This window comes from Podarcis liolepis (genome assembly GCF_965112155.1).
Source record: "Podarcis liolepis genome assembly, chromosome: 5".
NCBI lineage: Eukaryota > Metazoa > Chordata > Lepidosauria > Squamata > Lacertidae > Podarcis > Podarcis liolepis.
Window position 1 is genome coordinate 34,622,283 of NC_139556.1, and position 71,708 is coordinate 34,693,990.

General features: G+C 48.3%; 1 protein-coding gene across 1 annotated transcript; it reads right to left on the reverse strand.

Moving 5' to 3' along the window:
• Positions 1-21,028: 21,028 nt before the first annotated feature.
• Positions 21,029-50,615, reverse strand: LOC310706857 (testican-2). Its single transcript, XM_083503230.1, has 9 exons — positions 50,571-50,615; positions 45,749-45,863; positions 44,434-44,548; positions 36,748-36,862; positions 34,599-34,718; positions 31,073-31,291; positions 29,730-29,792; positions 28,536-28,673; positions 21,029-27,551 (listed from the first exon to the last, which is right to left on the reverse strand). The coding sequence occupies exons 2-9, from the start codon at positions 45,778-45,780 to the stop codon at positions 27,406-27,408; spliced, it is 948 nt and encodes a 315-aa protein (XP_083359356.1). The 5' UTR covers positions 45,781-45,863; positions 50,571-50,615; the 3' UTR covers positions 21,029-27,405.
• Between the last annotated feature and the right edge of the window lie 21,093 nt (positions 50,616-71,708).

Sequence of the window (71,708 nt, forward strand, 5' to 3'; positions counted from 1 at the left end):
TTTTCTTTTTCCTGGGGTGGAATCCCAATTGCCTGGCCCACTTTGATTTCTGCAGAGGCCATAGGGGTTGTTTCAACGTTGGTGTGAGTTTCTGGAGTTCTCCTTCCTCTGGCTTCATCCCCCGCTTGCTGGCGTGAGATTTGATACATGGAATCGTAAGAGCTCAAAAGGGTTCTTTGGGATCAAAGGACAAGCACCCTGTTTTGCTTTCAGACCAGGGCTAGCTCTGGGCTTGTTAAGTATAAAACCCATGTACTAGCACAGTCACTCAATAAATATTGGAAGAGTGAGAGTAACGAGGATGTTGCAAGTAGCATGTGGTGCAATTCTAGGCATGTCTACTCGGGAGTCCCATCGCCTTCCGTGGGGCTGCCTGCCAAACAGGTGTATTGCAACCTGTCTGTCTCACCTGTTAAACACAGGAGGGTGTGGCGCTGCAATCCCTGCAGTCCAAGAATGCCCTCTTCTTGTGTGGTCTGATAGGCTTCTTCTGGTGACTGAAGAGTTATGCTTCTCCATTGCCTTGCCCATCGTGATGTCCCATTATTATTATTATTATTATTATTATTATTATTATTATTATTCCCCACCCATTTGGCTGGGTTTCCCCAGCCACTCTGGACAGCACCCAACAGAATATTAAAAACATGATAAAACTTCAAACATTAAAAACTTCCCTAAACAGGGCTGCCTTCCGACGTCTTTAAAAAGTCAGGTAGTTGTTTATTTTCTTGACATCTGGTGGGAGAGTGTTCTGCAGAGTGGGTGCCACTGCCGAGAAGGCCCTCTGACTGGTTCCCTGTAACCTCACTTCTCACAGGGAGGGAACTGCCAGGAGGCCCTCAGAGCTGGAGCTGAACGATGGGGGTGTCAAAAGAGCAAAGAGGCTTTTGCTTAGCTAATTAATGGAAGTGGAGGGATCTTCTTAAAGAACAAAAACTGTTAATTTTTTAAAAACAAAGTTGAGATAGAGAGAAAAGAGCCCAGATTCCAGCCTTTCATTCATTTGGGGGGTGAGGGAAAATTGAAATAACTTGACTTCAAGAATGGAAAGAAATTTCCATGTAGTTTTGAAGGAATGTCTAAATTCCTCATGTACCTTGATTATCAGCCTGCTTATACCCACAGGATCACAGAACCATAGAGTTGGATGGTACCCCAAGGGTCATCTAGCCCTAACCTCCTGCAATGCAGGAATCTCAGCTAAAGCATCCATGACAGACGGCCATCCAACATCTGCTTGAAAACCTCAAAGGAAGGAGAGGCTGTCACCTTCCGAGGGGGACCGTTCCACTGTTAAGCAGCTTTTACTATCAGAAAGTTTTTCTGTATGTTTACTCAGAATCTCCTTTCTTGTAACTTGAATCCATTGATTTGTGGCCTACTCTCTACAGGAGGAGAAAAACAAGCTTGCACCATCTTCCACGTGGCAGCCCTTGAGATATTTCAAGTCTCCTGTTTTCCAGACTTAACAGCTGTTTTGAGAATCAGCCCTGAATCGAGCATATTATTTTGTAAAGTGGGATTACCTGGCGACTAGGTCACAACATTTTAACATAGCCTCTCATTATCCCTGTCCATTGAACATGCTCTCTGGGGCTGATGGGAGTTCAACAACATCTGGAGGGCCACAAATTCTCTCTTCTCCCTCTTAAAATACAATTGTGTGAGCTTCTACACACACACACACATTCAAATTGCCACGATTATTTCTTAAAACTTAGGCAGTAGGTTGCCAACATTCCTCAGCCCCTGTGCCTGAAACAGCTGCTTGCTACCTAATAGAGACATGCCAACCAGACGTCGTTTTTGTCTCTGCCGTGTAAAGTGTCCCCTCCTCATTTCTGCAGATCAGGCCGGCGCTAAAGGCGCAAGAGCATACTGGCCTGGGGTTCTTTTTCGGTCAGTTGGCAACCCTATGCAACAGGAAGGCTTGGTCGCTGCTAGGGGAAGGCGGCCTCATCTCGCCACCCTGTAAGGAAAGTTGTTTCCAAGGAAACAAGCTTAGGACCTGCATCCTTCAATTGCCTTCCTTTCAGTGACTGCACGAAATCACCTCCAAGGAGCAAACAGGCAAATTTGCTATAGAGGTTGTGAATCAGCTCTAAGCTCACCACACAACTGTTGTTTTCATCTGCCAAATCCAGTTTCCTTCCGTCTCGGGAGACCTGACACAGACTTTACCTTTATGAAATCCTGGCTCCGTGTGTCCTAGTTTTCCTAGCACCTCGCTGGATTTATGGAGCTGATGAGATTCTTGGCTCTGCCAGCTTTGCTTTGAGCTGCCCTTGCTCATTCCTACGACCCATATTTCAGGTGCTGGACGGCTTCTGCAAGGGAGGAGGCAGAATTAGATTCAGAGCGGTTGAAAGGATGGTAGTATATTGTGCCTGTCTAGGTGCTCTTTTAAGTTTGGGCTCGGGAGTGAATTTACTGCTTGTTATTGTGGATATTATTCCGTCTGATGTATTTGTGTAGCCTCCCACCAAATAGGATTTGTGGGTGCCCTGCAATGTTCCAAGTTAAGACTGTGCTGCTTTGTATTTCTGTTACTCTGGGGCTGCAGGAAATGGAAGGGAAGAATAAAGCATCACAGCCTAACCTGTATATTTGGGGCAGAGGAGGAATGATGTGGGGTGGGATCTCGCAGCATCAGTCATGACCCCTGCAATTCACTGGGCCAGGGTCTGCTTGTTTCAGGGGTGGGGAACTGGTGACCCCCCCCCAGTCCTGTTTGGACTCCACTTCCCATCGTCCCTGACCATTGGGCATGCTGGCTGGGACTGGTGGGAGGCAGACTCCTGCAATGCCCAGAGTGCCACAGGTTGCCCACCCCTGATTTGCAGGCAGTAGGAAACAGCACAGCTGCTCAGTTGGGAGACCACGAGACTCTTAAAACAAAACAAACCATTTCACTTTAATTCCGGAGTGGTGGACCTTTGGCCCTGCAGGTGCCGCTGAAATATAACTCCCACCTGCCCCAGCCAGCTGGCCAGAGATGAGGGGAGCTGGTGCCCAATGACAGACGCACCTGCAGCTCAGCCATTGCCCTGACTCCCTGCAGAAACTGAGCAGAGCGATCTGTCGCTTCCCCAGCTTGTTGTTTTGCCTTGCCGGTTCAGTGTTAGGCACTGGAGGCCACATCAGCCGGATGGAGGTTTCTGAAAGCGACAGCCCGTCGCCACTCGAGGGACAGGGAAGATGCTACTAGCTAATGCCAGCCTCTCTGCTGGTTTCCTGGTGAGCATGCTTATTCCCTCAGATGGCAGCTGCGGCTCTGGAAGGTCCTTCCTGGCTGCTGTGCTGATGCTGGAGGATCTTGGGTGGCCTTGGCCTCAGCCGTCTCTTCTTGGCCAGGAGGGCCTTTATTTTCAGCAAAGGTCTTCCAGGATGACTGCAGTCTGGGATTTCGTGATTTCATTCTTGATTTCCTTTTGCTTTTCAACCTGCTTTCCCCCAAATAATACTACATTCTGCTGTTGTCAGAAGTGACGGCGGTAAATCGTACCGTGCATGTTGGAGTTAACTCTTTATTAGCAAAAAAAACATGTTCTGCAAGGACCTGGTGGAGCGTCAGGCCTAATGAGCACAGCAACTCAACTCTGGTAGGTCTGGCCCCCATGAAGCAGCTGCTGAGATGGAAGGTCCCTGCCTTCCCAGGGTCCTTCCCAAGCAATCAGAGACTATGCTGATGTGCTTGTCTCTGCTCCTCCCTCTTCATGCCTCTTCTGGTTCTGGGTGAGGGGAGCTGGTCACAGTAGGAGGGGGAGACCCTCTGGCTTCTTCATCCTCAGCCAGAGTCATCTCTGCCTCTTGGCCTCCCTCCTCTCCTGCCTCAGGAGGCCTTCCCTCTGTCTCAGCCTCTTCCTGCTCACTAAACCCTGTTACCTTTTCAGCTTCCGACACCACCTCCTCCCAGTCTTCTCCCTCTGACCACTCGTAGCCATCCCACCAACAGTCCCCGGGCTTCTTCCCTTAAGTGTTCCTTAGCTGGTTCCTCCCACCATTCGTCCAACCAGTCCATGGTGTCTGTACATGTCATTTTGCATAATACATTGTGCAAGGAGTTACCTCAAGGCTCTGAAGGGGACTTTCCTTCAGGCTGATGGTTTCATCCCCTTCTGACAAAACTTACCCCCGTTGCTCCACCCACTTTTGCTTCTGGCCCCGCCCACCTCTAGCATGTGACCTCCGGAAGATTGCACACAGAAAGGAATGTGGCCCTTGGGCTTCCTCGCTTTTGCCCCATAGGGGGGCCTAAAAACCCACCAAAACAAACACATAAATAGCAGCCTTACCCATCACCCCTTTGCCTCACCTTGGCCTACAGAGATGTCCCCGTTACAGAAGCAAACAGATGAATTTTCCCAGCAGCTGCCAAGGTGTCAGTACCACCTATCACCCAGGGGAGCTGCCAAGGTGTCAGCACTTGTCACCTAGGTGAGCCCTCCAGGAAACGCAGGCAAATGCCCGAGGCGTTGGCATGCCGGTGGCTGCTCGGATAATAAGCTCCAGTAATGAACCGAGCTGGGATTAGCCTCACCCTTTCCCCGAGGAGGGCTTGCGGGCTAAACATAGCCCAGGCAATTAAAAAAATGTAAGTCCGCAAAATGGTTCTTTCGTGACAACGGCACATTATAAGGTCCTCCTTTGAGCAGTGGAAGCCACAGGGTGGTGTTATGGGGTTGGGGTTGGCAGCCGTTAGGCACAAGATAGGACACCTTTCATGCTGTGCTAGTATCGTGCTAAACGTAGCCTGGGGTAAGCCACTGGGGAGTTTTACACTTGACTCCGAGATAGGGGCAAAGCTGGGAATAGTTGGCTCTTCCTGTCATCGGGCTTCCCAGCTGCCCTCCCTATGAGTCTCGTTGGGCACAGGCCACCGCTGGATTGTGGAATTTCCCAAGGTTCTGCTTGCAGCAGGAGAAAGCAGCAGAGGACCCAAATATCCACATGTGGATCTGCTGGTGGACACAGCCTCTGTTTGAAAATGTGTGACCCAGAATGCAGAGTCCTTTTTGACATACGCTGGACCAACCTCCACCAGAGTCCTAATCGGATGTGCTAATCAGATGCAGCGAAGACGGCAAATGTCGCCTCCCCGCTTTCTCTCTCTCTTCAGCATTCATCCTCGTGAAGGAGGTTAGATGAGGTTGGCTATTTTGTGAGCATTCGGATTCGTTTGCGGTTGCAAGTATATGACGTTGGGTCAAGCAAGTGTTATCTCACACTTTTCTCCTCGCTTTCCATATTGCAATAAGTCCTGTTTGTGGGAGTGGATTGGTGGTGGCGGCGGGTTTGTTGCTCAAGAGTTGCCCGATCAACTTCAACTGTGCAACCTGAATTTGCCAGTATGCAATTGAATCCCACCTGAAAATAGCAGGCGTCTGGAAGCACCCAGAGAGTCTGGAAGCACCTTAAAGACAAGCCTTTTTATGATCCATCCATGGACTTGACCAGAGTCTTCTTCGTCACATCTGCTGAAGTGGGCTCTGGCTCCTGACAGCTTATACCACTGTGAATGGTTCATATTTAGTGTGCGACAAGTAGGGAAAAGAGAGTCAATTCATTTTGCATTTGAAGCCGGGGCAAAATGGACTTCCGGGTTGGCGCCATCGCCGAATGGCGGACTCCCTCCGAGCTCCGGAGGGAGTCTGCTCTGCAGGGCTGGGTCCTACCGCGCCGGCGACGTGGGGACCCTTAAAAACCACGGGCACGGAGCCCGTGGACATGGGTGACTCGGCTGGTACCATTAGCGCCCTCCCGACTCGTGAAGGAGCCTTTTTAAAGGCTTCGGATCGGGTGCCGGGGAGCGGCGTGGTGCTTTGAGTCCTCTGCTTTCCCTGCCGAGTGCAGCCGCATGCCATTCGACGGAGAGCGCTGACTTCTTCCATTGGAAATTCGGACTATTAACAACAACCCGTGAGTAATTGGGAAACCGGGTTCAAAAGGAGAAAAAAAAAGGATTTTTTTTTCGGATTTGGCACGAGCGGGGGTGATCTAAAAAGGAAGTCAATCCCCCCCCCCTATTGTAAACATTCTAAAACAAGGACTGGGTAACCAAGATCGAAAGAGAAGTACACTCTTGATAAAAATCATTAATTCCATGATGGGAAATTATAAGAACTGTGCTGGAGGAGAAGAGTGGAGGGTGAGAAGGAAAATGCAACCCCCCCTGGGAACCGGGGCGATTCGCAGAGCCTGGTGAAGAGAGACGGAGACTTTGACAGCTGTCAAAGTAGCTGTCAAAGCTGGAGAATATAAAGAGGACTTTGTTATGAGGACTTTGCTGGCTAATTTTGTTACAATTTGCTACAATATGGATATAAACTGTCGGAAAATAAGGAACAACAATTTGACTTTTGGATTAGAGGATACAAAGTTATTACAATCCCCCTAGAGGGGTTTCGGGACATTACAAGAACGGTCGTAAGTGGAAAAATACTCCTGGATTCGCACAGGACTTGTTATCTTCTGGGAAAGCTGCAAAACTGAAATAGTATTTTGTCTACAGAAGTGTTTACATTAAAGGAGACAATAGAATTTTCTATTGAAGAAAGGAAGGGACTGGACGTAAGTTTTTGTTCCTGAACAACAAACCTCTGTAGAGATACCAGATTTCTATTAGAACGTTTTAGCAGCTGAACAGGACAAGAAACCTGAGAAAGTGAGGAATAAGAAGAACAAAGGACTGATTACGACACGGAAAGAACAATGGGAGGAGTGGTAAAGATCAAGGAAATTAAAGGCCTCTGTTAGATTGGACGTTTGAAGTTAAATATTATTAAAATTAATAAATTAGAAGAAAACCGGCAAGATGGAATTGGGGAGAAATTTGGCCATGACTTGAGACCTCCAGGCTGATAACATATAGACTGATGGACATGGGGAATTCAAACCAGGGAAGGGGGGGGAGATTTGGAATCCAAAGGCTGTGTAACCATCTTTTGAACCTTTTTATATCTTTTACTTTCTATTTTTTTATATAACTTACGTATGTCATTTTATTTTGATTGGACATTGTCAGGGGTTCAGGAGCAGAGGCAAGGGCAAGGGAGGAAACAGAGAGCGAGGGGGAGGAGGCAGAAGAAAAGATGAGTGATGACGACGACCCGAGATCTCCGAGTCTTTCCAGTGAATCAGAAGATTCACAGAAAGGAGCACCAGTGGCCAGGGCAAGGGGGGAGCCTAGGGGGACACCCCAGGAAGATAGAGCCAGAGGGGACTCAGAGGGGAGCAGTTGGAAATCGGGACCAGCGTCACCGCCAGAGAGCAGGGAAGAGGAAGGGCGCCAGGGATCAAGCGCTGGCAGCTCACAACAGGGGGGAGGGCACGAGTCAGGAGTGGCCACACCTCCATCGGGGAGCGAAGAAACGGTCAGACGGAAAGTGGAAGGTTGGGCGCGCACGCCAAGTTCAAATGCACAGGAAAGTGACGCAGTAGGCAGCCCGGAAAGGGAGCCAGGTCCTAAAGCCCGGCGCAAGGAGACAGGAGGGTCCGGGGGGTCGGCGTCAGAAGAATCCCGGAAGGAAGAGACCCCGGGGGGCAGAGGGACCCAGAGGAGAACAGTCAGGCGGAAAAGGTGGAGCAGGGCTAGGATATTAAGTTGGTGTACAAGGGGCGGAGACTCAGACGGAGCTTCGCCGATCTAACCATAAGACGTAGAGTTGCACGCAGCAGCTTGAGAATGGAAACTGTAACTCAATAAAGACTTTTATTTAATGATCGCTGGCTAGCGTGATCCTCTGTGAGCTAGGATCTGGAAGCAACTCTGACAGACGTGTTTAAAAAAGGGAATTCGTGGAAGGAACTGCGGTGGATCTTGGGGAAAATCTTTTTTCTTTTTTTTTGTTAATGATGTGGGATGGTGGTAAGATTTGTACAATTCAATTTGGATAGTGGGTTAAACAAATTAAGTTTCAAACTGGGAGTGAGAGCTTGTAGAACCAAATTAATGAAAGGGGAATACAGTTGGGAGGGGGAGGGGGGAGTCCCAGAAAGTAGGCAATGAAAGTAAGGTTTTAAGTATCTTTTTTTCTTTTTCTTTTTTCTTTGTATTTCTATATTTCTGGAAACTTTAATAAATATGATTTAAAAAAATAAAATAAAGCCGGGGCAAAATGTAGCCATCCTTTGAAATTCACACTTCTCCAAATTTTGCGGTGCAGGCCTTTAGCGAAGCAAGTTTTACAATAAATGTGTATACTGGGTAAAGTATGCATGAAATTTTATTTTTCTTTTATTTATTGAATTTGTAGACCATTCTATACCTGTAGCTTGGGGCGGGCCACAACATAAAACTACAAAATAAAAAAACACATCTGTTAGTGAAAATGACATACAAAAATACGTTAAATCTGGGGAAATTGCGATGCGAAAATGTGTGCATCGGGCAAAATTACATGCAGAAATGTTTATATTAGAAGAAATTCACACCAAAATGATGACTTTTTTTTTCTTCACACTGACGTGGAAATGTGAAGAGCTGAACTTAAGATGGGAAAGGTAAGAAATTTGAGAGAAACCAAAATGGACAGATTTGGCCATCGCTAGTCACAAGAGACTATTATCTCTTTCTGTGTGGGTTTTGCTAACCTGCTGTCTGATGCTGATGGGAGTTGTAGTCCAAAACACTAGGAGGGCACCAGGTTGGCAAAGGCTGCTGTAACGCGTGTGCTGCTGAGGTCAGCGGGGCGGGCGGGTTGGAGGGACATAAATTGTGAGCAGGATGTACTGTGCAGTCTGGCACATACAGGCCCTCATAGAAAAGCCTCTAAGCCTTTGCACCACTTTGATAAATCTACCACACTTCTCCCTCTCCTACAAATATGTCATGACCAGGCGGAAAATGATTAGCCAACTGGGACTCTGGCCAGGGGATGACAACTGCTGTGTGCTGTGCTAAAGCCCTTGAGCTGTGAACTCCACAAAGCGCTCCTGATAGCAGAGGAAAGCGACTGGTCAGCAGTTCTCATCTGCTGCCTTGGGACGCTGCTGAGCCATGCATGGCCTCCCGCCTTAGAGAAGAGGTTAGGCATATTTGGGTAGCACGTTCTCCGAAGAAGGGATGCCCACAGGAACCATGCAGCCGAGATCAGAGAAGAATGAGGCCCTCTTCCGAGGGGGGTGACAAGTCAGCTGAGCACCGTTTTCATTTTATGAAGATGAACTTGTTTGTTGATGTGTGTATGTCATCATTCTTCACCTTACCTAATTTTAGAATGGGCAAAACTAGGGCATTCACTGCGGCAGCCTCAACATGGTGGAACAGAAGTGCGCTATAATTTTTTTTAAAAATGCCGTTCACATGAACATAATGGAAAAGGTACCTCCGTCTGGGAACACTCGTGCTTCTTTAAGAGCAGTTGTGTTCCTTTTATCCTTCATAGTGTTTCCAAGTGACAGAAGGTGGAGTGGTCAAAGAGGAAATTCCTTTAGCAGGTAGAATCGTGGACTTTTGGGGGAGGGGTTATCTAGGTAAGTTGTTTATTATTATTATTATTATTATTATTATTATTATTATTATTATTATTATTATTGTCAGGGGTTTAGGAGCAGAGGCAAGGGCAAGGGAGGAAACAGAGAGCGAAGGGGAGGAGGCAGAAGAAAAGATGAGTGATGACGACGACCCGAGATCTCCGAGTCTTTCCAGTGAATCAGAGGATTCACAGAAAGGAGCACCAGTGGCCAGGGCAAGGGGGGAGTCTAGGGGGGCACCCCAGGAAGATAGAGCCAGAGGGGACTCAGAGGAGAGCAGTTGGAAATCGGGACCAGCGTCACCGCCAGAGAGCAGGGAAGAGGAAGGGAGCCAGGGGGCAAGCGCCGGCAGCTCACAACAGGAGGGAGGACACGAGTCAGGAGTGGCCACACCTCCATCGGGGAGCGAAGAGACGGTTAGACGGAAGGTGGAAGGTTGGGCGCGCGCGCCAAGTTCAAATGCACCGGGAGGCGGCGCAGGAGGCAGCCCGGAAAGGGAGCCAGGTCCTAAAGCCCGGCGCAAGGAGACAGGAGGGTCCGGGGGGTCAGCGTCAGAAGAATCCCGGAGGGAGGAGACCCCGGGGGGCAGAGGGACCCAGAGGAGAATAGTCAGGCGGAAAAGGTGGAGCAGGGCTAGGATATTAAGTTGGTGCACACGGGGCGGAGACTCAGACGGAGCTTCGCCGATCTAGCTACTAGACGTAGAGTTGCACGCAGCAGCTTGAGAATGGAAACTGTAACTCAATAAAGACTTTTACTTAATGATCGCTGGCTAGCGTGATCCTCTGTGAGCTAGGATCTTCAAGCAGCTCTGACAGTAAGCTCCGTCTGCAAATTGTGGGCATCTACAGCCTCGAGGAGGGGAGAGAAGCAGGTGCCTACCAGCGAGCTCACGAACGGCAGCCGACATGACGGCTGAGCAGCAGATAGCGGAACTCAGAGAAGCAGTGTCACAACTGAATGCAGCGGCTCTCGCATCCAGGAAGAGAGAGGAGGAGGCAGCTGCCGCCTGCAGGGATCTCCAGGTCAGGTTAGACGTGCTTACAAAGCAAGGGCAACTGACACCCAGGCAGGAGGGAATTGGGTTGGCGAGACGAACAGGCGGTCTGGTCTCTCACTTCGATGGGAACCTGCAACAGTATCCCAACTTTAGAGCAGACGTACTGTGCGCACTGCAACTGCTGAATAAAGACTTTAGAGATGAGCAAGAGAAAGTGGGATTCATCATGTCCCATTTGCATGGGGATGCTAAAGCATGGCTGCGCAATTTGTGGAGAGATAAGGATCCGGCGCTCCAAAATGCGGATGCCTTTATTAAAGCGATGGATGGGTGTTTTTTATCAAGCATTGACGTGGACCTTGCCCGGAAGGAGGTGCATGGACTAAGGCAAGGGAGGGCCAGCGTGAGGCAGTACCATGCCCGCTTTTTCGCTTTGGTCAGTGCCCTGGAATGGGACAGAGATTCGGCCCCTGTAAGAGACCTCTTTTGGGAGGGGTTGCACAGCTCGATTAAAGATGAAATCGCGAGGGGGGAGAGACCCCGGACCACCCAGGAGGTCGTTCAGAGGGCACTGGCAGTGGGGGTGCGGCTGGAAGAACGTCCGTGGAGCAGGGACGAAGGGCGTGGAGGGCGCGAACCAGCCAGGGGCTCCTCCTTCCTTCCCAGAGAAGCAGCGCGTGCGCAATCCACGCCTCCGCCAGGAGGAGGAGCGGAACCTATGGAGGTTGGAGGTGCAAGGGCTCAGTCAGCAACCAGAGCCCTAGCACCGGCAGCAGTGAAAGCGAAGCCTCCTAGAGGGAACAGGAAGTGTTACGTCTGTGAGGAGCCAGGGCATATGGCGAAAGAGTGTCCCCAGAGGCTCCACAAGCTCACTGCAGCCTCAGCAATGGTGACTGCAGCAACGCAGCAAGGAGGACCACAGCAGGGAAACGACGCAGTCTGGCTGGAGGAAGAGGCCCTGGGGCCCAGACGTGTTAGTGACGCAGTCCCCAGAGATTTTACAGCCCGTGAACCCCCTCCCGCCCAAACCAGTAGTGAGGCTCACCGCATCTCTCCAGCTGCCCAATGGAATCACCATGGACGTGCCAATCACCATTGACTCAGGCAGCAATGCGGACTTTATAGGGCAGGACTTTGTCGACAAACACGCTATACAGTTGCTGCCGGCCACACTGCCCCTGCAGGTTGTCACGGTGGATGGCAGGGAGCTGCTAGGGGGGCAAGTGGTGAAGCAGACGCCACCAATGGTGATGCGACTTGGGAATCACAAAGAAATCATCAGCTTCAACGTCACTCAACTATCGGATACGCCCATTGTATTGGGAATGAGTTGGCTGGACAAGCACAGCCCAACGCTGGCTTGGTACCAGAGGCAGCTGACCTTCGGCTCTTCCTTTTGTGCTGAACACTGCATCGTGCCCCGGCAGGAAGGAGAGGAAGAGGAGTCACAGCTGCTGCTAGGCACGCTGCAAGCGATTCCCCACAAGTACGCAGAATTTTTGGAAGTTTTCTGCGAGAAGGAGGCAGACAGGCTACCCCCTCACAGACCATATGACTGCAAAATTGACCTGCTGCCGGGGGCGGCGCTGCCTAAAGGGAAACTGTATTCCATGTCAGAGGACGAACTGCAAGAACTCAAAGAGTTCATAGATCATAATTTGGAGCGCGGTTTCATCCGAGAGTCCAAGGCAGCGGGGGGCAGTCCTGTATTCTTTGTTAAAAAGCGGGACACGCCCCAAAAAAGACTGGTAGTGGACTATCGCATTTTAAACAATGGGACCAAGCCATCGGACTTCCCCATGCCCCGAATCGACGACCTCCTAGCGAAGGTGCGGAAGGGAAAAGTGTTCACCAAGTTAGACCTGCGAGGGGCGTACAACCTCATTCGCATGCGGGAAGGAGATGAGTGGAAGACAGCCATGTTCACGCCACTGGGTACCTACGAATATAGAGTTATGCCTTTTGGATTGCAAAATGGCTCCCACGTTTTTCAAGCTTTCATGCATCACGTGTTGGCGGGACTTCTCTACAAGACGTGCGTCTGTTTCTTAGATGACATCCTGATCTTTTCGGAATCGCAGCAGGAGCATGACGGACACGTCAAGGAAGTGCTGAGCAGGCTAAAGCAACATAGGCTCTACGCCAAGCTGGAGAAGTGCCAATTTGACGTGACGGAGGTGGATTTTCTGGGCTACAAGCTGTCTGACAAGGGGCTCGCCATGGACAGCGCCAAGGTTCGAGCGGTGTTGGATTGGAAGAGCCCACGCAACCGGAAGGAGGTCCAACGGTTTGTCGGCTTTGCGAACTTCTATCGCAAGTTTATCAAGGGCTTCGCTATGCAGACAGCGGCCATCACGGACACGCTTAGCTCCAAGAAAAAGAAGTTCATTTGGACAGAGCAGGCGGAGCAGTCCTTTCAGGCACTCAAGCGTCTCTTCGCGTCGGAAGAGCAGCTGCTTCATGTCAACCCCAGCAGGCCGATGAGGGTGGAGACAGACGCCTCGGACAGAGCCGTGGGGGCGGTCCTGCTGCAGAAGGACCCGCAGGGGGTGTGGCGACCGGGAGCGTTTTACTCCAGGAAGCTCAGCAAGTCCGAGCAGAACTACACCATCTGGGACAGGGAGTTGCTGGCCATTCATGCAGCGTTCAAAGCGTGGAGGCACTTCCTGATCGGCGCCAAGCACACGGTGCAGGTTTGCACGGACCACAAGAATCTGGAGCACTGGCGCACGGCACAGTTCCTAAACCAGAGGCAGATACGTTGGGCTGAGTTCTTTGCGAACTTCGACTTCCGCATAGAGTATGTCCCGGGGGACACTAACATCATGGCGGACGCTCTCTCCCGTAAGCCACAGTATCTGGAGGACGCAACGCCAGCGGCCGCCATGCACATCTTCGCACCAACAGTGTGGGCGTGCGCCGCGGCAACCGTGGACCTGGAGGCGGTGCGACGAGCGTTGCAGGATGACTCCTTCGCGCAAGCAAAGATGGCAGAGGTGCAAAGGGGCAAGGCAGCGGCCGACGGTTTCCAGCTAAGAGATGGATTGCTCATCCGTAAAGGGGCCATCTACGTGCCGGGAGACGACCTTCGCGCCAAGGTGCTGCAGCAGCTGCACGACGCGCCCACGGCCGGGCACTTTGGCAAGGAGAAGACGGTGGAATTAGTCGCCAGGGATTTCTGGTGGCCTGGAATGAGAGGGGAGGTCGCAGACTACGTGGCGAGGTGTGACACCTGCCAGAGGGCCAAGCCAGTGCACAGACCGCCGGCCGGACTGTTGGAACCGCTGCAAACTCTGGTCGAACCTTGGGAAAGGGTGGCCCTGGACTTTGTCACGGATCTGCCCAGCTCGAGGGGCAAGACGGCAGTGCTGGTGGTGGTGGACCTGTTTTCCAAGATGGCACATTTCATTCCGTGTGCTAAGGTGGCCACGGCGGAGCAAACCGCCAAACTGTTCATAGACCACGTGTTCAAGGTTCACGGTCTGCCACGGTCTATTCTGTCCGACCGGGGGCGGCAGTTCATCTCGAGTTTCTGGCAGAAGCTGATGGGCTTCCTGAACGTCAAGATCAACCTGGCGTCGGCGAGACACCCGCAGACCAACGGGCAAGCGGAGCGGGTCAATGTCATCATGCAGCAGTACCTGAGATGTTATGCAAATCAACAGCCTGCGACGTGGGTGGATTACCTGCCGCTTGCCGAGTTCGCCTACAACAACACGAAGCACGTGTCCACGGGGGTCACGCCGTTCTTCGCCAACAACGGGAGGCACCCCAGAACCTTCCCGGGACTGGAAAGAATGGGGGAGGGGGAGCCGCAGACAGCAGATGCGTTCGCGTCGGAGCTGCAGGAAGTCCACGATCAGCTGAGGCGCCACCTGGAGCTGGCCAAGCACGCATACAAGGTACAAGCGGACAAACACAGAAGGGTTGGCGAAGAGCTCCACGTGGGAGACTGGGTCTGGTTAGCAGCCCACGCAGTGCCGGCCAGGTCGTTGGCCAAGAAGAAACTAGGGCATAAACAACTGGGGCCCTACCAAGTCGAAGAGCAGGTCAACCCGGTAGCTTTCAGACTGGCACTTCCGGAGGGTTCCAGAATGCATCCGGTGTTCCACAGATCGGTGCTCACTCCCTACAAGGCACCGCACAGGTTCCAGGAACCCGGAACGGCGCCGAGTCCGGTCAGAGACAGAACAGGGCACGCGGGAGTGGCACAGAAGGAGCGCATCAACGAAGTCACGGAGATTTTGGACTCCAGATGGGGGGAAGAGGGGGTAGAATACTTTCTCGCCAAGGAGGGCACCCCGGCCAGTGCGAACAGCTGGGTGCCGGGCTACGCCTTGGACGAACCTCTGCTCAAAGACGAGTTTCATGCCCTCTTCCCACATAGACCAATGCCAGCAGACTTTTTCGACGACTGGCTTTTCACGCCCACGCTTTCGGCCAGCACATTCCGGGGGTTCGACTCGGACGAGGACCCGACACGAGACGTCCGTTCCCCGGAGGGGTCACCCTCGGGATCTGCCTCAGAACCCTCGTATTGGTGGGACGATAGACCAGAGGAGCAGTTCCGCAGAAAGTGGCTGGAATGCCCAGGACGAGCAACGCCGCCAGGAGGAAGTGAGGGAGAGACGGACATGGACGTTTTCGGGGACGACCCTGGTTTCGAGCACGGCGGCACAGAGATGGAAGCGGAGGTGACCGTCGTCGACGAGGGCAGGGAGGAAGACCCGGGAGACTTCAGATGGAGGCCCGCCACGGGAAGCGAACGATATCCGACGTTCGTCCCTTTGACACAGCAGCACCCAGCTCCAGCACCGGAAGGAGGGGAGGGGGGAATGGGGGGCTTCGAGGGGGGGATGGATGTCAGGGGTTTAGGAGCAGAGGCAAGGGCAAGGGAGGAAACAGAGAGCGAAGGGGAGGAGGCAGAAGAAAAGATGAGTGATGACGACGACCCGAGATCTCCGAGTCTTTCCAGTGAATCAGAGGATTCACAGAAAGGAGCACCAGTGGCCAGGGCAAGGGGGGAGTCTAGGGGGGCACCCCAGGAAGATAGAGCCAGAGGGGACTCAGAGGAGAGCAGTTGGAAATCGGGACCAGCGTCACCGCCAGAGAGCAGGGAAGAGGAAGGGAGCCAGGGGGCAAGCGCCGGCAGCTCACAACAGGAGGGAGGACACGAGTCAGGAGTGGCCACACCTCCATCGGGGAGCGAAGAGACGGTTAGACGGAAGGTGGAAGGTTGGGCGCGCGCGCCAAGTTCAAATGCACCGGAAGGCGGCGCAGGAGGCAGCCCGGAAAGGGAGCCAGGTCCTAAAGCCCGGCGCAAGGAGACAGGAGGGTCCGGGGGGTCAGCGTCAGAAGAATCCCGGAGGGAAGAGACCCCGGGGGGCAGAGGGACCCAGAGGAGAATAGTCAGGCGGAAAAGGTGGAGCAGGGCTAGGATATTAAGTTGGTGCACACGGGGCGGAGACTCAGACGGAGCTTCGCCGATCTAGCTACTAGACGTAGAGTTGCACGCAGCAGCTTGAGAATGGAAACTGTAACTCAATAAAGACTTTTACTTAATGATCGCTGGCTAGCGTGATCCTCTGTGAGCTAGGATCTTCAAGCAGCTCTGACAATTATTATTATTATTATTCCCCACCCATCTGGCTGGTTTCCCCCAGCCACACTGGGCAGCTTCCACCAATAATAATAATGATGATGATGATGATAATAATAATAATAATAATAATAATAATAATAATAATAATAATATGCCAAACATTAAAAACTTCCCAAAGATTAGTCTTTGTTCCATCATTTCAAGGCCATCCACTTTAAATCAGGGGAAGAGAACCGATTCCAGCTGGGGAGCCAGATCATTATCTCTCCAAACCTTGGGACATCAGGTGATTCTAATATTTCTTTTTAATCCATTAAATTTCTGTATTGCCCTTCATCCAAGGATCACAGTTTGGCTTCCAATATATGTGCTGCACTTTGAAGCCCTAGGGGTTTAAAAAAAAAAGGAGGTGGAAAGGAGCAGCGTGGGATTAGTTCAGAGAGCAGCGGTGGGAGATGCTTTGCTCCAGCATAATAGAACTCAGGAGACCACTCCAACCTGCCCTTACCTGTCCCACACCTGTGATGTCATGTATGTAGGAGATCAGGTATAGGGTGTGCAGGCCTGGCTTCACCAGAACAGCTTTGCAGGGCCAAATGAGGAGCCTGGTGGTCCAGGTTTGGCCCATGATCTGGAGATTCCCTACCCCTGTTTGCTTTTAAAGTTTGTGGGGTTTGTGTGGAGCTTAAGCAGAAAATGAAACCAGGGAATCTTTCCATATGGCCGGTCTCCTTGTCACTGTCATTGGATGTGTCATTTTCCCTGATGGGGCCACCTGCCATAATTCTCCCTACCATTTGTCTCTCGCCAAACCATCTGCGTGTTTCCGGAGTTAGGCAATAGCTTGCCTAACAGCGTGATATTCGCAAGCATTTTAGATATTTTACAGCATTGTTTTCGTTATCCTTTACACTGAACAAAATTAAGGGTGGCACCACCACTGCTTGTGTCGTTACTGTTTCTTCCACATGGTATGCTACTTTCTTCTGAATGGTGTTTTCCAGAAAGACATCGCTTTTTGTACAATTCCACCACATGTGCATAAGCGCTCTGTGTTGCCCGCAGTCTCTCCGGCACCCTGGGAGATGTTGTTTGACTATTTGTGCCTCCAGGCTGCCACTGTTTTGCAGGAGGGATTCAAGTGAACAAATAATTGCAGGGGAGTTGGCTTATTGCTATATAAAAAGGTAAAGGGAACCCTGACCGTTACGTCCAGTTGCGGATGACACTGGAGTTGCAGTGCTCATTTCGCTTTACTGGCCAAGGGAGCCGGCATACAGCTTCTGGGTCATGTGGTCAGCATGACTAAGCTGCTTCTGGCGAAACCAGAGCAGTGCATGGAAACACCGTTTACCTTCCCGCCGGAGCGGTACCTATTTATCTACTTGCACTTTGATGTGCTTTTGAACTATTATACCTATATATTGCTATATAAGTATCCTGCAAACAAATCAGAATGAAAGCTACATAAAGATTGGGCATTGTCTAGTTTCCATATTTGTGCAACTGAATCAGAATGAGTGCTCAATGAACAGGCTGTCTAGACGAAACCTGTATGTGTTAACTGCCCAGGAGCAATAGACTATCAACTCTAAGGCCCCTTCCCTACTTTGTGTACAAATAGATTTATTCTATCTTTCACAGTATATACTAGTTTTTGCAATTTAATGTTTTTGTTTTTTTTTGCTATTACAATCCTCTAGTGTCTGTTTCATTTTCTGTTGCATTTTTTAAAATTGCAGAACTTGTTGCCTGATATTTTTCAAAGACCGTTCAAATTCTCCGTAATGGGGGAAGGATGAAGAACACCTTTGGGGTAATGCTGGGTCTTCATAGTGCTTGCCTCCATACTATGGAGCAGTCTAATGCAGGAAGTTTGGTCAAGCCCTGCTCTCCTGACTTTTGGAAAGGAATATCAAGCACATCTTTGGGGGAAATTTGTAACCTTACAGGCAGTGATATGGGGCTGAAAATTTTCCACTGCTCTATTTTCCCACCGAAAGTTTTGTTTCCTGGGTTCATTAGTAGCAATTAATGGGTGCCAACTGCAAATTAAATATTAGGCAAGCTTGGTATTTTCACAGGTTTTACTTTTGTTTGCTAACTGCAAGTAAAGGAAATATGCTTAATTAAATCACAGCCTGGGGCAGGAGAAAATATTTCAGTGCAAAGTAAAAAAAAAAATCCAAACTTGCCTAATTTGCATTAGAAAATTTTCCCGTTCAGTTTTTTCCCAGAAAACCTACATCACTGCTCACTGGGGGGAAGTGCCTATTGTCTGTTGTTAACTAAGGATGTTTTATCTGGCAGGCTTTTTATTTTTTGAGTGTGAGTCTATGTTATCCGCTGCCTCAAGCGTTTGGACAGGCAGCAGACAAAATGACATTGGAAAATGTTGCTGGCGCCAGCCTTCCATTGGAACCCAAAGTCTCAGGGAAACAAACCAGGCAAAAAGGATTCATCTGATATTTGATATTGCTTGTGAGAAGCCGGCTGCCAGAACGAGCCACCTGGAAGTTGGTTCCAGGAAGATACAAGCTTTGAGAGGCAGAGTCAACCGAGAGCCAAACTGCTGTTTGAAAACGAGACACGCTGTGATCACGGTGCAGCCTGGAAGCTTCGCTGGTGCGGCTCCAAGTGCCCATAACAACCGAGGGCTGCATCTCACTTTACACTTTGAAATCCAGTGTGACGGACATCCAAGGGCAAAAATACCCAGGCCTCTTATCAGGCACAGCCCTGAGACAATTTGGAGAAGAACTGAAAGAATACCTCACCTCACTATTTGCAGGGCAGCGCATTCCACATAAACGTTTCTCTGCAGAGTCCTAGTCAGTGCTGTCGCTCTTCAGTTTGTTGCATATTCCATCCCTGATGTCCCATTGTGTCCCATCAGTAGCAGACAGCTTGTTGGGGCAACATCAATCACCTAGTCCCTTTCCTTCATGTTCCCTCCCCTGTAGGGTCCTTGACCAGACTAGAACTTCGCCCAACAGAGGCCTGGAAAGTTTGGCTTAGGGGGAAATGGGAGGTGCCTCCTGGTTTTTCCTCTGTCTTTCTCCAGAGTCTGTCTGCTAATGGTCAGAGAGTGTCCTGTGTCTGCACCCCCATATTGGTATGTGAGCTGTTAATGGCCTTTCCTCCCCAGAACGATAGTCTTGCTGCTCCAGTCAGAGTCAGACATTCATGTCTTTTATTTCCCGCTAGGGCCAGCTCGCCCATGAGGCAACTTGAAGCAGCCGCCTCAGGCAGCAGAAACCCAAGAGGCAGTGTTCCCTCTGCCCCACAGCAGAAGTGGCGCTGGCAAGATCTGGGAAGATCTTGCAAGATTTCAGTGAATTCTCGATGGGAACTGCTGTCATTTTGCAGCAGCTGCCATGAAACCCAGGTAAGGGTTCAGGGCCACATCTGTTTAGGGAAGTTTTTAATATTTAATGCTGTATTGTTTTTAACACTCAATTGGGTGCCACCCAGAGTGGCTGGGGAAACTCAGCCAGATGGGCGGGCTATAAACAATAAATTATTATTATTATACATTTTCCTTTTGCCTCGGCCGGCAAAATGGGATGTGCCACCTGATTTCTCACCACCCTCATCCTGGGCCCTGCTCAAAGCAGGTCGCCTCAACCTGCTGCCATACTAGGACTGACCTGGCATGCTCAATAGGCAAAAGTGGGAGTTGCGTGCCTTTGGTGTCCAGAAACCTATTTTCTTCGTACAAAATGCAACACGGCACAAGCCCCTGAGAAGCCAAGGAGTTAACCCTCTCTGCAGGTGCTGTCCGTGCGAAGCCTCGGCAAACAGGCCCGTCACTGTTCAGGCCCTGGAAGTGGGCCTAGAAATGCAGGCAGCTGAGGGGACAGCTGCAACTTGCGAAGTCTTGGCCTGGCGATAATGGGAAAGCAAGGAGAGAGAAAAATCCTCTGTGGCTTTGTTGGCTCGCAGCCTGCCAACGGCCGCCGCAGAGTGACAGTGAGCAATGTGCCCACACTGCAGCAGGAAGAGGCCTTTGGCGTTCTGCAGCGGCGACTCAACGCTTCGTTCCCATTTCGAGTTGGCATCGCTCCCTTTTTCCTTGTGGCTTTATGTGAGAGCAGAAAACCGAATCCTTGCCAGCAAGCCAGGACTGCTTATCTGGCAGAGCAAGGACAGCCTTTGTCGCCTCTTATTCTCTCACAATCATTAGGACTGCCAGGAGCATTGGAGCTTTGCAGTGTGGATGGCAGAGATCTGCACAGTACTTGCTTCCGAATGCTACCATGGAGGTAGAGCAGAGTCTCCACCAGGTGAACATTTTGCAACATAGGAATGCAGAACCTGTGGCCCAGCACTTTAGTGGACGCCACCTCCCACCTGCACGGCCAGTTGCTGAGGATGAAGGGAGTTGTAGCCCACCCAAATCTGGAAACCTGTTGGTTCCCCCAAACCTCCTGCAAGATGTGCTCTGGGGTGTGTTGGGGGAGATGCTTTGAAAAGCACTCCAGGCTGATGGGAAGAGTGTCAAGGCTCAACAACTTTTGGGCTGTCCTGGTTTTTACTTTTTGAAACACGGCAACTGTAGTTTAGGCGCTTACTTGAGGCTGGCTCGGGCCTGCAATGGACACGGCCTAAAGTTTTGGGTGTGCCATGAGAGCCACATTTGGTCTGTGGACCAGACCCTCGCCATCTCTGCTCTAGGAGTTCCACATTTACCCATATGACTGCATACGCCCATTGAGCTGTTCTGCCCCTCCAAAGCAGTTCTGAGGCCACCTCCCAGCTCAAATCACAGAAATGCCTTTCCTAAGCTAGCAGACGGCAAGAAGTGGGGATTCATGTTGGAAGTGCCACAGCCAGGTGAAGCCCAACAGGTGGGCATTTTTGCTAGCAGACGTCAGCACCCTTCCGTCTTCTCAAACCCTTCCCCGATCCCAATCCCCTCCCCAGTGCCATTACAAACCACAACGGAGTGATGTTTATAAATTTTTATTTTCTTTTTTTAAAAAATAAGGTTGCATTTCATTTCTTGGAATGGTGTACGTGTGTACTTGTTTCCTTAGGTTAAGTAAGTTAAGTTATTAGGCAGAGAACCGACAATGTGAAACAGTTTCCCAGGGAGCCGCCGGGAAAGCGATACAGGAGTGTCACAGCTGGGAGGGAGGGGAGAGGGCACCCCAGGAACAGAAGGAGCCTGGGGGGCAAGGTCTCGCCCAAGTTGAGCTCTTTAAAGTCCCAGAACTATTTCGGTGGAAGGAAGTGTTTAAACTTTCCCATTGGAACCAACTGGACAGCTTTTGCCAACATGGCACCCTCCGAATGTCCTGGACTCCCATCAGGCCCACGCGGGGTCTGACGGGAACTGTAGTCCAAAGTGGATATCCGGAGGGCACGAGACTAGCAAAGGCCGCAATAGGATTTCAACTTGGGCAGGCTTGCCCCCGCTGGTGTTCCAGCGCCCACCATATGCACACACACATACGTTCTAACACTTTTTTTGTTGTTTCATTTTTAATCGTCTAGAATTACCGAGATACACTTGCAGCACTGAAATATACAAACTGAAATCAAAGCACTTGAACACGATGTTTAACACTATAAAGTTCAGAAGTTATTATTGCACATAAGACTTAAATATGTTATCAGGCTATAGGGGAGTTTGTTTCTCGATTCTGGTTTGTTAAGCGTAAAATGCTGTTGGTTTTTTTCCCCTTTCAAAAAGAAAAATCAACTCATTTTAACACTTTAAAAATACACATTCTTTCCATCAACACTGAGCTGAGATTCAATACAGAGAAGAGAGAAAGGTTTAATAGAGTGGACTAGACAGAGCTACTTTCATTTGTTCGGTGTGGGGAGACTTGCGATAAATGTGTAGAAATGATCTATTTGAGATTTGGACACTAAAGGGAAGAAGAGGGGTGTGTTTGTGTACAGGGCAAATTTCAAAAGCAGCACACCTGTGAGCCTAACTCCCCCAGTAACTAACACAATTGTCTTGATACAACACGAAGGGAATCCCTTATGTAGAAGCAGACACACTACAGCCCATGTGGATGAGTGTTTTGATCCAAATCTCAGGGCTCATCTGGAACTTAATGGACTCGCAGGTTTCAGTTGTTGGTGCAGACTGGGATGCACACCTCTGGCTGTTGCGCAGAATGAGTGCTGTATATGGAAGTCACTTCCAACTGAGCTCACTTCTGAAGCGTGCTTAAGAGAACTGCAACCTTTGGCTGCCATCTTCAAGTCACATGCTCTACACGACGTTTTTGCATGAAAGCATCAGAACAGGAACACATCCCAATGGCCATTGACCAACTTTTGAGGAGGTGGTTCAAGAACTGCAGCCTACGCTCCACATTTTAAAATGAATTGAAGTCACTTCTGAATATAAGAACCTTTGGATGAAATGGATAGCTGCAGTCTTAGGAGTTTAATGCATTGCAAAGATTTCCTTCCCTTGGATGTTAATTCTTTTCAGCTGTACTCTGGAGAAGAAGAATGGTCCATTTCCTTCCCCTCCAGCATCCAGAATCAATGAAGATCAAGGGAAAATAATATTTGCACACATGAAAACCAAGAGTTCTTCCAGATATATTCATTTGTCCTCTGATCATCGGCCGGTAAGGGGTTCCAATGGAAGGCTCTCCCAGGGAGGATCAGGGGAGCTTGATCCTCAAAGCTCAAAAGAATAGAAAGAGGACAAAACAGCAAGGACCAGGCCCGTAGGGCTGTTTCATACATTACATAAAGGAAAATCTGGGTTTGCTTACTGAGGGCACACTCACCAGGTAGTCGCTGCCAATCACAGTTCCTTGACAAGAGCACTCAGATGACACACAGATTCAAAACATGCTACGAACGCCATACTACAGTTGCTCGTGTACACCTACAGTTGCAGCGTACACCTAAAAATGTGATCATCTTAGGGGCAAATCTAAAAATGTATGAAGGGAGACAAGCAACCAAGAAGAGGAGCACCTGCTATTAGGGAGACCCCTTTGGCCAATTGGTTGAAGCAACCAAAACATTACATACTTACGCTCCAAAGCAGGCTTGCTCTTTCTTATTTGCACAGGGCTCAAGTAAATGCATGAAAAAATAAATAAAATGGCGGCAACGCAGCCTGGTATTTTCAGAAATCCGAATCTGGTTGATACTAACGGTATGATAAGAGGCTTCCTCGCTTGTCTCTTCTCCCTCTCTGCCAGCACAGAGATGGCAAAACAGGTGAAGTTGTCACAACTGCCTGATACACACAGCTCCAGCGCTGGCATGGCTGCTTGATATGGTGATGATATCCTAGCTGCTTCCCTCGGGGAAGAGACTCTTTCTTTTTTATTTCTTTTAAGTCGTCTCTGGTGTTGAATTCCCAGGCTGCCTAAGACAGTTCCTGCTCTTATTGAAAACAAACAGCACTGATGGGGCGAACGTGGTGTGGAAAGCAAAGCTGTGAAGAGGAAGAACTTGTGTGTGTGTGCGAGAGACAGAGAGAGAGAGGGCGTGCATGCGCCAAGTGTTGTTTCCTTATTTACAGCATTCAGACTAGCTTGCAGGTTTGGAAGGAAAGAGTGAGATTTTGAAAAACTGGGATGATCTAACCAACCCCAGTGAAATCTAAGCAAAGTCAAGGGTTGCCAACTCCTTTCCCCAGCAGGACCCTGTCCTGAGAGTCAAGCCTGCTCCAAAAGTAAGCCTCTTATCTTGAAAGACCTACCATGTAATCCCAGATATGTGAAAGAGGCCTATTTCAGATTACCCAGTAGGAAGGGGCATTGCACATGCTCAGAAGTTATTTGGACTAATCCACATACTCTTAAAGTTTAACCCTAGCAAAAAGGTTCGGGGAGCTGAGATTCGATTAACTAACTCGACACAAAGTCTTGCTCTCATGTCTTTGAACAGCTGCATGACGGGGGAAGCGCTACAGATAAATTAATCCCCACACTGCCAGTCATGAAGTCACAGTGATTGGGAAGTTTGCTCCTGCAGTATTTCTCTGCTCTCTGTTAGGAAAGTAGTTGGCAACCCAAAGGAGAAACAGGACGTCTTTAATTCTGCACCCAAGTCCACTTGACAAGGTGAACCCTACAGGGACGGCAAGAGTTTCTCCTACGGACGTCATTTGGGATGACGTATCTTCTGCTTCTGCTACCCTAGAAGTCAGAGAATGTGTCACGAGGTAATACAAATCAGCTAAAAATGCATTAAAACAAATGGGGTGTAAAATTAAGGCTGGAAGCAGAGAATAGGCAAAAGACATTATGTGTTCACCATAAGAAGAAAAAATGCTCTCCAATTACTTTTTAACTCCCCTTAAGAAAATGGAGAGGTTTCTCTTCCATTGGCGAATAAGTACGTCTTTTGTCCCATGGGGAAGTTTTTCTTTCAAAACTGGGCAGAGCTAGACAACCTGGAGAGAGAAAATAGTTCTTAAAAAGAGAGTTGAAAGTGGCATGGTTGACTTATCGTTTTCCATGGCACTGACACTCATTCCTTTGTCTTCAGTCGATGCAATACATTTTTGAGAAGTTGGTTTTTGAGCAGTTCTTGACAGCCAAAACCTACAAAAACTTGCGATCAGACACAACGCCAGGAATGAGGATCAATCACGGGCCACCATTTGTCTGCCATTCTACCTTCAACCCTCTGGAAACAAAACAAAACCCTATCATCCGTCTCCAAGGCTGTCGTCAAAGGTGTCAAGGAGGACAAGCAATCATCAACCATAAGCCTTGTTATCAAAACAGCACACACACACACACAAAATTGTCACACACACCCCCCCCCCAGTTCTACAGTATTCAATTGTGTCTGGTGTGGAGGGGCAACATCATTGCTGCTTCCCTGGATGGGGGAAACCAGGTTGGCAGGGAGAGGCAGGGGCTGTGCAAGGAATACAGGAAGAGCCAACACCGCTCCCCCTGGCATGTCTCCACAGATTTGGTCCTGCTGCCACCCCTGTGCCATCCATTAAAACACCCCATCTTGGTCACTCCTGTGTCCAAATAGATGGGCATTTCTTCCCCTTTGCATTAATTTTGGGATGCTGCCCTGCCTAGTGAAGTTAGCAAAAATTTGAAATTTGAAAGATGTATTTACAGGTTATTTAAACATGCACAACTGGGAAATTCGGTCCCAGACACACAGGCAGAAGGGGGGAGGCAACAACAGTGGAGGAGCCCTCAAAGAGGGGCTTTCCAGAAACCAAAGCTTGAGTAAGTCACTGGATAGTTGGTGCTGAGGCTGCAGGTTCAATCCCTATATGGGACAGATGCATATTCCTACATTGCAGGGGTTTGGACCACATGACCCTCAGGGTCCCTTCCAACTCTGCAATTCTGTGACTCTGTGTATTAACAAGATGCAAATGGATCTCTTTGCAGCAGAAAGGGAAGGGGGAAGGGTACAACAATGCAAAGTCTAAGGAGGAAGAGGAGGAATTTCCCAAAGGACATGGACTGAGAAGGCCACTCCCTCCCGGCAGTGACAAGTTCCAAGTCTCGCTCGGTCATAAGCTATTATTCTCTCTGCAGAAAAGTAGAAGAAATAGTGGAATAAAGGAGGGGTGTGAAGCGTGCGGGTGTGTATATAGACAGAGACAAATAGAGAGGGACAAGCCTAGGCAAGAAGGAAGGTTAAGAGAGGTCGACACAGCAAGGCTTGTTTATTATCACAGCTGGGCTACACAAGTGTTCTCTGTTATGGTGCCACCGCAAGCATGTGGCCGGGCTCACTGGGAGGTTTAGCTCACGTTAAAAAAAAATAAAAAATCCCACAGTTATTCATATTTTTGTGTGTGTATTTGAAGGATATGGAGCCGCACAGAAAGCCTAGATGGCTCTACCGGAAGCGCAGTTTTTGCGTAAGCTCTGGAATGCTCAATGTAATAAGCCAAGCTGGCCCTCCCTCATTCTCCACGCACGCACGCAAACACCCGCCATCTGCTCACACTGCGTGAGGGCACCCGTGGCTGCAACAGCCATGCACTCGCAACACACTCACACACAGAATCTCACACCTGCAGGAACCCAGGCCCACAAAGCAGCGGGTGCGTCCAAATGCAGCAGCAGTGGGACGCCTGTCTCTTTCAAAGGAGAATTTAAAATTTGCCATGGTGGACCCTATCCAGGCGAAAAGCCTACAGTTCCCCTGACCTGGAAAAGAATGTAGAAAAGAGCATCTTTACCTAGAAACAAAGCAGCCAATAGCAACGCCACACTGCAACCCAAATCATTCGGAAGCAAACCTCCTGGGTGGCTGTTTTGCTGTTGACGGATGATGGGCCCCCCTTTTTTTGTTCCTAGCTAGGGATGCCTTTTTGCCGTCGGTTACCCTAGCCTGCCCCACAAATTTGCATTCCACAATCAATAATGTTATTTCTCCTTTTTTAAAAAAATAATAATCAGTGTTTCTCAGCCAATTGTGTGCCCAAATGCCTCTGTCACTCTGCCAGGGCACCGAGAGGCCATATGGAAGCCCATTATTCTACAGTGACCAGAGATAAAGTTGGCGGGCACAACCCTGTGATCACCTGTTGGTTCTTAAATCAATACGAGGATGCCAAGCCGCCTGTGGGGAATATTCCAGGGAGGTAGGATTTTGCAGGACCCTCTCGGTGTCTGAGAAGTCCGTGATATGCTAGCCAAGTTTGCAACCAGCGCTGTGCTACCTGTCCCAGCCTGATATGGATCTAACATATGGTCAAAGGAAGAGAAAGGGGCTGCTCTTCATCCCTGACCTGTCAGCCGAAGTCCAGGTGATCACACCTCTTCCATTGCAACGAAGACCCAGGAATGCTTGGCAGAGCTCCTGGGCGCTTGCAGAGCATGTGCTTGAAAGCAACCTGGTGCACCAGGGTGTAAATAACTAACAATGTGTAAATTATTGGAAGCTATTGCTAGGAACCATAACACGAGAGATGATGGGGCAGGTAAACATATTTGGGGGTCTGGCTACGAGCGGAAATGTGTGATAAGACAATTTAAACATTAAATTAAATTACATTTTTTAAATATATTTATATATATAAAAAGACCACCCGAACCTACAGTGCAGAATACTTTGCCCCCTTTCCCATTTTGCTTTGATACAGCTTTGATCTCTGCTAAGCTGGGGGGTGGGAAACAAGATAATCCCCACGGCCATGTAAGGAGAATGGACTCACCCAGGCAGGTGCATACATACATACACTCACACACGCACACACAACATGTTCTGCCATAGTTAGTTACATTCAACTGTGTTTCCTGATCATCTTGTTAAGCTGTTCCTCTCCTTCGGGTTTCGACGGCCGTCTCCCAGCCCTGCAGCCAGCATCCTGACCAAACTGTGCCCTCGGCGGCTTCTACCAGATGTAGCCTCCATCGTCGGCCTCTCCCGCCTCCCCTTCCTCTTCCTCGGCCTCCTCGCCGGCTTCCTCAGTCTCTTTCTCTTCCTCGTCTTCCCACCCGACGCCACTCCCAAAGTCCCCAGAGAATCCAACGATATCATCTGCAACGACGAAAACAACAACAGCAGAAGCAGCGGCGTTAGTAAGGAAACGGTGGTGCGGCACTTTGGTAACTGCGGAGGGTGAACCCTCCCCCTCAGAAGGCATTCACTCACTTCTTCCATGGCAAGGAAGCCTGTCCGCTCAACTCTACAAGTGGGTCCAACAGGAGCGAGCCAGCAGGAAATCACACTGAGCAAGTTGGAGTTAACTCTTTGTTAGAAAAGGAAAAAAAAAAACCCCACAACAACAACAACCCAGGAGTGTCAGGCCTTGTGAGCACAGCAACTCGTCTCCGGCAAGTCTTGCCCCCCTCCCCCCGCCCAAAAGCACTTGCTGAGACTAAAGGTTCCTACCTCCTCACTGCTGCCTAAGTCCATTGTCTGTGAAGTTAACTCTTTATTCGAAGGAACCAAAACAGTGCAGGCCTAGAGATCACAGCAACTCTTCCTAGTAGGTCTTTCCCCAGTGAAGCAGTTGCGAGGTCCCCACCTTCCCACCGCTCTGTAAGGCTCCTCCCTCAATTCCTTCCCCGGCAGCCGAAGGCTCTGTTGTCTTGTCTCCCATTTCTCTGCCCTCTTCATTTCTCTGCATGTTCTGGGAGACCAGGGGGAGGGGAGCTGGTCTCCGCAAGAGGGGGAGACACTAGCCAGTCTCCTCTCTGCCTCTTGGCCTCCCTCCTCTCCTGCTTCAGCTTCAGGACTCCTCTCTGCCACAGACTCTCCCTGCTCACTCAGTCCTGTTACCTCTTCAGCTTCCGACGCCTCCTCTTCCCAGTCTTCGCCCTCTGACCGCTCATTGTGGTCCCACCACCATTCCCTGGGCTTTGAGCGTTCTTGTGGGTTCCACAGCTGGTTCTTTCCTCTGCATCCAACCAGTCCACGACAGGGGCCACGTTGGAGGCCCCCCTTGTCGTGTGCAACGTGTACGTTTTGTGCTCCAACCCGCCAACAGTTCTTCCCACCTTTCCTCTCCATTCTCCTTACCACAATCTGGATTCCCATGCATCCGCGTCCCTGTCAGTTCCATGCCAAGGTGGTCCACGCACCAACACTCCCCACTGCTTGGGTCACACTGCATCTTCCGATAGTACCCATCCTCATCGCAGCTGGGGATGAAGATCCCTGGGAAAGCAAAGTCAGCAACAGGGCGTCAGTAGAGTTGGGATACAATGGTTGCAACAGCAGGACTTCGCTGCTGGGAAATGATTTTTAGGATTGCTGTGTTTTGAAGAAGAGGACACATTTGCCGACTTCTGCTTTTAACTATGGATCGCTATGGCAAAAAAGAGGACGTGTCCTGGAAAAAGAGGACATATGGCAACCCTAGCAGCCCACAGCATCTTGTGCAACTGGGAATTTAAATGAAGATTATACACTTTGAATAAGAAAGGAGCTTAGACTGTAAGGAATAACTGGCCAGAGTACGGACTTTATATTTAATTGTGCTTAGAACCACCTTAAAAAATAGCTTCTTCAATACACAAAAAATGATCTGACCTCAGAGGTGCTTTCCCGCATAAACATATGCAATGGAAAACGACAAGGGAAAATCTTCACACATCAATTATTTCCCTGACAAGAATTATGGTGTGCAAAGACCACTGACAAAAATCATAACATGCCATACATGCACACAGCCAGGGCATTGCACCGCTACAAACACGCCTGGCCTGCGACAATGAGCTGTTGCACGATTATCACTGAAATCTGCCCAGATTGGGGATTTGCTTGCACAAATGGCTCCAGCCATAAGGCTGCTTTGGGCATGGCCACCCACATGTATGAGATGGACCAGGCATCCCCAATCTCGGCCCTCCAGCTGTTTTGGGACTACAACTCCCATCACCCCTAGCTAACAAGACCAGTGGTCAGGGATGATGAGAACTGTAGTCCCAAAACAGCCAGAGGGCTGAGTTTGGGGATGCCTGAGCTGGACCTTAGGGAGGAGCCGTTAGATCTGCCTAAATCTTCATTTCCATGATACCATCATCTAAAACAGGTGTGGATCCTCTGGCCCTCAGCTGTGGGGCAAGCAGAGATGGGGCTTGGGTGAAAGAAACTAGCACTGCTGGGTGACGTGCCTTCCAAGCATTGACTATCAGCACCGAGACATCCACAAGATCCCTTTCCCCTTCCCTCATCCATCCCCAAATAGCTCCCCATTTCCACACAACTCACCAGGTTTCTTTTTGGCTGCTTCCTGGATCTGTATCCTCTCCAGCTCTACAAGGCAAGGAGGCTCTGAAACACCCAAAGCAAAACACGCGTCCATTCCAGGACTGCCAAAAACCAGCTCAAAACAATCTCAGTGGAGCCATGTGCTCGTCAATAAATGAGCCGCTCTCTTCCAGTAATCTCTGATACGAGGGTAAAAGAACTGGCCTATCTTGCATGTGCAAAGCACTTTAAGCCCTTAAGAAAAACCACTTACATAAATACCAGGAGTTTCATTTACTAACAGCACTGGTCTACCTTGCAGGTTTGTTGCAAGGATTACTGAAGTATATATGCAAAGGGCTCTGAGTTCATAAGAAAAAGCACTACATAAACGCTAAGCAAATATTCTCCCTCCTAAAAACTATCGGCAGCTTCTAGGGAGAAAATATAAGAGAGACCAGCTTGGCTGCAAGTCTGGGAAAAAGCATGCTGATAGAGACTATCAAGGTGGGGTGATGTTTTGGGGCTTCCGTTGGGGTCCAGAATTAATCTTGAAGGTGCCTTATTTACAGGAATGTTTCTGCGCTTTATTAGTAGACCTTACTAATGTTCAATTTTTGGTATATTTCTTACTGAGATGCCGAGATGTTTTGGTTAACTTATTGTTAAATTCTGTTGCCACTTAGCCAGTTTTGCCACCACGAGCAAAATTCATGACGGAAAGGTGGCATGCAAATAAAGGACGATGATCTTTAATCTAAGTGGGGCTGTAACGAGCACCTCTTTAAACAGCTTGAACTTAGTACTAAAGGTAAAGGGTAAAGGGACCCCTGACCATTAGGTCCAATTGTGACTGACTCTGGGGTTGCGGCGCTCATCTCGCTTTATTGGCCGAGGGAGCCGGCGTACAGCTTCCGGGTCATGTGGCCAGCATGACCAAGCCGCTTCTGGTGAACCAGAGCAGCGCACGGAAACGCCGTTTACCTTCCCGCGGTACCTATTTATCTACTTGCACTTTGACATGCTTTTGAACTGCTAGGTTGGCAGGAGCAGGGACCGAGCAACGGGAGCTCACCCCATTGCGGGGATTCAAACCGCCAACCTTCTGATCAGCAAGTCCTAGGCTCTGTGGTTTAACCCACAGCGCCACCCGCGTCCCTGAACTTAGTACTATGCTATGGTAAAACACATCAGCCAAGAAGAGGCCTTTTGCTTAGTGCCATCAGTGAAAGATAGGGAGAAGCCCATTTGTCAGTGTGTGTGTGTGTATCTCTTTCAGCATCACTTACAACCGTTGGCACTATATAAAGAACTGGAAGGAGTCAACACAAAAGACTCTCAGGAGAAACCTTGCAGCAACGCACTTTCTCGCCAGAAGCAGAAGCACCACTCTGCGGTGGAGACGCGGCCGTCCTTGTAGGTGTCGCAGGAGTTGAAGAAAGGCCGGATGCAGATCTCGTACTTGTCCAGGTTGATGGCTGCCAGCTCCGTCTGGTCCAGGAAAAGGTCGCCGTTGGTGTCCAGCTTGGAAAACATCCAGCCAATCGAGTCTTTGCAACTGGCCACAAGGCTCTTGTCCAGCACTGCAAGCGGATGAGGTTTGAAAAAACAACAACAGAAGAGAGTGAGAAAGAAGAGTAAGGGGGAGCGAAGGTGCCTCTGCGCATATAGTTCTAACGAGGGCCGCTTGCGCCCACAAATGCGGGATTTGGGTGCAGGATTCACCACCCTGAGGACCTCAGCTTCCATTGTTCCCTCTAAGAGTGAACTCAGGTGGTTTGGAGCCGAAATGGGGCTTCTGAGAGACGAGACGGGGGAAGCAGCGTGTGAAGGTGAACCTCAAGGTAAGAAGAAGTATAAAACTTAAAAAATACACCCCTAGGAGGCAAAACCACCCCAAAGACAACCCAATGGAGACGGAGCATGCTCAGCAGCTGTGGAATGTTGAGTGTCAGCTGGTAAACAAAACAACCTGAAGTGTGTGTCTGTGTGTTGCAATGGAGTATCCTAAGGATAACATGTCTGTCTGCAACTCTGAACAGGAGCACTTGCACTGAGAGGTAGATCACCTGCAGTGATTTGTTGCAGGTTCTACTCGTTATTTTAAAGAAACCAAGCAAGCTGCTAGACCTTATGGCTACAAAGACAGTGGTGATTAAAAACGTGTAGGCGATGCTTAGGAGCTACACAAACGAGAAGCCGAGCAGAACACCCTGTGGCTGAGAGGCAGGTCTCCTGGAGTGCCTTGCCGCTCCTCAGAGAAGCTGCATGCATTATGCAAACAGGCTCGATCTGCATAATTTATACCGCTCACAGAGTTCCGTCTTCCTAGTTGCGGAATTTTTACTTATTTAAAAGCTCGTGCGTCGACACAAGCCTGTGCATATGCAGGGCCTCTCCTGGAAAGGCTGTCTGTCAATGCTGCTGTACACAGGGTTCAAATGTCAGGCCTGCAGGCCTGAAATTCTGCACCGGAACCCCAAAATACCGCCATCGCAGTTCTGCTGGGCAAATACATGTTAAGCATGTATGGAGCAGAGGTGAACAACTGCTGCAGGCCCACTGGCAAAATCTGGTCCTCTGCAAGGTACCAGCTGCTACCCCTCTCTTTCCTGAAGCCAAGCTAGAGGCAGAAGATGCAAGGAGGACGTGTAACGCAGGGCAGCAGAAGACAGTGGCAGCCCGCCTGAAAGGGTCATGGCTGCGGCATCGGCCTGCCACGCTCGGCTCGCTTCTCAAAGTGGCCCTCTAGGAAAAGCAGCTGCTGTTGAAGGAGACGGGAGCCTTGCCATTTCCCCGCACGGCCTGCTTCACTTCCTATCTCCTACGTAGTTTGTGATGCTGCTGCCAGGCTGGTTCCAGATGGACTTCCTCGCTGCTGGAGGTGAGCCACAGCGGCTCACTGCTCTGCTTACGAAAGCCGAGGGACGGGAGCGGCAGAGCCAAGGGGGGCACAAGGGCATCGCCCTCCCAGCGCGGCAAGACTTCATCCAATGCATCAGGCCCGCCTGTGGGAGAAGCACGAGGCTTGGCGGTTTCTGTTCACTGACATTTAAACTAATGATCTTCCTCCTGACCGGTCGCACTTCACGTTCTGCGTGTGCTCTGGGACCAATCTGCCAACTCTGCTCAGGGGCTGGGGACTTGTTTAAAACAAACAAGTGCGCAAAAACCTGTACCTTGCTGTGCTCACACAGCAACTGGCAGAGTGCGGGTGGCCCACACAGAAAGCTCTGCTCCGTGGAAGCAGCCAGGAGATGAGCAGGGCTTGCTTGCTTTAATGTACAAAATGTGCATTTGCTGACGACAAACCAGTCCAACTTTCTGTGCTCCTTTTATCACACTAACTACAAAAGGAATAATAGTAATAGTAATAATAATAATATGAAAATTCCACAGACTCTAGCTTGTCGTTAGAGCGTTAATTTCTCAGATCAGCTCTGAGAACAAAGTATTGTACTTCAGCCAATGAAAATGTGGCAAATGGCACATGTAAAGCTGCATTTAACGCACCAAATCTGATTGGATGAACATGATGGTGACTCAAGAACTGTTTAGTGCAGAGATGGGGACGCTGTGGCCCTACAGAGTTTACTGGACTACATTGCCCATCATTCCCAGCCAGCTTGGTCGGCAGCTGGGGCCGATGATGGGATTCGTAGTCCAGCAGCATCTGGAGGGCCGCAGATTCCCCGTTCCTGATCTCATGGCATATAAACTAATAGAGTCACACATAAAGACCAGTTTAGTGCCGAAATACGACAAGCTGCTGGCACCCAACAAGTAACTGCTCAGCCAAAGCAAAAACAATTTAGTTTCACAAGGGGAAATAAGAGCTGACACAACAGGAGGAATAAAGACTGACGGAACCAGGCACATCTGCTGCACCAGCTCCGGTGAAATAAATGAGCCTGTGGCTCTCGCAAAGTCCTATTCATTGCAACAAGGCTGTCCCTCTTTAATGGGAGTTGTTGGAGGGCCGATTGTGGTCACCTTCCCTCGTTCAGTGCAGGACACAGAGCTTTCTCAGATTGATCCTGAAAACATGGCGGAATTTTCCCACTGGTGTGTCTGCACTGCAGAAGTTACAGCTGAATGTGTTCCTGCGTCTTTCACACCTGAATGAAACAACCTTCTTCCTGGTATAACTTAGAGGAAATAGAGGGGTGGTGATGGGGTGACCAGCGGCCCTCCAAATGTTGTTGGATTATAACTCCCTTCCATCCTTGTCCATTGGCCATGCTGGCTCTGGATGATGGGAGAGTACAGGTTTCCCAACCCCTGGGTTAAGCCAAAGTATGCATTCAGAAATATCCTATTGCGCATAAGTATCCCCAGGACTGTGCCACTTCGCAGATTGTGAATCACATGTTTCAGCATTATCCCCTATCAAAAGCTCCCTGTGTGTGGAAAACCAGCCTGCCAGGAAGAAATATATAGAAGAAATATGGGCGGCATTCAACAGAACTGTTGCATTAACACAACTGGGTCCCCGGCCGCTGTCCTCAAATCTACTCCAGAGAGTTGGAGGAAACCCCAGAAGAGATTTAGGGGGGAAGCAGAGGAGGAGAACATTTCCTTGTGCAAGCAGAAATCCTCATCCTGACTTAAGGTTCGCCTTAATGCTACTACCTTGAACGCAACCCTTTCTCCCCAACGTGCAGGCTTTCCAAGGACAGAAAAGTGTTTGTTTTTTAAACCTATTTAATCATGCAGTCAACCATCCACCTGCAGCTCAAATACGTTCAGTCTAAGGGAATCACTGGACACAGATATCAGTCCAGTAACTGCAGAGAGAATCTCTTCGGAGATTGCATGGCTCCGTCCCTGTCTTTCCACGACTGTTTGTGTACACATATGCATATGACAACGGCCGCAGTTTCTGCATACCATTCACTGGATTGGCCCCTGCGCTCCCGGAGCTGTTCTGCTTGGCATTCTCATGCAGCAGCTGGAACCAGTCACGGAGCCGATCCCCCAAGTCTGCCAAGTCTTGCCCAGTACAGGTTTCTGTAAATCAAATGCAGAATTATTAACTGAGCACCCCGAGCTGGGAAGAATATGAAAGACACCCAAACTCTATTTTATTCATTGTGCAAGTCTCTTTCATGTAGCAAAACATTCCACCTTCGTGGAGTAAAGTCAGTTTGTTTATGTGTGTAATACAGAAAGGACTGCTTACTGAGGAGTTGGGGAAGGGGATGACTTGTGACATTTATTAGCTTGGAAATCCCTGCCTTAAACAAAAGACTGAGCTGTCCAAATGGTGGATAAACTCTAGGATTTGACAAGAGCACCACTCACTTGCCTAACCAGAGTGTGTTACACATCTTGGACTTGTCTAGAATTTGGCCTTCTGTACTTTTATGGGGATGCAAAGCAGCAGACAGAAGCCTGCCATTTGAAGGGTTTAGGTACAGAATAGCATACAACTCAGAAACAACCTTTATACCAACAAATTGAACAAAAGTTACACAATTAATTTGCTAATTAATTTGCTAGGTTTTACTCAGGTAACAGTGCTTTGTTCACTAAGTAACATTAAGCATTATATATATATATATATATATATATATATATATATATATATATATAAAATGCATGCCTCATAGCAGATACTTACCTCTTTATCTTGGCCTTTGATGCCTATGTTATGTTTTTAGGACCCACCTTATATTTTTGATTGTAAATTGGTTCATCTGGTTTTAATACTGTCTAAACCTGCCTTGGGTCCTTATGGTGAGGGGCAAGGAAGAAATCTAAGCAACGAGACAGACCTATTTCCTTCCTTCCTCCTCTTTGCAAACGACGGTGTAGCATGAACTGGATTTCCCATTCCCATGCGAACTAGCTCTTGGCAGATGTGCTGAAATGATTTCTGAATCTTTATTGCATGGACCAGAACTGCAGTCATTGGGGAACCTGATTTTTGGTGCTTTAAGCTTTCCCACAGCTCTTAGGTCAGCACCATATTGACCCAAGTCTAGGAGACCCAAGGTGTGTGTGGGGGGGGGGGACCTGAGCAATGTGTACTCTTTATGGGAGCCTTTCCCCAGCAGTGGGCTCTGGTGGGCTTACCTGGCATTAGTGTGCAGCTGAGACTGTGCTCTGAACACTGCCCTAGAATGCCCAATGCTGCACTGTGGGGAAGGGAGCATTTTAATAATAAAATAATAATAAAATTTTATTTATATCCCGCCCTCCCCAGCTGGAGCTGGGCTCAGAGCAGCTAACAGCAATAAAAGTAACACAGCATTCTAAAATCAATATTCTAAAAACAATTAAAAATCAAATGGCAACCACTGGGCCAGAGTTCTACAAGGATCACCAAAGGAGGGGGTCACTCTGTGCCCTGGTCAAAGGCCTGGTGGAACAGCTCTGTCTTGCAGGTCCTGTGGAAAGATGTCAAGTCCCGCAGGGCCCTAGTCTCTTGTGACAGAGTGTTCCACCAGATCGGGGCCACAGCCAAAAAAGCCCTGTCTCTGGTTGAGGCCAGCCTAACCTCCCTGTGGCCCGGGATCTCCAAGTTGTTTTCATTTGAGGACTGTAAGGTCCTCCGTGGGACATACCAGGAGAGGCGGTCCCGTAGGTATTTCCCGTAGGAAATTCAAACAGTGAGTAGACCCAGCGTAGAGAACTAGCTCTTTTTTGTTTGTTTTTTTAAGGTGGGTCCATGGCAAGCAGCAGCAGTGCCCGCTGCCACAATGCTGGAGCCCTGAAACTGCCCAAGGTTGCCTGGTAGTAATGCCAGCCTTGGGGTCACCTTCCCAGAACAAAATGGTGACAATGCACACGGAACTGCAGCGTGAGATGTGTTACTGGGGGAGGGAGTTTGCCTGCGTCTGGATCATGGTCTCATGTAGTTTGCCTGGCAGACAAATGCACATGGCATGATCAAGGGAGATTGGGGCCCCTTGGAATATGATTTAGTGCCAGACTCTTAGGCATGCTTTCTGTTGTTTACACGAAAAGCAGCAGAGAGAGAAAGGGAAGGAGAGGATGCCGTCATCAGACTATTCGCTAAAATGTCCCCCCTGACCTTGTTTGGTGTCTGTGGCTGAGGTCGGGCTATGCTCACTCGCGCATGGGCACTGCCCCTCGCACTTAACCGTCAGCTGTTTGCTGGTCAGGCAGGCTTGCTGCTCCAGTTTGCACTGCAAGACAGAATGGAGAGTAGACAGTCAGAGAAGTCAGCACTTGCCAATCAAATGGGGGACGGGGCATCCGGGCTCCGGGACTCTGCTGGTCTAGGAGAGCCTGCCATGAACCTCCTCGACCTCATCTCACCTGCTCCTCTGCTGCCGCCTGACGTTCCCCTCCTCATTTGTCTAGTCTGTCCAACATAGATCACACACCCTTACAGAGTGGACAATGCCTCCCTCTCCTCTATCTTTTGGCAGCAGGAGCAAGAGCAGAAGGGGAGATGGGAGGCAGGATCACTTCATGACCTCGGTCAACAGGCCAGACCCTTTTGGCTCCTCCTCTCCTTGTTTCCATCCCAGATGGTCCTGCAAAGACCTGGTGCCTGAGTTTGCTTATCTTCCCTCCATCCCTTTCCCCCTTCTCGTATCATCTCTTTTAGATTATAAACCTGAGGGCAGCAACTGTCTTGCTTTTTATTGTTAAGTTGCTTTTCAGCTTCCAGAGCAGGGTCCAAACACTACAAACAAACAAACAAACGGATACTCTAAGTTCTGCACTAAGATGACGATTCACCTACTGCTTAATGCAATGGCTGAATACTCATGCACAAGTTCATAACGGTTACTCCCCACCCCCCCTGCCCAATTCCAAATTCCATGAATAATATTCCTCCGAACGCTCCTTGATGGGAAACGACTTCATTAATCAGCTCCAGTGTAAACACATTAATCACAGGGATTAGCGGCTGTGTATATCAATATGCTGACATTCAATATAATAAATCGGAGGATGTGACCATTTCCCTTTTGTCCGCGATAGAAAGCACAGCGGGTCTTGGAAAGTATTCCTATGGCAGTATAATGAACTCTGCCTCTGGAGCCATGCCCAGCGGGAGCAATGGTGCTCAGCTGATGTAGTCCAACTTAGGAAAGGGTTCTGTTACTAGCCAAGGCTACATGCCTGCCGTGATTTCCATGATGGGGAGGGAAAGGGGCACCACAAAACGAGGCTTCCTGAGAATTTCAGCTTTTATGACTGGGAAGATATATACACAAGTATGTGTGCAAGGGAGGTGAAGGAATAAATAAGGCTTTTGGTAGCTGGGGTGGGGCTTCAGTGCATGAGGCAGTTTCTCATGCTCCTAATGACTAGCACAAAAGAAATGTTGCAGAATTCTGCATTTAGTTATTGATCGCTATTTTTCATTATTAGAGACATCTTGCAAATGGGCTTATTTTTCACCCGCTTACACAGGTCACAGAATTTGGCTTGACGTGGGATTTTGATTGCAAAGGCATGGACGGGGTTTTTAATTATAGTGCACCCGATTCTGCTTATAAGGTAAAGGGACCCCTGACCATTAGGTCTGATCATGGCCGACTCTGGGGTTGCGGCGCTCATCTTGCTTTATTGGCCGAGGGACCCGGCATACAGCTTCTGGGTCATGTGGCCAGAATGACTAAGCCACTTCTGGCGAACCAGAGCAGCGCACGGAAATGCTGTTTACCTTCCCGCCAGAGCGGTACCTATTAATCTACTTGCACTTTGACATGCTTTCAAACTGCTAGGTTGGCAGGAGCAGGGACCGAGCAACGGGAGCTCACCCCATTGCGGGGATTCGAACCATCGACCTTCTGATCGGCAAGTCCTAGGCTCTGTGGTTTAACCCACAGTGCCACCATATCTCATGCCAAAATACAGGAGGGCTCTGCGTAAGGATGGGGAATCAAACTTTCCCCCCATGCTCTGTGAATGTTAGGGCTCCATGGCTAGATCCTGCCTCCTTCCCATGATGATCCCTGCTCTTTATTCTGAGTACGTTTAGGAGCTCTAAGTTCCAGCAACAAGAATCTCTCTCCCGCTGACCCCTTTGAAATCCAAGGGCAGATTGCAACAGAAGGGTTTTGCGGCAGGCCAGCCTTCTGATCCTGTTACTTTTTTTTATTTAACTCTTCAGGCAACGAGGAACCAAAAGCAAATAACAATGAATCTTCTTAGTGCTAATCTCCCCCGAATGAAATTTCCTGCTGTGTCCTGGTTTCGAACTAATCAGGCTAAGGCTTCTCAACATTCTTTGGTGCATAATAGGCTACAAACTGGCTGCCTGTTTCCTGCGAACTATAGAAAAATATTTCCCCCAGTCACTGACTTGACCTGCTGTGATTTCATGGGGCATTCACAAACATCTTAATAACTGATGGGATGGGAGAAAGAGCACCTTTTTTTAAAAAAAAAGGGAAGAACCCCAGTATATTTGGCTGTGACAAAACACCACACACAGAGCATGTGGAAATGGAGGATTTAGTTGGTGGGAAGATGAAGGGGTAGATTCACAAAACCCAAAACAAACTTGAGCAAGATGGCCAATGGAACTGATTACTTAGAGGGATGGTGCAGTCTCCCTCACTGGCACAAACGATGGACAAATCTTCGATTTATTCCAGTTTCTCATTTCTCCAAACTTAAATTCGGCTCTCCATATATCCACATGGTTGTGATTTTTTAAAAAAAGTTCCCAGGAAAATTCACCAGCATTTTAGTGCAAATTTGTCCTAATCTACACGTTTGTATGCAGTTTCCCCTAATGAACAAGTGTACGCAAAATAATTTCCCCTAATACAATAAACTGTTTCATGTCATTTTTAACTCATATAGGCATTTTTATGCACACTTTACGCCAGTATGTGCATTTTTGTACACATTACTTCTCAGGAGAGCTGCACTACAAAATTCAGAAAAGTGTGACTTTTGAAGGCTGGCTGTGCTTTGGTTCTCGTATCGTGTTGGAAAGCATGAAGTAGGTTCGTTCATCTTTACACGCAAACTGAATTGAATTTCTTTTCCCATCCCCTACTCATTGGAGGCTTTCAAACAGGCTGGACCGCTCTGGATTTCCTGCATCAAACTACATGTCCAACAAGACCACCTCCAAATCTATGGTTCCAAGTGGTCGGTTCAAAGCATGTTACAGCTATTTACATAGCGGCAAAGCCATAATTCCAATGCTCCACCTCACTGCCAGATCAGTGCTCGGGATGCGAGGAGAGAAGCAGGAAAGACTCAGAATCCTCACTTCCTGTTGCAAATTGCCCCGGCCACCATACGGAGCAATCCAAAAATGGCCGTAAAAGATCTCTGAATTGCATGCTTCAGGAGCTGTATAAAAACCAGCCTCAGTTTTTAGCAAAGGAACCATGCTTCGGTTTCTGAATCAGTTCACCCCAGGCTGGGAGGCGATTCTTCACAAGCCTCACTTCTCTATTTTGAGAGAGTTAAATGCAATTGTATGTGCTAAAGGCAAGAGCTTAGTTGGAACAGACTCCCCCATTCCAACAGCCAGAAGGCAGAAAAAGTAGGTCAGCACAGCATAACAAGGGCTACCCAAACGAGCTTTGGCTCAGTGAGTCACACCAAACCTGTACAGCTTCACTGTACTGCATGCAACGCAAAGGCATATTGCACTCACTTCCAATACTGTAAATATACCACTGCACTGTTACCCAGAGACTCACTTTGTCTAGAAGGAAAGTCAAATGACCTCAAACCCTTGGCGATACTTGTATTGCTGCTGTCTGTCTTTTTAAGGGACCGGCTTTACATTTCATGGAATCAAAAAGTTGGAAGGTGCCTTAAAAGGTCAACGAGTTCAGCACCCCCCTACAGCAACCTTAACAGAGGGCCAACCAGCCTCTGCTTAAACAGCTCCAGCAGAGGAGGAACCTACCACCTTCCAAAGCTGTCAAAGAGCTCTTACTGTTAGGAAGTTTCTCCTAATATGAAGCTGAAACCTGCTTCGTTGCCATTTCTACCTGCTGGTTCCAGTCACGATTCCGTGGGCCAAAACCATCCACAACGTCCTAACTGTATGCATTTTGTTTCCAGAATGTGATGTTTTGATACCAACATCTGGGTAACAGACATTCTCCCTTTTCTAACCAACACCAGGGACAGCCAATAGTATTTCCTTTCCCAGAAATGAAGGTGCCCTTAAAAAAGAAAAAGGGATTCCTTGATCTTGCTCCCAAAACTCCTCTTGATTTCTGGTCTGGTCAATGGGCCAAGCACGTTTTCATATCGTTTCAAAAACCTGTTTTATTACAGGTGACAATGAGGATAAAATAAATTCGTGGAAGGGCCATAGCTCATCTGCCTTCTGTATAAAGGTAAAGGTAAAGGGACCCCTGACCATTAGGTCCAGTCGTGGCCGACTCTGGGGTTGCGGCGCTTATCTCGCTTTATTGGCCGAGGGAGCCAGCATGCAGCTTCTGGGTCATGTGGCCAGCATGACTAAGCCGCTTCTGGTGAACCAGAGCAGCGCATGGAAACGCCGTTTACCTTCCCGCCGGAGCGGTATCTATTTATCTACTTGCACTTTGACGTGCTTTCGAACTGCTAGGTTGGTAGGAGCAGGGACCGAGCAACGGGAGCTCACCCCATCGCGGGGATTCGAACCGCCAACCTTCTGATTGGCAAGTCCTAGGCTCTGTGGTTTAACCCACAGCGCTACCCACGTCCCGTGCCTTCCGTATAGAAGGTCCCAATTTCACTCCCCGGCGTCTCCAGGCAGGACTGATAAGGCCTCCTGCCTGGAGAGCTGCTGCCAGTCAGTGCAGGCAATACTGAGCTGAATGGACAATTCGTCTGACTTCTGTTACTGTGAGTCTGATTTGACTAACCAGTCTAATAATAATAATAATAATAATAATAATAATAATAATGTATTATTTATACCCCGCCCATCTGGCTGGGTTTCCCCAGCCACTCTGGGCAGCTCCCAACAGAGTATTAAAAACACAATAAAACATCAAACATTAAAAACTTCCCTAAACAGGGCTGCCTTCAGATGTCTTCTAAAAGTCTGGTAGTTGTTTATTTCCTTGACATCTGATGGAAGGCCTTCCACAGGGCAGGTGCCACTACCGAGAAGGCCCTCTGCCTGGTTCCCTGTAGCTTCACTTTTTGTAGTGAGGGAACCGCCAGAAGGCTCTCAGCATTAGACCTCAGTGTCCAGGCTGAATGATGGGGGTGGAGGCACTAGCAGAAGGCTGCACAAGGAAGCCCGCACAACTGGCCGAGGGGGTGCGTGTGTCAGTACAGCATGAGAAGGGAGGAGAAGGGAAATAGAAATGTGTGCGCTGACAGAGTGATCTCCTTAGCACTACAAATCCCTCCCTCTGTTACTAAATGTGTGTCTGCACCAGAGGAAGTGAAGCCTTCGTATAATTTGTTATTCTCTTAAAAGCTGTGCCTCATTTTATTATTGTCTCTGTGCCTTTTTGGTTCTTTTCATCATACTAGCATTCACAAGAATTCTGCAGATCTGCAGCGTTTAGTAATGACAATTTTAGCTGCCCTCAAAAGAAAAAAAAGGGGGGGGAACCAGCTCATAATTACCTCTTCTTTATCTTTAAAATCAACCAATTACTCCACCTCTGGGACCTCCACCAAAGGGTTATATATAATCTTGATATAATTTTGTGGGTTGGTGATAAATTAAGCAGAGGTGCCAGAGAGGTTGTCTTTGTTGTTTATTATCTTTAATATCGCTCGCTAACAATGCCTCCAGTGCTTCCACTAATATATATATGTATGTGTGTGTATGTAATTTATTTAACTGTACTGAAGTACTAAGTACTGCTCCACAGTTTGGGTTAATGTGTCCTTACAATTTTCACAAAATTGTCCGTTTTTACAGATGGAAATGAATGGTGAGAGGACTTAGGCCACCCACTGATAGCCTAGAGGAGAAGAGCATTAATGAAGTACAAAATTATGTCCATGAAATGGCAATGTAGGAAAGAGGGCAAAGTTTCTAAGCTTGGGAGGAGAGGTGTTGTGAGCAGTCAAAAGACACATCAAGAGGAAGGGGCAGGTGGCTTCCATGTCTTCTGCTCACACTCCTGAGTCTCGTCCTAAGGAAGCAGACAGGCACTTCCCTCACAATGAGATGGCCTCACTCCTGAGCCTCCCAACAGAACGTGCTTTTCCGCATTACAATCCAGAAATGCGGAAAGAGGAACCATTAGTCCCTTGAGCAACCATTCTGAAACAAACAGGCCCTAATAACAAGTTAAAGAACCAAGCTTTTCCCATGGCAAAGTGTTGCATGAGACGCAAGTAAATATTTATTTACAGTGGTGCCCCGCAAGACGAAATTAATTCGTTCCGCAATTTTTGTCGTCTAACGAATTTTTCGTCTTGCGAAGCACGAAATCCCATAGGAATGCATTGAAAATCAATTAATGCGTTCCTATGGTCAAAAAAAGTCCAAACAAAGCCAAATTTGGTACAACAACAGTTTATTAACGGCTCTTTAAAGTCACACATACTGTAAAGAGCAGTTCAAAAATTTAAGGGAAAATAAATTAACTTTATAAACAAAACATGTCTTTGTTTTTAGTCAAAGAAAAAGTCGCGAGACGTTTTCGTCTTGCGAAGCAAGCCCATAGGGGAAATTCGTCTTGCGAGGCAAATCGCGAACGGAAAAACCTTTCGTCTAGCGAGTTTTTTGTCTTGCGAGGCATTCGTCTTGCGGGGCACCACTGTATCTGTTACATTTATATGCTGCTACCATTCCTGCTTTTGAATTATGGTGCTGCTGCTTTTGAATTATGGTGCTGGAGGAGACTCTTGAGAGTCCCATGGACTGCAAGAAGATCAAACCTCTCCATTCTGAAGGAAATCGGCCCTGAGTGCTCACTGGAAGGACAGATCCTGAAGCTGAGGCTCCAATATTTTGGCCACCTCATGAGAATTCTCTCCCTGGAAAAGACTCTGATGTTGGGAAAGATTGAGGGCACAAGGAGAAGAGGACAACAGAGGACGAGATGGTTGGACAGTGTTCTTGAAGCTACCAGCATGAGTTTTACCAAACTGCGGGAGGCAGTGGAAGACAGAAGTGCCTGGCGTGCTCTGGTCCATGGGGTCACGAATTGTCAGACACGACTAAACGAATAAACAACAACACCTTTTCTTCGGGAAGCTCCCTTGTATTATCTTCTTCTTCTTCCTACTACTACTACTACTACTACTACTACTAGGATTTACAAGCTGTTTGTAGAGCTAACTCCCAGTACACCATAAAGCCAGCTGAATAACTTTGGGTTCATTACTGGGTGGTTGGTTTTGTTTTGTTTTTAAGCTTAACCCACCTCACAGGGTTGCTGTGAAGATAGAACAGGTGAGTGGGTAGAGAAACAATAGGACTTGGAGCTAATTCTAGCAGCTCAGTTGCCTAGAGTGTGGTCTGATAATGCCAACGTTGTGGGGCTCGAACCCCTTAAGGGACAGCGGCAAATTCCTGCACTGCGGGGGAGGGGGCTGGACTAGATGACCCTCAGGGACCCTTCCAACTCTGCAATCCTATGACTCTTAAGAATGTAAGGAACAAGCAAAGACTGTAAAACAACTCAAGAGAACAGAGATACAAAAACTCCCTGCACGCCCCCCCCCCCCCGCATAATACCAAACAGGTATGAAATTCAGACCAGACCCCCTGAAACGTTGCAGCTACTTCTTCCCCTGAACGAACGCCCTCCCGCCAACCTCTTTTCCAGGCTTAGCTGCTGCCATTTTCTCTCACCACGGAGCTGTAAGTGTGTCCATCGGAGCCACAGACAGATGCGAGCTGGGTCATGTGACAAGGCTTGCACAAGCTCTCCTTGTTTCCATGGAGTTTCAGGGTAGGCTGTTTGATTCTGTGGGTGCACAGGAGGGAGAGATAAGAAAGAAAGAAAGAATTCGTATTAAAGCAGGGATAACCTCGCAGCAAACACGCCCTCAGGCACAAGATGCGCTCTTCTCTGTTTGGCACTTGAGGAATGTGAAATATCCCGAAACTGCAGACCGGAGAGTGCTCCTCAGGTATCACTGTAATATAAAAGGCAGGGATCCACAAGGGAAACTCTTCACAGAGCCACGAGGAGGAAAAGCTTCACCTATGGATTTCTGCCTGTTGTGCTCCCATGAAAGCCACACGGAGAGCTTCCGCCTGCCAAACAGCGACAGCTTTAACCTTCAGTTATTCCCAGGAGAAAGGGGCGAAGAGCCATCGCGGCCAAAGGCCTCTTCAGCCATTTGGGGCAAATGCGCATGGATTGATAGAGGCAGGGGCATGCACAGAAACCCCAGTCCCAGCGTCACTGCATGGGCCAGATCCACTTCCACACCATCCTGTATCAAGAGCAAAAGTCTGAAGGGAGATTTTAAGGGTGTTCAGAAGAATGTGTGCATGCCCCTGTTTCCTCCCTGCTCACAGGAGTTTGGGCGAACACTTGCAGAGAGCTCAGGTGTGAACACATAATGTTAAGTGAAGGAGTGGAAGAGAGCCTTAGCCACAAGGAATGAGTTCACCTGCGCAAAACGGCCTCCCTTAGGGATACTGCCTATTCCTCCTCTGCCTTTTCACTCTTAAATTCAAAAAAGAAAAATTAATTAAGACTTATGGAAATTGTGCAGGCAACTCTATACCTGCTTGTTCAGTGAGAACAGGCAGTGGGGAGCAGGATCTGGCCAACGGGCCAAATCCTGACCACCCCCATGGGCCATTTTGAGAGATGGGTAGTGCCTCCATCACCTGACATCACAACGATGTCACATGATCCGAAATATACCTGGTCCTGAGTTTCAGAGTCCTGGCTAACAAGTGCCACTTCAGCAGGTGGCTGACAAGCACTTGGCACTTTTAAAAACATTCGTTCAATATCCTGAATAAAACAAATCACTTTTAAATCTACTAGCCAACTGTATTTAAGTGTGGGTTGTCCTCCGTTGACTTATAAGTCCATTGACTTCCTGTTGTGCCCACCACAAAAGGACTCGTCGGAAGCAAGCGCAAGTCACTCAGTAACCCCTATTGCCCCACCAGGGACTCATGGGGAGGCCAGCGGCTTCCTTACCTGTGCTCCAGCTTTTTGCGGCTAATGCACATAGCCCGCTGGTAGCCCTGGGCGATGCACACCTTGTGCCGGCTGCATTTCACTTTCTGGCAGGGATCCTTAGTGGTGTCCACACCTAAAGCCAGAAGTAAATGGAGTGTGAATGACTAAATGCTCCTTTTTATAGCAGAGTTTGCTGCCTGATATAAAGCAGAAGCTTGCAGACAACCACACACAACATGCTAAAAACCACAAAGCAACCACGGTCTGCAATACTTCATTACATGCAAGTATATCAGAAGCTGTTTCACAAATCAACTTAAATTGAGTCTGATAATTGGACTAGTTTCCCATTTGTAGTGTTATCTTATAAATAGGGCTGCCCTACGTCCGGGACTCCCGGGTGTATGGCAATGTCGGAAGTGTTGACTTTTTGGCGAATTTCCTTAAAAAAAAAAAAAGCACAGCAACTTCATTTTGAGATTTTGCAGGAAAAGCTCAACAACTTTTGTGTTCAGATATTCACTTTTTGAAATACAGCAACCCTATTACAAACAACTTTGCTACAATCAACGATTTAGAAATTATTTGCACGCAGTGTGCCGTGTACTGCCGACTGCCTTTGCAAACAAACCTAAACTCACCGCTTTAGGAAGGCAGCTCCCCAATATGCAACAGCAATGAACCTTCTTGCCATGTGCTCTCTCTATGACCTGCGTGGATTCCCACCACATGCAAAAAGGTGCTGCGAGAGAACCACCTGACATGGTACGTATAAGCATTCACATTCCCATCTTCGCTGAGGAACGGGTAGGAATGTGCAGCTGCAGCTGTCCTGCACGGACACAGTCAAGGGTCACCTAACACTTGTCATGTGTGCCTGTCAATATGCAAGCAACGTGGGCCTCGACAAATCAGCTGGCTTACTCACCTGCAGCAGTGTCCAGTGCTGAACTACATATACTGAAGGCTCTTTGGATTTGCATTCAGGGCGTGTTTGTGTGTGATGGAGGACTTTGTGCAAGAAAAGCCCTAAACACAAAGGTGAAGTATCTGCTGGGTTGAGACCAATATTTTTGTCATGGTTCTCTACAGAACTAGCACCTGCCACCTGCAATCTAGTCTCTAGCCACTCCCCTTTCAAACACATTTTTGTTTAGATTTATTTTTTTTAACACACACACACACTCTATGCATCCAAACATCTAAATCCAAAATCGGTGAGATTTAGGTAATATGCCCACAACAACTAATCATCGCTAAATTTGGGAAACAGCTATAGCTCAGTGGTAGACTGCATGCTTTGAATGCAGAACGATCAAGTTTCGATCGCATCTCCAAGCAGCTCAGGGAAAGACTCTCTCTTCAAAATCTGGAGAGCTGCACCCAGTCAACGGAGATAATCCTGAGCTGCATGGACCACTGGGCTGGCTCAGCAGAAGGCAGCTTTCCATGTATGCTGTGTCAAATCTAGAATAACAGACAAATTTCAAGCCGTGTGCTCTAATCTGGCCCGAATGACTGGTCTCCTGAAACAGCCTCCTGCTTGCATTTGTCAACAAAGGTACACATCTCCATCTGGGCTGCAGTGGTTATCTACCCTCTACCAAATTGTCTGGCAGATGTAGTTTGGAACTTCCTGAGGGCACCTGAGGTTGGAAGAGGATAGGCTAGATGCATCTTTGGATGGGAATGGAAGATGTGCCTCTAAACCCAGTCCCTCCAGCTACACATCACTAGCTGCCCGTGATTGCTGTTGGATTTGGGCCGCAGAGGACAATGCAGCGTAGAGCTAAGCGCCCTTAAGCTCGCCGCTTTCAAAGGGCATAATAAGCATGCTTAAATCTGCGTGGGTTCAAAGCCAGCAAACTTTACAACGGCAGGAACTTTGCAGCCTGGATCAGGCAGCCTTTGAAAAACAAAATGCTCTTGCACTATTTTCTGAAGGTCAGCAAATCAGTATTCTGGTCAGGCCAGAGCAGTCAAGGCATTCTTTAAATTGAATTGCCTTTATTTAATAAAACCAAGGGAGATCAAAGGACTGGTGCTCAAGTACTCAATTTTCTAAAAGTTTGGGGGGGGGGGGAGTCTGGTGCCAGCAGTGACTTGAAGATCAGGCGGTGGTAACCAGTGAAACTCCAGCTCCTCAAAGCTTGAATGTATAAACCTGCTTTAAACAGAATCAGAACCTCAGTCCACCTATTTCAGTTCTGCCCAAAGCAAGATGGAGGAATTTGTGGCCTCCATGTGCTGTGGGACTCCAACTCCCATCATCCTCAGCCAGCAAGGGATGATGGGAGATGGGAGTTCATCAACATCTGGAGGTTCCCCATTCCTGGCCTACACAGATTGGCTTTGGCTTTATAAGGTCTCGGAGAGGAATCTTTTCCAGCTCCATACCTGGCGATGCCAGAGTCTGAACCTGGGAGTATGCAAAGTATACACTCTTACTTATTTATGTGTCAATGTTATTTAAGTCAACCATGTCTACACCACTTGCCACCTTAGCATCTAAGTGGTGTACAGGAAGGATAAAAGGATGTGATGAATTTAAAGCCAACTAAAACTGTGATTTAGAAAATAAATAAATTTAAAACCATCTGCAATTGAACTATGGTCTGTTCTTATAGCTTGAGCATGCTGTTCTCTTGCATACATTTTTCAACAGTTTAGAAGATCGTGTTGCTCAGGCAACATGTGGATATACTCAAGTTGCTTGCCATAGAACACATGCTTTGATTGCAATCCCTAACATCTCCAGGGAGAAGGATCAGAAAGCAAGGAATGGGGAAGGCTCTTGTGTCAGTTGAAGTAGCAGACTAGACAGACCCAATGGTCTTGCCTAGAAGAAAAAAACTTTCTCTGTTCCAGGTTGGCTAGGAAGCTTAAGTTTCGTAACCACGCAGCATCTAAGTCAGCAAACTATTCCATCAGTTCTCCCTATGCCCCATATACGTACTTTCCCTAGAATAGGGAAAGGGAAACCTCAGGTCTGGTGGCCCCACCAGCGCTCTCTTTTGGACCCCCAGAGCTCTCCATCAGCCATATCCCCTCTCCCCAGACTACACAATTCACAGTTTCGGCTTCACAACCTCCCTGAACGTTTTTGCCAGTCTGGAACCTGCTCCTGAACTCTACACTCATTGTTTTACCTATTTTTGTTTCTGGCCCCGCCCACTTCTGGCATGTGGCCCTCGGGACATTGCTGAGAAGGTAATCTGGCCCTCTGGGTGAAAAACATTCCCCATCCATGTGCTAGAATATCTACCCCCTTTTTTCATCCAAGTCTCCCTTTTGAAAACTAAAATTTCCCATCATGCTTTTGTTACTTGACCTCTTTACATAAATGTCCACACCACCCTTCAGTAGATATCCCTGCTGAAGTGGTTTAGATGGAAAGGCCAATGCAAAAAAGAATCAAAATGCACATGAAGAATCGCATAAACACAAAGGCCGAAAAGGCAGCCGTATCTGAAAGCTGTAATGCCGCCAATCAGAGGAGCACAGCTGCATTTACCCTTCCTGTCCCTCTTCCCTACCTAACAGCTGATCAGCGCAACTGCAGTTGACTTGGCAGAGCTACATGTGCACAGCTTTGGCTTGTTGCACATGGATATTGTTGGATCAGCGCCAACTGCCCCACTTGCAAAAAAAGGAGAGGAAATACACACACACACACACACACACACACACCCCTCATATCCCACTACAACACTTAGATTAAAATTAGACCAAATTTAGGAAACCTTCAAGCACAGGAAGGTCTTTAAAGCAGATTTAAAATTAATCAGAGGAGTGCCCATTTGGACTTCTCTGGCAAAGCATTTGTGCAAACTGCAGTACCACCCGAGACAGCCCTACAACATCTAAACTCAACTGCTTTAAAACGGCCGTGGACGTCTCCCGACGAGCCCCTGAAACAGCCATTGATTCAGATTATTTCCTCTCCTGCATGAAATTGAGTCCTGCACCATTCCACTTTTTTATTATCTGGACAGCTGCTCAGGGCTCAACTCTGTGCTTCTACTCCACAAATTTCTCCTCTGTCACATCAACCACCCACCCAATAATTTTGGATCAATCATCTGTGAAGTCACAACTCTGGAGGCATCGATTTCAAGTAGCAATTAAATGATACTAACCAAGGAAACCAAACCTGCAAACTGTAAACATTTAGAAGCGGGCGTCTCCACTAACATAAAAGGGGGGTTATTTCCATCACTCGCATAAGCACAATCAATTCTGCTCAATGGCACACAACAACCTTATCTAACATGCAGGGAAATAGACTTAACTAACCCAAACACCTGGAAAAGCACCAGAATTCACCCCAGAAGAAAGTGATTAAGGCCATGGGCAGCCCACTCTAATGAATTATCAAGGGCAGGAAAAACTTTGGCCTGTCTACAAATTGTTTTTGTGTTTTTAAGAATATGCATTGGCAGGTAGATTGTATATGAAAGACTACTGCAGCTCAGAGGTAACACCATGCTGCTAATGGAACAGAGGGAGTGGAAGATAAAAAAGGAAGACCATAGCCTCCACTTGGAAGGAGAGTTGGAATTCCTGCATTGTACACACACATTTTTTGCAGCTTGTAAAACCGAAACCGGGAAACACATCTCTCTTCAAACACGCCTGTACTCTGGCTTGATAGTCTTGCCTTCAAAGCCATTTTCAAACGTCTTTAGAACAGATGAAAGCAAGGTAGACACCAGTGAAATTTGCTCCCATATTTACCATCTTGCAAGGCAGGAGGAACCTTGTCCTAACAAGGTCTTGGGCACTTGATCGCAACAGGTCCTTTAAAAAGATTAAGCGGAACCAAAAGGGAAAAGGGTACCTTCATCAACTGGCTGATTATCCTCCCAGCTTTTGATGTAGTCATCCTACATGGGGGGAAAGAAAAAAATGACAGCCTAAGTGAATTAAAAGAGTTTGAACAAGAGAAAATGTCAACTATAAAAATCCAGATGCTGAGAACTCCAGGCAAATCAAAATCCATACAGATAATATTATGCAGAGGATGCGACAGTGATGCTTCCTTGACAGCCTGAATTCCAGGAAAGAGGCTCTGTTGCTGTAATTTCTCTTGGCTTCACCCTCTTTGTTCCCTTTTTGCAGGAGAAGCTCAATGATTTGATGGGCTGGCGCTTAAGAAGGCTGAATCTTCTCAAATCCTCAATTCTTCACAAAGCAAAGAAATGGACTAGGCTCTGGGATTTGTCCATGCTTGAACAGCAATGGGAAACCTCCGTACGATGAGCCTAATCAGGCTCCCCAATTCCAATTTTGGCCCAGAAGGCCATTTTAGCCAAGTCACACCCACCTGACATCACATATGATGTCATGCTGATAGAGATGTGTCAGGTGTGGTGCAGCTAAAGACCTGACTTAGCCAAAATGGGGTTTGCAGGCACTGCTGATCAGCTGATTGGCAGCCCCTGCAAAGTGATACGCCCTTTGTCCTAGCAAACCCTAACCATCAGCTGATTGAGTTTTGCTATGCCAGGGCTCAGCCATTGCAAGACCCTACACTGTAGAACTAGGAAGAAGATCCAGGCATTTCAGAACACCAGGTCATATTCTCTTATCCCTCGTGACCTTGTTTTTACTTTTTTAAAAAAATAAAAAAAATCTCTTCACATTTTCCAAGCTAGCAAGCAATCAGAAGTTAGCAGCCCACTGCAAATCAATGAAGCCATTTTCTGCTTTAAAGTGTTATGCAATCAGAAATAAACATGCTCTACCAACCAGAAAAACAAAATAAAAGCAGTTTAATGATAGAGCCCTTGGCCATCCCGCTTTCATCAAAATGAAGTGTGTGGGGATTGGGGGGCAGGGAATCCCCACACCTCAGCAGTTTACTTTCTTTCTTTTAAAAAAATCTCATCCACTATGGCTCTGAGCTGACCAGTCAGAACACCATTATTATTATTTAGACAGACTGCTTCCCTCTTCCATGTGGTACAGTGGTCTTGTGAAGGCACTCCTGTGTTGAAGCACATCTACATTTTTTTTTTAGGATATGGGAACTGGTGATATTGCCACGTGTGACCTGACAGGCAGGAGAAGGAAAGGCTCGCCTGTGGAGGAGAGGGGTGCACCTAGCCCTCTTACTGGGTTCTCACAAATATGCTGCCAGGCTCTGGCGGGAAGGGAGTTACACCAATGTCACGGAACCATCTAGAATGTCCCTCTAGATGGAGGGCCGGATTCCCTCCTGACCAACCTCTGGAGGGCCTTATGACAGTGGTGGGCTGGGCCAACTGGGAGGAGGAAGACATGGGACAGAAATACACCACGTAAGAGCCAGAGGTTTCTAAACACAAACACTTCTCAATTGTCCACCCTGGCACACCGTTCCAGCCAGGCAAAAACATCTGACAGGGGCACAGAGCAAGGCCTGTGAGAGGGGTTGCGGTCTGAGGAGAGTCTGAGAGGGCTGCATCTGGCCCTCAGGCCCACCAATCTCCCCATCTGCTCTCCATATTTTTGGGCAGATACCTGATCCAAGATGGTTCAGCCAGGGCAGATGTTAGCTGCCAACAGAGGAATTTGAGCAATTTGTGCGAGCAGCACCACGTCAGGCCTGGAGACCACGGAAGGTCAGAGCAACATGCAATTGTTTCTAAATACAGCATTGCATGATTCCCTGCTTCACATGTTATACCACTCAAGAGATATTGGAGCTTATCGGGCAGCTGCAGGACTGTGTCAACTCATTCATGCGATTTTAAAGACTCTGAGGGAGCACAAGGGAGCAGGTGGTGCCTAAGGTGGGCAACCGCCATTGTTTTCAAAGTGTGAGGGGGGGGAGGGGAAAGGCAGTATATGGGCAAAAAGAGATTTATATTCTGACTCGCGGCAACAATCTCCTTAAAGGAGCGTGGGGCGTGTTCTGCATCCCCACTCCAGTCACCTTGCTCCAGCAAAAGGTGCTTTTGAAAAGACTCAGCTGGAGCTCAAAAGTTCCAGAAGAAATGAGAGTGTGTGGCTGGGTGTGCCTCCTGCACAGCCTTCTCAAGAGGCTGTGGGTGGGTGATCCTTATTTTGTCTTCCTCTCTCCTTGTATCCTCAGGATTTATGTATGTGCATCAAATGTAAATGCAGACTACACTTGTGTTACAACTGAGAGACTTACCTGCGTGGAAGACCCTGTGTAAAGCAGAGGGTTGGGCTTAACCTCTTTGGATATATTCCAGACCTCTGATTCAAGAAAGCAGAAGTAGTTCACCAGGCGGTTGCTGGACTAGCTTCCCAGCAGGCTGATCGCTCCTGTTCACTGGGAAGGAGTGAGGAGGCAGCTGGGAGGTCAGCACGGTGCAGGTGTACCAGCAGAGCCAACATGGTGCTGATCCTGGTGCATTTGCACCCTGCCAACCTCCTCACCTCACCCTTCTCCCTCCTGGTAATCAACAGAAAGCTAGTATATCAGTTGCGCTCCACGTACCAAGCCCTAGAATGTGCCATCCTAGCCAAGCCACACAGTCAGAAGAATCACATGGCAACAGCCCTTGCTGAGCTCGACCACTTCCGTCTGTAGGTGAGAAATTACATTTTGGGTTCTCCTACCACATAGAAACAAAAAGCAGCTCAAATTTCTCTGCCACAGAAAACAAGAATGTTGGAGACAACACTTTTTCCTTTCAGGCTTTCTACCCAAGGAACTTTTTCATGTCCTTGGAAGTCTGAAATGGTCCGCCCAGCAAGAGATGCCTGCCATGTTGATTCTTTCATTCTTGTAGCCCGGCTATTGATTCAGCTCTAAAGCACACCATCCTCGATGTGGGTTTATAGCAAAATTGGATTTAGTTTAATGCAACCTTTGTGCTGTGCCAGTTCAGGCACCAGTGATTTCACTGCAGGCAGACGGACGCAGGTATCGAAACATGCAGAGCCAGGATGACTGGCCAATTTTTCACAGACCACATTCAACCACTTAGAAGGTCCTCCAAAATAAACCAGAACCAAAATGAAGGCGCTGCAGTAGAGGACAGAAGGAGGCGATACAGATGTGATGATAAAATGAAACAAGATTATAAAAAATATAAAAAAAATCAGTACTAACCTCCACCTCCTGGATAATTCAGACCACAGCAGAAGGGCAGCAGAAATAACATGAAAAGGAGAGAAAAAGAGAAGTAAAAAATCCCACACATGAAGACAGCATTACATAGCAGCTATACCAACAAGGCAATGCAGCCACGGCTATTCCTCTGCTCAAATTCAGAGTAATGTCAGGATTCATTTCCCAGAAATGATGTTTTATTAACCATTCTACTAATGCAATTTTTCGTTTTGTTTTTTCCAATTTGCATCCATTAAGCCATTTGCCTGTAACAGTGACAGCCGTGGATTCGGGTTGTAAGGGATATAAATCAAGACGAGGGCCTGATAATTTGGGGCATTTATTAAGCAGGCGGCGTCTTCCTCAGGAGGTTTTCTGTTGCCTACAGGGCATGAACGGCAAAGTCTCGGAAGGATGTGCTGGAGTCGCACACTGTATTTCATACCCTTTTGGACACCCCCACCGATACACGCGCTTGATTATTTTTCCTTTTTTGCCTCCGCCAATAAAGGCCACGATCCAGACTATATGCTGGCGGCAGCCATTATAGTGCAAGCCTGCTAGGCCACCTCCCTCGAAATGTACCCGCAAAGAAGTAAATTAAGAAACAGGCAAGGGAAGGGATATATTTGGCTGGGTTCAATGCTCTGTAGCTATATACGCTGCCCATAGAGAGACTACAGTTGAGGTCAACGATCCACCCACGCTCTTGTCCAAAGGGGTTTCAGCAGGGCAATCCAGCCCCCCCCCCCAATCCATTCTTCTAGGTATTTAGATGTGGTGGACGTGATTCTCCACCTGGCTCCATTCTGCATCTGCTGAAAGCACAGGCAAGAAGCTACCATCAGCATAAGCCCTTGAAACAGGAGGAGAAGGCAGAGCTGAGCCTTCCAAGGGTCTGCAGAATTCTATGCTGGTCCAGCTGCCAGTGATGGGCCTGATCCAGCCCTCTCTGCTCTGCCAACCTGGAGCTGGTAAAGCAAAAAAAAAAAAAGGGGGGGAGCAGCCATGCGGTTACTGTCCTCCCACAGTAAACGGACTCGTCTGCTCCAGGTCTGGATACTGCAACAACTAAGGGTGCAGTCAGTTCACACGGCCCAATAATGTAAGCGATTAGAGAAATTCTTAAGACAGCGTTATTTCCCCCCATCCTTCCACAGAAAGGGGTATCTATTCTGAAATCTGAGAGGTCAGCACAACTAGCAGCTAGTGACAATTGAGGCCTTTTGTTACGAATGTGGTTCAAGGTTTTCAAAACACTCCATGGATATGAATGACGAAGCTTTACTACCACTGTGAAGTCAATTGCCATGTATCCCTGATTAAAGGAAAAACGCAAATCCCTTCCAGTGTACTTCTATCCTTATTTGCCCCGACAACAATTAATTTGGACCCCAAAGTGAGTGCCTGTCTTTGATGAGTCTACTGGGGACATTCTTAAAAGACCCAGAATGGGTATAGGTGGGGCTTATTGAAGGGAGATGTGCATATAGCTGAGAACTGGGTATGCAGCTGGAAGTGACAAGCCACTGATCTGTTGAGAAAGCGGCTTGCCTCTTCAGCAGCGAGGAACAAGTGTAGTCCGTTGCCATGTCTAGCTATGGATCATCAAGGCTTGGTTCACAGGGACATATGCATCACTTGATATAAACATCTGCCATTCTCGTGCTGCCTGTCGATGGGCAGTTTTAAGTGGGCTCTCCTTCCGATCCAAGATCTCAGCTGTTTCTCAGCCCTTCGGCAAGGGATCCATTTACAAGCAATGCCAGGATTTGTACTGGGCAAAGTATGGCCTCCCCCCCCCCCCCGTAGGAAGCTGCCTTCGAACTTTGGGCATCTAACCTTTCATCATGTCTTGGCTGAAGTTTGGTAGGGCGGCCATGAGCAAAACAAACAAACAAACGTTACCCTGGTGGCAGTGGCAAGATGCTGTTCTTGATTTATGCCAAGCCTGTTCCCCTCCCGATATTGCTCCCATCAGCCTCAGCAAGCATGGCCGGTGGTCAAGGATTATGGGATTTGCAGTCCAGCCACATCTGAAGGGTCACAGGTTGTCTCAAGGAAACATTACCAGGGCCTGTTCCGTGGCCACACTCCAGAAAGGCTCATCCTTGGAACAGGACTGCCTTTTCCGTCAACAACCCTTTAAGCATTCAGCCCCCATTTCCTCCTCTCCCCCTTTCCGCCTCAGGTCTCCAGCGAGTCCATTCATCTTCTCTGTGCACACCTCTGCAGCAGCTCTTCCTTCACCCAACTGCTGCTCTCTTTCAATGCCCTGGCTGTGTCCTCGGCCTCTTTGCCCTCGTCCATGTGTCTCCCCCCCCAAACAAACACACACAGCTGGAACACCAAGCAATGAGACAAGGGGTCCCTGCAGGTTGAAGGAGCTGCACCATCAAAGGCAATTGTGCGCTTCCTCCCCCCGCCTGCCGAAATCTGCCTTCCCAGCTCTTATAGCGAGGCTGGCAATTGCGAGCCAGAGAGAACAAAACCAATTTATTCTCCACTGCACGCTCAAGACTTCCAGGGCGTTCCACCCCCACTGGGAACGTTTTCAATAGCACCAACCGAAAGGGAGCACAGGGAAGAAGAAGAAGAAGAAAAAGCAGCATAACAATGTCTCTCCCTTCCCCTCGTTCTCGCTCTCTTTCTCTCCAGCCCAACCCGACAGGAAACGGCACATTGTCAAAGCTGGCACCCTGCCACTCTGCAGCAGGCTCTGCCAAGTAAGCAAATGAGGCTTCACATCGGAGATGGTGGCGCTGATGTGCTGTGGAGCCACCTGCCGCTCTGGGGACCGCTTGTAAGCACAGGGAGGTGGAGGGAGCTCTCTGGGGTGTGGGCAGAGGAAAAGGACCGGTCCAAGGTCCTCGCGATAGATTAGAATCCACACCCGGCTGCGGCGTTCAGTGGGTGACCTTGAGTCACCATCCCTCTGGGTCAGTTTAGCCCACCTCCTTGGGGCGGGGGTGAGGGGAGGGCTTCCAGACTATCACCATTTTTGGGTGGGATTCAGTCTCTGCACGATTACAGCCGATTGGGAGGCAACCAACCTGCTCCACCCCCACCCAAAACCAGAGCTTTTGCCACAAGGAAAGCAGCTGGAAAATGCACAACACTGTCCAAAAACAAATCAGAATAGCATTGCCTGAGCTCCAACCAGGATAACTGCTGAATGGACAGGTCGTGTGGAAGCAACTGGGGTTGTCAGTAGCCAAGCAGGATAAAAAAGGAGCCTGTGTGGACCAGAACATGGGAGGCCAGGGTTCAAAATCCCCACTCAGCTATGAGGCTCATTGGGTGACCTTGGGCCAGACACTGCCTCTCTGTCTAACCTACCTCAAAGGGTCATTGTGGGGATTAAATGAGGAGAACCAGGGCTCCCCCCCCCCAGCAGGAACTTGCCAGAACTCAGTTCCAGCACACCTCAGGTGGGTGCCATTGCCATTCTAAGAGAACACGAGAGGCGTTCATGGTGAGTTCTGGCACCTCTTTTTCTAGAAAAAGAGCACTGAGGTGAATGATGCAAGCCAGCTTCAACTCCTTTGGGGGAGGAAAATGTAATAAATGTAATAAATAAGTAAACCCCATGCATGCTCCTCAAGTGCTTTAGGAAATAACAAAATTAGATAACCTCAGATTTCCCAGGGCAGACACAAAACACCAGGAAGCTGCAGAAACCTAAAGTACTGTTAGCAAAGCCACCCTCCATGTATGTCTCTTGCAAGGTGGCCATTTTAAAGCCCCTCCTCCCTCCCCTTTCAAACTCAGGAGCCATGCTATGCTGTGTAGTGGCTACAGAGGCTGGGTGAAAGCCAAGGAGACCTAATTTCAAATACCCACCAGGCCACAAAATTCACTGGCTGGCCTTGAGTTAAGTCACTATCTCTCGGTCTAACCTACCTCACAGGGTTGTTGTGAGGGTGAAATGGTGGCAGGAGAACCTGCCTTCAGCTCCATGGAGGAAAGGCGGGATAAAAATGTACTGGGGCGAGCGCACAAACCCAACACTCACGCTTCATGAAGAAAGATCATTCGGCCCCAAACGCTTGGTGATAAGCAATTAAGCAATCCGCTGGCATGTGTGCAGAACAGACCCCCAGCCACAGCTGCAAAGCAGTTCTGTCAAAGGCAAGCCCTTCTGATTCTTCCCCCCCTCCGCCCCCAATATATTTAAACAATCCTTTCTCGTCAGCGCTTTCTGTTTCTGTCATGCACTTTCCGGAGGGGGAGTGAGGACTGTTGACAGGGTAGGTCACTCGAGACAGCGGCTCCCTCAGGAGGTCAAACTACTGAAGGAGACTGCGCCTGACCTTGGCGCTACTGAAGGGAAGTGTGTTTGCTCAGCGAGAGGAGGGAGTTACCAAGGGCATGCTGGGAGCTCAAAATGCTCTTCGGCCTTTATATTCTGTGCCGGCTTCTATGGTGTAATAACATCAAAATAATCCGCTTTCAGAGCAGGTCTACATCTGAGGGCTCATCTTCAAAGCCCCACGCAAGGCTTATCGGAAAGGTGGGGCAGTCCAGCAGTGCCCAGAGCATTTTATGCCACAGCATAAAATAAAAACGGCACCTGTGCGTCTGGTCCTTCCTCGCTCATCCGTGATGTCTAAGGCATCTCCGTACGATTCACTGAGAGTTTCTCTCACCTTTGTTGGCATCCGTCTGTCTCAAGAGACAACAGAGTACGCCTCAAACCACACAGCTCTGAAGTGACCTCCCCCGGGGCACAAGCCTGGGTGCTGTGTATGGAGGTCCTGGGATACCCAGATGACAAGATCCGCCTCTTGGCCTTGCTGATGTGTCCAAAGGAAAGCAGAACAATGTGTTTCCCACCAGCTTAGCTCCATGAGTTGCCGGAAGGAGGCATACAAGGCGCCATTCAAGTGTCATAGGCACTCTACTCTGGATTGGTCTAAGGTTTTACACCTTAGCCTTTTCTTCTCCCGAAGGTGTCCTACAAGAAAGTGGCTACGATTTTTCCATGGGGTTTACTTTTCCCAAAAGTTTCTCACCAATGAGTAGAGAGTTTTCCTCTTCCTAGATGGGCTACCTTCCCAGGTGGACAAGCCCCATCTGCCCCTTCGTTCTCTCCACAGCTCACATGCGCACACATATGCCACACATTATATAACATGTGCTGTGTGTGAGAATGTGAGAGACAGGATGCACGCTCTTCCTATTCCATCATACACAGTATTTCTCCTTTTGTGTGAAGTAGCCCTCTAAATCCTATAGTTCAGCCCAACATAGTCATGGAGCTGTCCAGCAGAATAGCTCCTGAATGGCACGACTAAGGCTCGTCAGTACTCTCACACAATTCATAGAATTGTAGAGTTGGAAGGGACCACAAGGGTCATCCAGTCTAAGCCCTGCAGTGCAAGAATCTTTTCCCAACGTAGGGCTCGAACCCACAACCCTGAGATTAAAAGTTTTACTTACACAAAACCCTAAAAGTTGGCAAGGGGGAGCTGCTCCTTAACCTTTTCTCTTTTAAAAAACTTTCAAAATCTGTCCATTACAGCTGTGTGGAGTTCTGGCTGCTGCTGGAATCTTCCTTTGAGAGGGAGGGAGGCAGCTCTGTTGGGAAGCAGCCATTGCACTCAAGCCAGCAGTATTTTGATGTTGGGGGGGTGGGGAGGGATGAAGACAAAACTCTCCACCCACTCTGGTTTCACGGAAAACTCTCTTCCCTTAAAAATCACTTCTGGGTTAAAGAGTCAGCAGTCACCCAGTTAATGGAGTGTCAAAGTGAGCATTTTGGCCCACTCTCTTATATACCCCAGTTCAATGTGTTTGGAAAGCCGGTTTAGCAATGGAGAGATAGACTGCTGCTGTCAGTCAAACAACCATCACTTTATCATGAGCACAGAGGACTGGGGGGGAGGGGCAAGGTGAGGAATCAATCCAAATCCAGTCGTGCTCAGAAAGCTAAACATTATATATTGAGCTGTGAGTCAACAGTTCAAATACTGCCTCAGTCATGAACCGGCAAGGCCTCTCATTCTCCTCAGGATTCCGGATTGGTGATCTGTGTAAGAAAATATGAAGCTGCCCTATATCAGTTTGGACTATTTGTCCCATCTTGTCTACTCTGTGGCACCAGCTCTCCAGATTCTTGGGCACAGATGTTTCCCCATTTTGTTAACTGGTCCTCTGTCACTGGAGGGGCCAAAGATTGAGCCTCTAAATGAGAAGCAGCTAAGCCGAAAATAAAAAATACACACCAGAAAGGAATCTGCTTGTGTACCACCACTCTGTTCTAGCCAAAGGAGGAAACTACAAGGAGGTCAGCCACAAAACTAAAGGAAGCCTCAACAATAAGCTAGAGATGGTCAGGTGATGCTCCTGGGGCCTCCATAGAAGTCTCAAAATTAGGCCTTCTCAATATCCTGAGTGACTAGACGACCTGCTCCTGGTGACTACAAACCATATTTGCCTTTTACGCAATCTCTTTCTCTTTCCACCCCCCACAGGGATTGAGTCACTGAAATGTTCTCCCAGCTGCAGGGGACCAACTCGGTTAAGCGACTCCCACGAGGCTGAGAGAAAATGTAGAGGACCCCGTGAGCTTCCTCAGTAGGGAGCTATCGCCCATCCCGGGTGGCTCGCCAAAGGACGTCTCTGTGCAACGCACACGTTGACAACCCCATCTGCCTCATGTAGACGATCTGCAGATTTAGATGTTGCTTTGGGAGTAGGGTGTAACAACAAAAAAATGCCATGTGCTAAGGGAACCTTGTATTTCAGGTGATGTGACTCAGCAGGAAGAGTAGGCTATTTGCTTGCACACTTTTTCGTTGCGGTGGCTACTGATCCCAATATCTGCCTCCCTGCTTCCATCGGTTTCAAATCTCAACACCCCAGCCAAACCAGAGAGTGTTCCCAGCGTGACCCATTGACACGATCTGCCACTTTCCCCAGGAACAGCATCCAAGCTGCCTGATTGTCCTTTCCTGAGCCACCTGCCTCTCAAATAGCTCAATGTTCTATTAGCTTAAAAACCTATTAACAACCCTTTTAATGAGGCGATGTTGGGCAAGGGGGGGTGGAGAGGAAGAGAGAAGAGACAGTATCATGCTGCCAAGGAACCTTTCATCTCTCTGCCGCCAATTCAAACCCACAGCAGATCAGTGGTGGCCAAAAACGCCTTTTCCAGAACACATTTACATCGTACAAAGACTCAGGCGCACGGCACAGCAGCTCCCTGGGGCGGTCCAGCCATAGCTTCCATTTTACGCGCAACAACAACTAAAAAGTGTATAAAATTTTAATGACAAGAAGATGGCAAAATGATGGTTCCTACCACTCTTTAAAGCAGGTGGCTACTGCGTATTTCAGATATATGCAGCAGGAGGTGGGGGAAAGCAGCAGAGAATAAAATCTTATACTTTTATCACAGGCCATTAGCTACTTTTCAGATAGAACATGGGTTCTTTATGAACCATGTGGGGCAGGGGGAGCTAAGGTAAGACCCTGGTCCAGCATCAAGTAGGGGAGGGATCATAGCTCATGGGCAAGGTGGATGTTTTGCAATCGGAGTAGACCTCTGCCTGAGACCTGGGGTGCCACTCCTGGTCAGAGAAGGCAATATTGCCCTAGATGAGCAAACTCCATACAAAGGAACTCTGCTGGAAGCACATAACACCGGTCCTAAAAGATCTACATGGGCTCCCAGTATATTTCTGAGCACAGCTCTAAGTGTTGGTGCTGACCTCTGAGGATGCACAGAGTGCCACCTGCATTGCAGGGGGTTGGACTAAAGGATCCATGGGGTCCCTTCCAACTCTACAATTCTGTGACCACTTTTATCCCCAGAGGTCACACTTTACTTCCAGGTCAGCTCACTGCAGCCATGATTCTCTCCTCAATCCAGCCTCGAGTTGTTCTTGTTCTTCCTGTGCAGCTGGCTACCCACACTCCCAAGCTAAAGGTTTGTTGTTGTTTTTCAAGGACTCCTGCCCTGTCCATTCCCTCGCTTTGCTGCACCAGAAGCCAAAACCACACAGGCATAAATCACAGCAAAAACACCACTGCCCATATTTTCACACAAAACAACCTGGAACTTCCATTGCTCTTGAAGAACAAAAGGGCCATAAAATATTTCACGGAACATCTATTTGCACCTGGCTGAAACGTATGTCTGCTGCAGGAAAAACAATATGTGAAAGGAGTTATAAAGATGAAAGTGTGGGGGATCTTAAAGACAGTCTCGGGTCATACTGGCACATTAAGCAAAATATGAAAATGGCCTCCCATCAAGAGTACAGTTCCTGAATCTGGAACTGCCCCCCCCCCCCGATTTAGCCATGTGTTTTTCCAAGACCCACTGACTATAGAGCAGGGAGAGGCCTTGGCTGGTCACTTAGTCCCAGCTCCCTTACGGCACCCTCCATGCAGACATAAGAGGATATCAGAAAGCTGGGGGAAACCCCAGGGTTTGCAGAAGTGCAATTTAAAAAATCAAATACCCTAAGCAGGGGGTTGGGCAATTTCAAAAACAGCCTAATGTTGACTAGGCATACTGAGAAGACACAGAATGCTGAAAGATTGTTTGGGGGAGCAGGGGAGCCAGAAAACAGGGTTGCGGGTGGAATGGAGTGTCTAGAATCCGGAAGAGCAGCACTCCACGCTGCAATGCCATGTTGCTGCTCCCAGCTGCAACATTCCATTCGGCAGAAGCCGCACAGTTGGGCATCTTATGAATAGATAAGTGACAAGAGAATGCGGGAGTGTTTTCAGTTACTTCCTTAGCGACGCTGCCCTTCATATACCCATGCATATATATATATATTTAAACCCTCTCATTGCTATTATTTTTCATCCTGATATTGTGCAGAACAGCAAGGAGCTAGTCCCAATCCCCGCCAGGATAAACAGTCTAGACCTGGGAGGCAACATTTGCATTCCGAGTCGAAATCAAAAGGTTCATTTCTTGCAATGCTGAATAAGACTGCAGTGGGACCAGCTGCTACATCCTGCCGCTGCTGTGTTCACGCATACAGCACATTCACAAAAAGAGAGGGGCGGCTTCCATGCAGGAAACTGATCCCAACATTAACCATATAGACTTAATCAGCCCCAAACTGACATGTTATCAGTGTGCTTTTAAAGGGAGGGCCACTGGGGCAGAAAGCTCCATTCTTCCTCAAATTAATAATGTGGCAACTGACAAGTGCAAGCATGCAAGCTCTGGGGAAAGACTCAATTCACACTTGCCTGCAGTGGCACGGCTGCTTCTCCAAGTTGGTTTGGCACAGCAAGGAAGAGCTCCATAACAACATTGGTGGGCACCAATTGCCCATTAAATCAACAGACCCAACCAGGGAGCAGCACCAATTGCCCATTAAATCAACAGACCCAACCAGGGAGTGGCCAATCGGTGCAAGACATGGTGCTGGCATCTTAAATTTGGGCCCTCCCTCCCTCTGCCAGCACCACAAGGGCTTATTTTTTTGCAACAAAGCCAGGCCTGGTCTACTTCCCCAGTGCTGCGCTCCTGCATAAGACAAGCCCGGCTAGATCAGGCCAGTGCCCATCTAGTCCAGCCTCCTTGTCTCACAGTGGCCAGCCGGATGCCCATAGGAAGACCACAAGAAGGCCCTGAATGCAGAAGTGCCTAGAAGTGATTCCATTCGTATTCAGCAGAGGTAGAACACAACCACTGCAGCTAGCAGCCATTGATGTCCTGCATGAATTTGTCTAATCCTCTCTGAAAGCCATCCATTCTGATGGCCATCTCCAAATAGCGGATTCCATAGCGTGTGCAAAGAAGCTCTTTATTTAACCAGTCCCGAGATTTCCCACATTGCCTGTCCTTATTCTTCCAGCTGCCATGCTCTCTGACTCAGTAGCATGGAGGAAACACTATTCAAAGGCACAGCAAACTCCTTAACTGTGGTGTCCTGCTGCGGAGCCACACCTTGGACCAGGCACACAGAACACTTGCCAAAACGTTGGGGCCCTTGGAATAAGAAGTCAATTCCATTATATGTGCTACTAAAAGGATGGCCCTAAAAAGTGTCAGTGGGAATAGGTGTTCTTCCGCCCATACGTTCTAATGACAGCAAAGAGAGAGAGAGAGAGACTTTTACCTCCCATTAGTGCGATTGATTTTGAAAGAAGCCAGAAGAAAAAAAGAAAACCGGCTCTTCGATGCATTTAGCCATAATGTTGACGTTTTGTGCAGTCTCGGCAAAGCACTGATGAGTTCTGCTCTTTGAAAAGTCAGGCTTATTATCTTTCTTTCCGAAGATGCCATATAATGTTAAAAGGTACAAGGAAATGAGCAACTTGTCTCCGTCAGAAAGATCTGGCTCGCCAGTGGGTGGGGGAAATCTCCCCTCTTCCACTGCTCCTGTTTTGCCCAAACCAAGAAACTAGGGTTACCAGCTTTGGAACAAGTTAGGATCTTACACCAACTTCCACCTGTAGCCTACAATCCTGGTTTTCCCCCCTGAAGCTGGTATAGGTTACTGGTCCGGATGAAACTGGTTAATTAGAGCCTTCCTGAATTAATCATGGCTCTTGAAAAGCAGCTGCCTATGCAGGCAAAAGCCTGGTCCATATTTCAGCTTATTAAGCCAAAATACCATAATCTGAAAGCAGTCACAGTCTCCAAACATGCTCTCTCATTTGTGGCCAGCTATCTTAAAAAACACAGAGGGAGGCTTTTCTGGTCAGATCACTTTTAGCTTGCAGCAGTTACCCTTTTACTGCTAGTAAATCTAAATTAAGTTTGTACTTGGCTGGTGTCATAGCCTGGCTGCTACCGCTCTCGGCGTATTGTCAGTAACTGAAGCGTTTGCTACCATAGCATGTGATTATGGCCACAGGATGCTTATGTTGCACTAAAGCAAAGGAAGAGACAAATTCATGGGGAATGGGCTCATCAACTGATATGAGCCACAATAGGTGAATGAAACTATCTTCCGAGCCCATATTCCTCTGATTAACATGAACTAGAGGACAGCTCTATGCTTCCAAACATCTAGAGCAGGCTTCCTCAACCTCGGCCCTCCAAATGCTTTTGAGACTACAATTCCCATCATCCCTGACCACTGGTCCTGCTAGCTAGGGATCATGGGAGTTGTAGGCCAAAAAAACATCTGGAGGGCCGAGGTTGAGGAAGCCTGATCGAGAGTGAAAACTGAACTGTAGGTGATACCTTCTTAGGGTTCATCCATGCTACTGTTTACCTTGCTGCTTTCTCCCAGGAAAACCCGCAGTTTAGCACCGAATCAGAACCAGCGTTAGAAATGGCTCCTTAAACAATTGCCAAAACAGAACGCCTAGTTGCCATTTTGGGGGCCAAATGGCTCAAAAGCCGTATTTTTCAATACAACTGTTGGGATCCTGAAATTCATTTGGATTGTGCAGATAAAATATAACTGGATAGACTTCTACAAGATGTGTTGCTGGTTCGTAAAAACAGACCAGATCCAAGGATCCCCAGGCACGCACCTCCCAATGTTGGAGACATCAGGTGCCATCCTGACACCCAGGCATCTTCACTTGGTCGCAAGTGGCCAATAGCCAGGTGCAAAATGCACCTAGTGAATTCCAAAAGCTGGTCTGAGCCAACGGCAATCAGGCTTTCCATGGATTGCTGTTGGTTCCAATTGAATGCTAAACTGGGAGGAAATAGCAGGGCAAAGGCAAAACCGCTTGGATCCATGCCTAGAAACTGTGGGACAAGCAGGAAACAACTTGGATCCATACTTCCTAGGCACAAGACAAGTGCAAGTGTTGGCCACTCTTAGTGAAGTATATTCAGGCTTTGGATTGGCTATGCCCAACCAGGTTTGCCACTGCATTCTCCTGGGCAGATAGGACTAGGGGAGGTCCTGGAGGAGCCTTACTTGAGTGACACAGTCTTCTTACTCCCAAATGTGTTCTTGCATCCTTGGTCCTGGCTTCTGGCTTCCTTCGGAACCGTGCCATCCTCGTTTGGCCTTCAGTTCTAACTTCCGGCTTAGCTCTGGCTTCTGGCTCATCTCAGACCCACAAGCCCTGTTTTGGCATGAGAGGCACCTTCTGGGTCACCACTGGAGACAGAACACTGGGCTAGATGGAAGCCAGTATAACCCAGCAAGCCTCTATGCTTGCATCTCCTTAGGAGCTGCACACTTCTACAGTTCCTTCGGGAATCAAACATCCCGCAGACACAGGACCACTGCTAGATTGCATCGCCAAGCACGGCATCAGAAAATCTTGGTGGGACAACATCCCGCTGGCATTTTCAGGGAGGAAAATGCCTTCCACAAATAGCATCAACTCCAGTGCAGGAGGGAGCTGATGGCTTATTAATTCTGACAGGGCGCTCTTTCTTAAAGGAGCAGATTCCAGCAGAGTGACAAGGGGTATTATATGGAGAGCCAGGGGTAGGGGGGAGAGCAGAGAAATGATTGGGGAATGAGTGTGCGCGCGTGTGTAACACGGAATGACAATGATCTAAAAAAGAATGTAAAAAATGAATAATGGGAACGTCCGAGCTGTAAAAATGAAAATAAAAAAGTAAAGAATTACAGGAATGTTGAAAAAGCAACACATGAAAGGACAAGCATTTTAAAGCAATCTAAAGTTTATATTGGAGAGGAGCCATCAGTTCGGAGAGTAGTTGAAGAAGGTTAAGCACAATTGCCCCCGAGAATGTATTAGTACAGGATACAACATCTGGTGTGTTCTAGTGTCCAGGATCAGTTCACAAGGGGAGCAGCGAGGAGCAAGTGGCCTGGCCAGAGCACTGCGCAAACTGTGTGTCCTGAACCAGTCTTTCCCAACCTGGTGCCCTCCAGAACTTTTAGATCACACCTCTTGCCAGTCCCAGCTGGCACAGAATCCTCTCCAGTGCTCCCTGATTCCACAAAAGCAGAAAACCACTGGGCCACCAAATCTGCATGGGAAGGCCAACGGTCTGCAAAGCAGGGGCCAAGCCTACTGATTTGCTATTCAAGCCGAGGGCAGAGACCTGTGTTTGGTTTGTTTACTACGCAACGCCCAGTTGCTTGAAGGGGCTGTAGAAATCGCAACGGAGCAAGGGCTTAAACTCGTTTCTCTTAGGCAACAGGGTGCTCTGGGAACAAAATGAGAGCGAAACACGCAGAGCAAAGCGGCAAGTTCTGTATAAGCCTGTAATTACAAATGTTGTAAAATGGGTTGCTGTTTACACCAGGGGAAGGAATCACGCCATTAGCTGAGCGACACAGGACTCTCACGGCTGGATTGTGGGAGAGGAAAGCTGGGATGAGAATGTATGGCATGGGGAAACTAACACCCAATAACCTTTTTCTGATTAAACAGGAGACTGGACCGCATTGCCCTCGTATACTGACAACACATATTGTTGTTAAACCTGAGGCCTTGCCCAAAGGTGGGGCGAATGGACTCTTTGGAGCCTGACAGCACAGTCCCTGACCCCCCCCCCCCCACAAACTCCTAACAGCAGGTGGGTAACACTCAAAATCTTGGGGATTCAGAGTGGAAGGAGAGAAAGGCAGAGAGACCAAAAGCAAGGGCACCCAAAGCTCCTTACATTAGCTTGCAGCAGACATTCGCAGTTCAGGGAAAGCAATTAACCCTGTTGCAGGAGCTGCCTCTATCCCAGCCTGTGTGCTCTGCTTGGAGTGAGGTCATTCCACTCTGCATATCCATTACAGCCACGCTCTGCCAGGCACATTAGAGGAAACATGAATACATTGACTTTGAGAGAGAGAGGGAGAGGGGGAAGAGACAGGCAAGGTGCACAGCACAGCCTCATTACTCACTGGTCCCCAGACACACATCTCCAGGGGAACTTCCCCCTCCCCAGCGCTCCCGTTAATGAAGGGAAGAGAAGCTGAAATGGCAACCGGAGCAGGGTGGGGATGCTGATAAGGCCAGCAACCTACATTAAATATCACAGTGCGCTTCCTGAGCACAGGAGCCAGCTCCCAAATGAAGGAGGAATGACAGTGGTGGCTTTTAAAAACGAGGATCTCTTTTTCTCTCTGTGTGTGCCTTGAGCAATGGGGCATGAAGACGAGTCGCAGCACCCAAGTTCCCTTGGAGGAAGCCTTAAAATTGCTGGCTTTGGACCTGCCTTTCAGAAAGAGAGCAGATATGGGTCACTCCAGCTACAGCAGTGGGCAAGGACTGGGCGCTCACATATAGGAAATTGCTTATGGTACGTGTTATGTACTGAGTTGAATGGGATACAAAAGGCAGCAGTCTGATTGGTCCTAGAACAATAGGATCCAAAATGCAGCAGTCTGACTGGTCCTAGAACAATAGGATCTAAAATGCAGCAGTCTGACTGGTCCTAGAACAATAGGATCTAAAATGCAGCAGTCTGACTGGTCCTAGAACAATAGGATACAAAAGGCAGCAGTCTGATTGGTCCTAGAACAATAGGATCCAAAATGCAGCAGTCTGACTGGTCCTAGAACAATAGGATACAAAAGGCAGCAGTCTGATTGGTCCTAGAACAATAGGATCCAAAATGCAGCAGTCTGACTGGTCCTAGAACAATAGGATTCAGAATGCAGAAGTATTGTTGGTCCTAGAACAATGCAGTATGATTGGTCCGCAGGAGCCACCCAATCCAGCTCCAGGTGGAAGTGAATCTGCAACCTGATTGGCCTACAGGAGAATCCTAGAATTAACCAATCACGTGCAACCCATTGTGTAAATAATGTATATAAAGCAGGTATTTTGGGGGGAATGTTCATTCCTCACTACTATGAGCTGAATAAAGAGCATGAAATCCACACTCGACTCCAAGTATATTTCAGTACGGCACTCTCTGGGCTCCACCATTTTAAGATGCAGATTGGGGAAGGAGCTGCTTGCTAGGGTATGATGGAACCAACTCTCGGACGCTCCGTGTATTTGGTCTGTTCCTCTGAGCGAGAAAGAGATTGAAATGGGCAAGATAACAGGATCCGTGTCAGCTTGCATCCTTCGCAGGGTCAGATCAGGCAGGTGCAGGGAGGTGACCTGTGCATACATGGAGCCCGATAAAAGTCAAACTCCGTCTGCGTTCTTTCGCTGCCGTTATCACCGTGATGATTCTTGCTTACTTTAATTGGCAATACTCACCTCTTAGCTAACAGACAATGAATGGGTTTATAGACATCAAGCCGTTAAAATCTGGCAAACCTTTCAAATGTGACCTATTCTAAAAAATGCTTTTATCAGATGACAGGTCTGGAGATCCACAGACATATGCATAATTGAAATGGTGTAATGTGTTGTTATTGTCTGAATCCTAGCAAACAATACCAAGATAAGGACTCTGGCACAAACCACAATGGGCATTTATTTATAGAGCCATTTCTTCTCCTCTTCTTTTTTCTTCTAATTTCACTTTTGTTCTTATAACTGCATGCGCACACAGCAACATTCTCTGCTTTCAGATGATGAATTTGCTGTTCATTTTCTGTCTCATTAAAATCTTTCCATTCTCACCCGGTTCTAATCCGGATCTTGGTAACGTGGCCCAGAAGTCTGAGGAACCATCATGAGTTGGGTTGAGTTGAAGGGGCAGATGGCTACTGGCAGAAGGACTACAAGAAAATTTGTGATTAAATTACATGCTGCTAAAATAAAGCCATAACTCTAGGTGGTGAAAAAATTGTGGACATGGTGTGTCTATTCCACAAAATTTCTATTCTCAAACTGATACCTGAAATATGACATTATTATGACCCAAACTTTCCAATGCTATCAAAGATGGACTTTGTAATAATAGCTATTTTGGACACAGAACTTAATTCGTTCCGGAGGTCCGTTCTTAACCTGAAGCACCACTTTAGCTAATGGGGCCTCCTGCTGCTGCCGCGCCACCGGAGCACGATTTCTGTTCTTATCCTGAAGCAAAGTTCTTAACCCAAGGTACTATTTCTGGGTTAGCGAAGTCTGTAACCTGAAGCATCTGTAACCTGAAGCATCTGTAACCCGAGGTACCACTGTGATTCTTTCTGAGCAGTCATTTAAACATGCCATCTTTTCTTTAGGAGCCTTTTGATGTTACAGGCTTGATAGAAAAAAGACTCTGGCTCAAGTTTGGGCAGAGCCTGCAGCTGGAGAAGGCCAGCTGGATCTATGCACCGAACTCTGGCTCGTCTCTGAAAAGAAGCACAGCCCATTCTGTCCATTGCTCACTCTCTCGTTAGCTTGCCTGGAAAGACTGTCAGAGCAGATGCTGCCATTAGAGTCGAGCATCAAGCAAGGTAAGGCATGGCATTGCCTGTGGCTCCAAGTCAGAGTAAATAAAGCAAGCCTGCGCTGTTGCATTCATCTTTCATGTCTACGACGAGAAACAATGGGCAAAGAGGCGCATTCCCTCCTGTTAAAAGGGACTCGGCAGCATGTGCAGCCACCAGAACGTGGACGAAGGGCTGTGCTAGGACAGCTCTACCCTTCGGCTCTCTCTTGTTCTCTCTCCCAGCTTGAGGCTGGAAATCTAGAAGGGAGACGAAGAGAGTCTCCAGTGCATCACCTTGTTCAGACCCTTTGGCTCCTATGTCCCATGCGCAGCTGCCATAGCACTGCCCTGTGTTTAATACTTTAATACTATGGAAGCTGCACAAATAGTGCTCTCGTGACCCAGGAGCACCAAGGACGGAAGTGAGCAATGGGGGGGGGGGAATAACCAACCTCCCAACACATTACTCTGTGGTAGCGAAGACACAGCAGAACTATGGCGGCTGTTTAGCCTCACTGCCAGGTCTAGACAGGTATCAGAAAAAAGTATCAGGAGGAGCAACAGCAGTGTTGTTGTTGTTGTTTTACAGTGGTACCTCAGGTTAAGTACTTAATTCGTTCCGGAGGTCCATATTTAACCTGAAACTGTTCTTAACCTGAAGCACCACTTTAGCTAATGGGCCTCCTGCTGCCACCGTGCTGCCGGAGCACGATTTCTGTTCTCATCCTGAAGCAAAGTTTTTAACCTGAAGCACTATTTCTGGGTTAGTGGAGTCTGTAACCTGAAGCGTATGTAACCTGAGTACCACTGTATTTATACCCCGCATATCTGGTGGGGTTTCCCCAGCCACTCTGGGCAGTTCCCAACAGAACACTAAAACAGAATAAAACTTCAAACATTAAAAACTTCCCTAAACAGGACTGCCTTCAGATGTCTTCTAAAAATCAGGTAGTTGTTTATTTCCTTGATATCTGATGGGAGAGCACCATTCCTTGAGTGTTTATTTGCAGGGTGGTGTAGTTGGGAAGCAAAAGCAAACATTAAGAGATTCCCTCATATTGAGGGCAGTGCCAAGGGGCAAGCAACAGACACACAGAAAGATGCTGATTATAAATCTCGGCACATCAGCACGTCTTCCGAGCTTTTATGAGCTTCTCTGAATCGAAGATTTGTTGCAGCCACCTGCCACATGTTAGCTCCTGCAAAACCAAGCAGAATCTTTCAGCAAAGCTCTCAACCAGGACATGACATCTGGGAAGCCACAAACACCCAAAGATTGAGTGATTTCTAGCCTAGTTTTACAAATGGCGGGTGTGTGTGTGTGGCTACTATTCTGAGCATACTCCTGCAAAGTGCTCTTCTTGTTTCCTTACATTGGATTAAAACGCACAATTTTTTCATCCCACTGTCACTTCCGGTCAAAACGGTTTATAAGGTTTTTGAAAGCATACAAAAAAACCCTGTCAAACTTGCTGGGCCACAGGGGAAAGCACGATGAACACTCACACCCAATCCCTCTTTCAGGCCACCTTGAACTCGTGTGTGTCCATCTTCAGCCCAAGTTGAAATCACCATCTTGCTCTAAACATTCTTCCATGTCCCAAAACTACCCCATAAGACAATTTCCTCGTGCCCTCCAGTCTCTGAAGAGCCTCCCTCCTGACTGTAAAGTTCATCTCAAAATAAAATAAAATAAAATACAAGCTTGGAAACTTGCACAGACC

Coding starts and splice junctions, on each gene's coding strand:
- LOC310706857 (XM_083503230.1), bottom strand. CDS start 45,780: ATGTGCATTAGCCGCAAAAAGCTGGAGCACAG. Junction 44,549..45,748: donor CGCAAAAAGCTGGAGCACAG/GTAAGGAAGCCG, acceptor GTGCACCCACAG/AATCAAACAGCCTACCCTGA. Junction 28,674..29,729: donor AGCAGCCAAAAAGAAACCTG/GTGAGTTGTGTG, acceptor TTGCTTTCCCAG/GGATCTTCATCCCCAGCTGC.